The sequence below is a fragment of the Protomyctophum parallelum genome, assembly GCF_964188405.1.
Source record: "Protomyctophum parallelum genome assembly, chromosome: 10".
NCBI classification, from domain to species: domain Eukaryota; kingdom Metazoa; phylum Chordata; class Actinopteri; order Myctophiformes; family Myctophidae; genus Protomyctophum; species Protomyctophum parallelum.
In genome coordinates this window covers 10,648,891-10,720,979 of record NC_139704.1, presented here as the reverse complement: position 1 = coordinate 10,720,979, position 72,089 = coordinate 10,648,891, and the positions used below count along the sequence as shown (strand labels likewise).

The 72,089-nt window shown below is 44.4% G+C and overlaps 2 protein-coding genes across 2 annotated transcripts; both read left to right on the top strand.

Annotated features, from left to right (window-relative positions):
* Nucleotides 1-2,254: 2,254 nt before the first annotated feature.
* On the top strand, nt 2,255-8,489 carry fgf8a (fibroblast growth factor 8a; the record flags this gene model as incomplete). The annotated part of the gene is made up of 5 exons (XM_083774878.1): nt 2,255-2,348; nt 2,460-2,496; nt 3,545-3,725; nt 6,034-6,140; nt 8,214-8,489. Exons 1-5 carry the CDS (start codon nt 2,317-2,319, stop codon nt 8,487-8,489), a joined length of 633 nt encoding a protein of 210 aa, XP_083631004.1. The 5' UTR covers nt 2,255-2,316.
* Nucleotides 8,490-21,213: 12,724 nt separating this feature from the next.
* On the top strand, nt 21,214-67,244 carry fbxw4 (F-box and WD repeat domain containing 4). The gene is made up of 9 exons (XM_083775882.1): nt 21,214-21,557; nt 24,100-24,195; nt 24,995-25,183; nt 25,496-25,628; nt 26,951-27,036; nt 49,785-49,850; nt 61,603-61,743; nt 64,340-64,481; nt 65,957-67,244. The coding sequence occupies exons 1-9, from the start codon at nt 21,370-21,372 to the stop codon at nt 66,089-66,091; spliced, it is 1,176 nt and encodes a 391-aa protein (XP_083632008.1). The 5' UTR covers nt 21,214-21,369; the 3' UTR covers nt 66,092-67,244.
* Nucleotides 67,245-72,089: the final 4,845 nt, after the last annotated feature.

Sequence of the window (72,089 nt, the reverse complement as noted above, 5' to 3'; positions counted from 1 at the left end):
TCATCATTTGTTTTGTTTTTCCTTTGCTTTGCAACACTGGAAGCAATGTAGCCAACTTCAAACCTCTTTACTCAACCTTCTGGCCAAGATAGACCTTTTGTAGCGCCCACTGGTGGTTGTGTAATGTCATAGCTATAGCAAGGTGGCGAGTAATTGTCTTGCAGCCTCATGCATGACATTCTCATCTCAAGTAACTGGTCAAATGAGGATGAAATCCATGGTCCATATCTGTAGCTGGACTGTTGTGATTCATATCAATAAATGGGGGGGAGGGGGGGTCCGACTACAACTAAATACTTTACTGAATTGGATACAGCCTTTGCTTATCCTGTTTAAGCCTCTCTGACTTACTTATAGCCTATACTTAATAATGAAATAATGCATAAACCTATTATGTAATTAATCACGGGAATTATCTGTGTGATTAAAATTCCATCATCAGCCCACTTCACGCCTCGTCCAATTTGATTGAATGACAAACGTTAATCAAAAGCATTATAATGGGGCCCTGCTTTTTCTATAGCCGAAACTGAGAAAGAAGTTCAAGGGACAAACGTGGTCTAATTAATGGTGCAGCATGCACGATCAATAAAGTCAATTTGATAATGGCTACATTCAAACGGCTTACATATAAAAGGGAGCGCTTAGCAGGTCATTGATTTGCTCATCTCTTAAGTCAGACAATTAATGGGGGTCATTAATTTAAGGAGCGAGGATTTAAATGGCCATTGACCCAACTGTAGGTGTGAATGTACAATCTTCCATATTGAAAGCTGCCAGCCGCCTGCTTTGCTTAATGAAGTGACTTTTGATTTTCACCTATTAAGGCTTAAGCCTGCCATCAGGGGTTTGGCATGGCTTTGGACCCAGCATTTAAAATCACCGAGGCAGATTGTGTTTGAAAGAAAGTAATTATCCCTTTACAAAGTACCCCAAATCTGTTTGTTTTTGCTTTGTTGCGATTCTAGAGCATGGACATTAAAGTAGCCTTACCTGTGCTCAGAGGCCTAACTCCAAAGGACGAGAAGAGGCCGTTAAGCAAGTAGCTAATGCGCCTCTCTGTATCAAATGAAGGGAGGGGGTGTTTTAAAACCCCTAATCGCCTGTAATCCTTTTAATATGTCTCACACTTTGCTCGGACAATACACAAGCTGGGCAGCTCAAAAACATGGCGCATCCCCAGAGAAGCATCTCAGTTTCATCCTAGGATGGGGATTGAAGTGGTTGTTATTGTTATAGGTCATCAAATAGGTCTGAGGACAAGTGGCGAGCCGGGTGTGTGGTTATTACAACTCTCGATTGCGCTTAACAAGTGAGGCATTAGCATACAATTTGTACTCTTTCATCACTGACATGCCCGCATCAACACTTTTATTTAAATATTTCGCTTCTTGGTGCAGGAGCGTCATTGCGCACAGGGCAAGGCAAGGCTCGACAGCTCGACTCCTCCTCGCTTTACCACCCCAGCAAGTGTTGACTGACTATTCCTCAGGTGAAGATTTGTTTTAAATGCAGGGGGAGGGGTCCGCTTTTGTTCTTCAGAAAAGGGGGCTTGTTCTTAGCAGATCGTCCTTCCATTTTAACCAGGGGTGTGAGCGCGAACAAGGGGCTGACATTGGAGCTTGGGAGTAAAGGAGGGGAGAAGGCTTGTCCTGTCAGTACTGCGCTAGCCGACCGGAGAGGCAACATCATCCCCGTTCTCTGAACTCACAGCGGAGGCGCACCGTTTATCCTCCGACCTACACGCACTCATCAACGGGATAAAACCTGGAGACATACCGGAAGACTGTTAATAGGAATTACAATTATATGACATCTTGACAGTGGGATCGGATGACCTCGTTTTTCTGTGCATAAGAAGGGTTTAATTTTTTTTACAACAAAACTGCTGCGCTTTCAACCCAAAACTTGAACGCACAGCTTCGTCGATTTCCAAGTGCACTTATACTTCGCGCAGCCTTTCTGACAGAGACGGAGAGACACTTGTTAACAATAATCATTAATCACCGTTATCAATCGTTGCTGTCCCGTGTGGCATTTCGCTGTCAACGTTGTGTCAGACAAGTGGAGCGTTGATTCTGCACGGCCGTGGACACTGCATGGTTCTGCGAGGAATGTATTTAATTTTGGTCCATAAGCACCTACGTCGACACCTCTGCCCATTCGGGGGATTTCAATGACATCTTTGGACTTTATCAAGTGCATCTGATACGGGTCTGTCTTTCGGGGCGAGGGCTGTCTTGTACCAAATAGCCTCGACTTTGCAGCTCTGGAAAATAATCAGAATTTACTGGAAGCGCATTCATCTCCATCAACATGAGACACATCCCATCTCCAATGAGTTATCTGTGAGTAATAATAACAACGTCCTCCCATTTTCAAGTCTTATTTGTTTAGACTATCTTGTAATTAATGCCCTGTAATGCCTCAACTGACTTATCTATTTTTCTTATCCGCAGGCTTCTTCACTTGTTCGCGTTTTGCTACTACGCACAGGTATGTTAATGTTTCATTTATTGTATACATTTCTCCCATGTGGGACATTAGATCACGCAATTTATAGGACAAAGAAAAATAATTGTGTGCTTTTGTGATTTATTGAAATGGGTGTAGGCGTATCGGTGACCGTTTTAAGGTTCGAGCTTCAAAATCTGCCTTTCGACATTGGCAGGCACACGGATTGCTAAAACATATGGCAGCTAAAGCCCCCGATCGTAGCCTTACAGTGTAATAACAGCATTACAGCAAGCAGCGACGGGGGAGGGAGGGAGGTATATAGGAAGGGACTGGGAGGGAGAGAAAAGGTGAGAGATCATCATCTCATTTGTGATACAACAATATCGGACGGCTCCCGTCGCGCCTCGGGTCAGCGGGGCGCACGGCACGCTGCCCGGCGCGTCACGGGCTGGCACAGGTGCCCTGAACATACTGCTGCCCTCTCGCAGGATGCGTGGGCACAGAGTGGGGGCATCACGCTGGGGAGGGAATGCGAGTCTTGTGAAAAATGTCGTGGGGTTCAAAAAATACCGACGGGGCCAATGTTTTCCGTCGCTATTCATTCCATCACATAACGTCGCCTCACTCTGCCGCTTTGTGGCCCGAAGGTGTTGAGAGGTTATGACGATATCTTAATAGGTAGCCTATATACAGCTTGTGAAAGTAGAGCACATTGAGGTGCAAAAAATGTTTTTGTTTAGTTTTTTTTCCCCATACATTTTGGCAGACAGTGATGGTTAGGAGCGCGCACTCTCTTTTACGCACAACCTGTAATCACCCTGTGTGTCTTTTTTGGAAGCTGTTAATTTCATTTGGCAGCGGGTTCACTGGAACTTGTTACACTTGTCAGTCGGAAAGAAAACCCAGCAAACCTCACATTGCGTTTTATGGCCAGCGCTTAGCCCTGTGTTTAACTTTATAATACTTACAGAAATTGGGAGACAAACAATCGGGTTGAAGACAAATTCAGATTCGATTTTTATGTGCACCAAAAACCAAAGCTATTCTCTGCAATATACTGATGACCGGTGACGTTTAATTTCTGCAGGTAACCAATCAGTCCCCGCCTAATTTCACGCAGCATGTGAGCGAGCAGAGCAAGGTGACGGACCGTGTGAGCCGCAGGTTAATTCGGACCTACCAGCTGTACAGCCGGACCAGCGGCAAGCATGTGCAGGTTCTGCCCAGCAAGAAGATCAACGCCATGGCCGATGACGGAGACGTGCATGGTAAGAACCGCTGGCTCACAATTATTATAGGCCTAATATTAACTTTTAGGCCTATTATTATTATTTTATCCCCCGATTCACTTTTTTTTGCCTTTGGTATTTCGAGATGAACCAAACTCCATGAGTCATGTTTGATATTATAGCCTAGGCTGTGATTATATTTCTCTCACTAATAGTCACTATATTCCTCCGCGTGCTTTAATTGTCCACGCGTATACCAATGCTACAATAGCTTGTGGGTTAGGGGGGTATGGATAGTACCCCCGAGATGATGCCACACATAAAATGCAATATATTTATATTTTTTAATTAAATTAATTAAATAAATATAGTAGTCCTATATGGACGGTTCAAACATCAAAAGGTCACGTCACTATATTGTGCCATTCATTTCTCAATATATCTTTAATCGCATGCAGCATTAAATTCACGTTTATAGAAATAGCCGGCTAAGCATAAGTTAACCAGTGGCCCGTTTCTATAGACCGCGGCAAGTTGAGCCCAATTTCCACTGCCGGCGACAGATAGCTATGCTTTGATATCAGTCAGAGGAGAAGAGTAGGAGGAGGCCGCATGCACTCTGGAGCGCAAAAAATGTCCAAAGGATTCTAGATCGTGCTGTAGGTGATTCTCCAGAGAGGGTTGGCGTGTCTGGAAGAGCCATTAGAAATCATCTTGCTTCTACCTTTCCCGAACATTTCCTGCATAGCTCCCCGCTCCCCCTCTGTCCAGCCTTTAGAACCAAAATAGGCCCCGCCAAACTCAGCCCAGCCACCCCGGCATGCCTGCCGTTTTACGCACAGGTTTAAAGGGCTTTGCGTTAAGGCCTGTATGTTCATTTTATAAGCACTCATTTTCGAGGTTTACTATTGAAGTAGACCCACTTTATTAGCCTATATAGGCTATAATCATTTGATATTGGATAAGTTGATACCTAAGGTATTATATTAGTCTATGGCCGCCAATGTATTAGTGTAATGTTCAGTGTGTGTGTGTGTGTGTGTGTGTGTGTGTGTGTGTGTGTGTGTGTGTGTGTGTGTGTGTGTGTGTGTGTGTGTGTGTGTGTGTGTGTGTGTGTGTACAGTGTATGTATATGTTCGGCCCAACTATTTTGTCTTGTAGGCCCTGGCCTACTCTATCACCTAGCCTTAGCTGTCTGGTTATAACCACAGCCAACTTTCTAACTTTCTTGTGGTTAGTGTGTGCATGCATGTGTATAAGGGCTCATGACCCATTCTCCCCAACCCCAGGAATCTGCATGTTGCATAAGCCAGTTAAACACAGTCAAACCATTTACAAATCCATTCTAATTAATTTAGTGTCAGATATACATTTTTATAACCTATTCTGTTAATTTATCTGTGGTATACAGTATAGATTAAGAGTTTTATGAATTAAACTAACTGTTGTAAATCTGATATAGGGATTTGCTATAGGCTATATTGTAAAAAAAACAACAATAAAAAACCTTTTGACCAAACCATAATCTTATAACACATGTAGCGGCTTTATATCCACATGCTTTGTTACCTCAATAGAAACATAGTGCACTCAACAAAGTCAAACACTGAACTTTCATATTTCCTGTGTCTTTCAGTACATGCTAGGATATAGAGATAAATGTGGCCTTTATGTGTGAGGTCAGCGCAGATTTATTTGAAAAGGAATTCTTGATGGGCTTGCCAGCGTTGCCTCTTTAGCTTTCAAAGAATAGAGCAACACGTGGTTTTATCATTTTGCAAGAATCTTTCAGCTTGCATAAATCCCCAGGAATAGTCCCACAGGTTTTGGTGTGCATGATTGTGTGTGCATGTGTGCGAGAGTGATGCAGAGACAGCGTGTGTATACATGCACAACTCTTTGTGACACACACACGCGCACACACACACACACACACACACACACACACACACACACACACACACACACACACACACACACACACACACACACACACACACACACACTTGATTTAAATTGCTTATTTTAAGCCACAAATTATAATATAAATAAAGTGGTTTAAAATACAACATGCGACTAATAAAAACGTACACAGCCAGGCTGCCTTTCACAGCTGAAACAGAGCAGCATTTTTCAGCTTGGCTTTTCTCTTCATCAAGCCAGCAATATTCCACTCACACTGCATTCAACACTTTCAGTTTTAACCCTGTTCACACAAATCACACTCTAAAATCACGTTTGCTGAGTTAAACATTTATCAAGTTGTCATCACTGCCTGTGCTAAGACTCCTATACCTTTCCTTCATTTCTAATAATCCTGCCTTTCATTATTTTTCCCATCCTTCAGCCAAACTCATTGTAGAGACGGACACTTTTGGGAGTCGTGTGCGGATCAAGGGAGCCGAGACCGGCTTATACATCTGCATGAACAAGAGAGGAAAGCTCGTTGGAAAGGTGAGGAGAAAAGTTTCACTTATGATTGTGAATGTGTGTAAACAATTTTGATTGTTATTTGCGGACATTGTCGCTTTGACTTTACCACTATAGGTCAAAAGGTCAGTGTGTATTAGAAGTGACCCTGCACATTAAGCAGATTATTTGAGAAACGTGTTTCATGGATTTATTTGACCGGAAGTAAAGTTACATTGTTTTGATGGCTCGTTTGTTAGGTAGATGCGAGGTATTGGTTGGTTACTTTCATAATGTTGGAGAAGGCAGCAGCTCAGCAACATTTAACTCTGAGAGTATACACAAATGGAACCAAATTTTGGTTCCATTTGTGTATACTCTCAGAGTTAAATTGATGACTGATGATTTTATTGTGCTGAAATGCTGCATGAATTTGCATGACTGTGGCCCTGCGACAGTGTTATGTCCTTGAGCCTAGAGGGCTCAGTAGTGCCTTGGTAGCCATCTTTGGCGTGTGCGTGTGCCTGTGCGTGTGTGCGTGCGTGCGTGCGTGTGTGTGGGTGTTTCTAGTGGGTCTCTCAGGCTATCTCCGTACTCCTCGCTCTGACTGTGCTGGCTAATAAAGCAGGCTGCCAGGCTCCCACCCCCACCGTAACCAGCACCCTGCCTCGTACGCCATCTGCCCCATAGCTGCCCAGCTCTAGTGCCATACCAGCCCAGTCACAGCCTGGCCAGGCCCACAGTGTGTGTGTGTGTGTGTGTGTGTGTGTGTGTGTGTGTGTTAGAGAAAGAGTAAAAGAGAGTGAGTTTGTATGTGATTGTGCACTGTGTGAGTGTGTGACAGAGAGAGAGAGAGAGACTCCATGGATGCATGTGAGTGAGCTCCTGTGAAATTCTATTTTCTTTACTCCATGAACTGTTTTTGGGGGAAGCTTGCTACGGTCGGTTAACGCCTTCTTCTGTCACCATGTGTCCGACTCATGCAGAGGCTGCTCCTGTTAGCCAGGGCTGTGAGTGGAATGTATACCTGCACACACACCGTGCATATTTTCCCACACTCGGCCATTTCCCCGTCACTTCATCCTAACGTGTACAAATGTACGTCTTTACAGACGACATGCAAGAAGATGAATGCACAATCCAACAGACGATAACAGAGCTCCCAATATCCCAGTTTTATCCCAGTGCAGACTATACATATGCTACAGCCATAATTAAAGTTGATTGCGTATACATGTCCATTCCCACTCATTTCCATCACCACATAACAGAATCCTTTTTTTGAACAGTGACCCTCCAGTCACACCTGAAGTTAACGGCCTGAGCTAATGTGCTTTAATTGAATGCCATGGCATGGCCCTTGTGAGGTGTATTCAGGGTTCTATTGATTGATATGCAAGTCGAAGAGGCCTGACAGTTAAATTTAACCTGCGGGTTGAAGGCAGTGAAACGCAGATCGAAACTCAGGGCGAAATTGACACCCCCGCATGGTTGATTAAGGAGGCCTGCAGGAATTTGTAGATTGGAGATATTTCTCCTTACGATTGTGTGCCGGGGGCAACTGACCAGCAAGGGGTTCCAGGGGTGGAACAGTGGCGAGTCTCTCTCTGTGTGTGTGTGTGTGTGTGTGTGTGTGTGTGTGTGTGTGTGTGTGTGTGTGTGTGTGTGTGTGTGTGTCTGTCTGTAGAGGCTAGCTGTGTGTCTGTGTGTTTTCTAAAGGAAGAGAGGATTCATCGCTTACTGTCATCCCCTTCTCTCTGATCTGGGATTGTAATGATTGTAGCATATGCTGCAAGCGTGTGGGGAGGGTTATGTGTGTGTATCTGTGTTCATGCCCGTCGTTAAGTGTGTACACATGTCATGACATGCACTGCAAAATACTCAGTGTAAATTGAACCTGCTCAGGATCTAGCATGCGTGTGTGCCTACAGTATGCACATGCATGTGTTTGTGCATATATGCAGAGACAGGCGGCACGTGCAGGGAAAGCCTCGCCCTTCAAGCTCGCCGATGTGCTCCCATATCTAAATCTTCCCTTGAGTGGTCTTTCACAAGCCCGTGCTGGCCTACATGTGCTCATGTACTAACTCTTTGTCCCCCTCCTCCTCCTCTCTGCAGCAAAATGGCCAGGGTCGTGACTGCATCTTCACAGAGATTGTGCTGGAGAACAACTACACGGCGCTGAGGAACGCCCGCTACGAGAGCTGGTACATGGCGTTCACCCGGCGCGGGAAGCCCCGCAAGGGCTCCCGGACACGCCAGCACCAGCGCGAGGTGCACTTCATGAAGAGGCTGCCGAGGGGCCATCAGCCCTCGCAACCGGCCCAGCACAGGCCCTTCGACTTCATCCAGTACCCTTTCAGCAAAAGGACTAAGCGCACACGCTCACGATGAAGAGGGGCTGAGAAAGAGGGACAAAGAGACTATATTGGGAAAAATGGGCACGGAGAGACGAGAAAGAGAGACAAAAGGGGACGGAGAGAGACTGAATGAGGAGATACACTGATGGACTTGAATGGCTGAATTAACCAGGAGTCGACCATACCTCTCTCCACCCGATAGACAGAAAAACAACCTCTAGAGACATTGTTTTTATACTGAGCATTATTATATCGTAACATGTAGGTTTTGTTTTTGTATTTTTCTCATAGTAAACAAAAAAGCTGTAAAGAAAGGAAAAACAAACTTGAGAAATCTATTTTTTTACTCCAGACTTTTAGTACTGACCTGCGTAAAAAAGGCTAAATAAAGGAAGTTTGTTTTTAGATGCACATAACTTGTCATCCAATGTATTGGGGATGCAGATGTCTTAGTACAGTGTGCTGTGTGTGCACGTGTGTGTGTGTGTGTGTGTGTGTGTCTGTAAGGGCATGCGTGCGTGCGTGTGTGTGTGTGTGTGTGTGTGTGTGTGTGTGTGTGTGTGTTTTCTTTCCTTTTTTGAGTCATTTTTTTGCGGACTCTTGCCTGCTGCTCAAAGAGACTTGAAGGGCCCCGATCGACCGCACTGCAAGGGGACAAGGCTACGTTCAGAGACAATACACTCACTCACACCCATGCGTGCTGCGCCCTGTTGGGTAACGTTGCATAATGTTGTTACAGTGTTTAGTTAGGGTGGGGGTGGGAGGGGGGGGGGGGGGGGGCAGCCTGTGACAGCTATGCTAGCTAGGTGCTGAATTGTGACTTAAAAGATGAACTGGCTCTCTTAACACACAGCACAAACGGAGCTTTAAGTGTACGTCAGAAAACAGAAAACATGGCAGCTACATTTGATAATCACAGGTTTCCTGATGTGACTGTAAATTTGAGGTGTACAAGATGTAATGAAATGTATGGATCCTCTCCCATTGAATCCCGAATTCCCCAATCCCATTTGTGTTCCCATTGCCCCTTGTATGTCTGTTTTTATACATATATAAATATATTTTTATTTGAGGATGTGTAAAATAATTTTAAGGATGGAATATTTATTTAAAATGTGTAATAAATGTACATTAGAATACTGATATTAAACTCTTGTTTGTTAAGTGCTTGTATGACTTCTTTTTTTCTTTAACCCATTCTGACCGGGCACCCATTTTGGTGTTGGCATCATGTTATGCTTTAGCTATTTAAAAATAGCAGATCTACAAGCTCATATCGCGCCACCGAGTGGCGCGATACGAGCTTGTAGGTCTGCTATTTTTGAAAAATCGAAGAACCACTGACATAGAAACATAGCTTTTTCAGAAAACTGTCATTTTCAAACAGACATTTTTAGAATCTGATCTCAGGTCAGAATGGGTTAAAACACACATGCCTTCCTCAATTGGATTGGGAGACTCATTGTGTGACATAACGGTGCGGCAGTGGCTCAGCGGTAGAGTGGCCGGTATAGAACAGCCTTATGGGAACCGTGAGGTTCCCCCAGAGTTAGTGTTCAAGTGTCCTTGAGCAAGACTGTACCAACCCCTAATTGCTCCTGGCTCCCAGGTGGTCTTGCATGGTTTCCTCCGCCATCGGTGTATGAATGTGCGCGACGGAGTGTGAATGGGTGAATGTAATGCACAATCTATGTAAAGCGCCTTGGATAAAGGCTCTATATAAATGCACCATTTACCATTTATGACATACAAAAAACATCACCACACATACATTACGTTACATACAGACAGTAGAGATATCCACTCCTGCACACAATATATATTAGACTTATGTAGATCCATTTTGTAAGTCAGACACCACCTACACCAGCAAATAACGACCAGGAACACAAAGAAAAACAGGATAACACATTTTCCACTAATGTATACCCATTTATGTGTTTATGAGCCAAGTCAAGTAGTCATCTATGAGTGTGTGTGTGTGTGTGTGTGTGTGTGTGTGTGTGTGTGTGTGCGTGTGCGCTGTCTGTCTGTCTGTCTGTCTGTCTGTCTGTCTGTCTGTCTGTCTGTCTGTCTGTCTGTCTGTCTGTCTGTCTGTCTGTCTGTCTGTCTGTCTGTCTGTCTGTCTGTCTGTCTGTCTGTCTGTCTGTCTGTCTGTCTGTCTGTCTGTCTGTCTGTCTGTCTGTCTGTCTGTCTGCCTGCTTGTATGTCTGGTGTGTGTGTGTGTGTGTGTGTGTGTGTGTGTGTGTGTGTGTGTGTGTGTGTGTGTGTGTGTGTGTGTGTGTGTCCAGATCTAATCTCACAAAACCACTGGAATGGTCAGCACTAAGCTATATGCACGCTGCCAATAGGATACAGATTTGAAGTACTCTTATATGTTTTATACGTTTTGATATATTTTACTTTAATTTTTATAACAGCATGTCAATCATAGTCATCATAGATATAGACTGGTGATAGATGATTGGTTGGTCACATGAAGTCCCATATCCACATTGGAGCTACGCTGTTCGCATGTGGATCTTGAGATCCAGAGGATACATTTTTCATTTGTAGCTAAAGTTCCATTTGAGCAGGCTGCAAAGTTGTCCTGCTTCTTTGAGCAAGGCACTTAATCCACGTTCAACCTGGCATCCCTATATTGGGCGTATCATTATAGGTGAAAACGTCCAGTGTACGTGCGCAAATGACCCCAACGTGTGTGTATGCGGTTATACCAGAGTTTGTCACAGTCACTCTATCGCACAAAGATGACCCTCTCTGCTGTATCAAAAATAATCAGGGCTCCTTTGGGTCTGAGAAAGCCTGGAGGGTGAAATGTTGTTTATTAGGTTGAAATAAAGAGGATGGGGAGCAGACATATATCGTGTGCGGACATTGTTTTCTTCATTTGATAATTCTTTGGGTACAGCAGCGTATTTAAAAAACTGTGGGATGTGCATATCTTATTCCTTATTGTTTGCTACCTTGTATCCCTTCAGAACCAAAATTCAGGTTAACTGCAGGTGCAGTAGTCTCAAAAACATTAGGGAAACCGGCAGAAAAAGACTTGCTCGCTGCATATTAAGGAAGACTCCTTAGATTGAGACTTAAGAAAATATAATTTATTTAATATTCAGATGCTCATAAATGTGCTCTGTGCTCATAGTTTGGGTCATGGGACCTCAGTGCTAGGTGCATCCTCAGGGCACATTCGGGCCGTCTATGTGCTTCGTTTATCTCCAGACCACCATCCCGTTGAAGCACCTCCTTCAGTAACTTTGCGACAAATTCCCTGATTTTCTTCCCATGTTCTTTCCCCTAGCTTTCCCCCAAGCGATTCTGTCACTTTGAACATCCCCCCAGGGACTTTCCTGAAAGCTTGGCCAGAAGGAGTTAACACTAAGGTTTGCAATTTTGCAAAAGTACCAGAAGTTTTTGTCTCTGCTTCCTCCAGGCCCTTATACATTTTCAGCTTTAATTTGGGCACTCGTCAAATAGCAAAACAATACAAAATGGGAATACGTAATATAAAAAGGAAAGTGCTAGGATGATTCAAGAAGCCTAAAGGGCTTATAAGAGGCCTCAACCTGAGTTCAACAAAACATTTAAAGACATGATTTGAAAACAATATACATATTATTTACAGATAACATGATTGCGATTGCGTAATATACCAGTAAGACGCCTGAGGGCAAGAAGCGAGGCATCCGCCTCGTTGACGGCAGACTGCTGTGCGGGCGCTGGCGCTGGCACTTTTGGATGGGGGGGTCAGATAAACATATGGAATGAATTCTGTACTGGCCATATATGGAGTGTGTCTTGAGTGTGTACAGTGTTTGATGAGGTCAGATCAACATAATATGGAATGTCAGAAGAGGTCAGCTACATATATGGAGATCTAAGGGTGGCAGCGGGGGCAGTGTCTTGAATGTACAGCATTTGATGAGGTCTGGCCATATATGGAGCGTGTCTTGAGTGTACAGGGTTTGATGAGGTCAGATCAACATATGGAATGTCAGAACAGGTCAGCTCCATTATTAGAATAAGAATAATTGAGACCGTAGGTGATTTACTATGAAAACCTCATGTCCCGCCGTCCGTCTGTCCGTTAGTTAGTCACCCACGCCTCCATATGGTCACGGCTCATGACATCATGTCTCCATATATGGCCACATCTCATGACATGTCACGCCACCACATATGGCCATCTCCTTATATGAAAATCACGACACTGACCTTCTAACCCTGGATAACCATACATGGAGAATACTGGATCATCACCTAGATCTGCATATATGGAGCTGGCCAGCAACTCTACATCTGACCTCAAACCTAAATCCCTTAGATCTCCATATATGGAACTGAACTTTTCTGACATTCCATATGTTGATCCTTCCCCACCCGTCCTTCCTGTTCTGACATTCCGTAAGTTGATCTGACCTCATCAAACCTTGTACACTCAAGACACGCTCCATATATGGCCAGTACAGAATTCATTCCATATGTTGATCTGACCCCCCCATGCCAAAGTGCCAGTGCTCGCCCAGCAGTTTTGCGTGCTTCTCGCCCTCTGGACTTCTCTCCCTCTGGGCGTCTTACTGGTTTAAGTGATCTGTTTAATCAGAACATACATCAGAACATCAATTTGTTCTTACAAATTAAGAGAATAAAGTTGCTGACAAGTAGAGTATTTGTCGTATAGTGTAGTACCTCTCTATTTGATGGAAACTTACTATGACTGGTACGATAAAGGGGAGGATGAAGATGAGTATAGACTGTCTATTTGAGAATTTGTTTGAAAGTAATTGGGGGTATGTTTAAGCTTATAAATAAAAATGCATATTTGATGTGTTGTTGAAGTGTTGATCTGGAAGACAGTAAATACATTTAGCGTTTTCATGGAGCGGTTTGAAAAAGTAAAAAGTAATCTCTTCTGTAGTAGATAAATCCTTTGGAGGTATGAAGCATGTGTACTGGCCCATGCAGACATTATTGCAGTATGTTAGACTTGGATAAATCAGGTTATTATGATAGAAGTTATCAAAATTTACACTATGCATGCTGGGTTACTGAACTAATTAACTGAACTTACGTTTCGGCTATGAGCCTTCATCAGAGCAGAGTTGCTTTTTGGATATTTTTAAATTCCTACATTTTGATGTATACTGGATTTGGGGTTAGCACTTCACTGAAAACCATTGCTGATGCGCAACGTCTTTTTCTCATTTCTCTTTTTATTTTATTTTCCCATATCAGTGGTATAACTTTTCTTGCCACAGTCTATACCCACTACTTCAAAAGGGAACCAAGGAGAACCATCAGCCTGTAGGGTTTTTTTTCCCACATGTAACCTGACCAGGAAAAGCTAACAGGGTGTGTGGGTAGAGGTTATTCTTAGTCAGATCCCATCAGGGATAACAAGGTCATTTGAAGTCATGAAGATCCCCCTCCTTTTAGAGCCATGCTGGTGGCAAGGTTGCTTCTGTAGCCACTGGAACCATTACAATGACGAGAAAGTTAGAACAGAAAAATAAACATGTTACTGGAGGAGATAAATGATTGGCGTCCTGGGCTGTCCTGGGCACTTAAAGATGCCATAATAAATTTCTTAATATTGTTGTCATGGTGCCCATATTTACAAGAATAACCTATTAAACCTGTCTCTCTCATTATGTCCCCTTTAAATCCATTTGAAATAGATCAGAAAGTTGACCATGGGCAGAGGGACCATGGGAGGCAACATAGGCTCAATCAAATCCATAAAATATCAAATAAATCGAACCGCAGAAGTTACGATTGTCACCACATTACGACCTGTCAGTTACTATCCCAGTTTCTCTTTAACAACCGAAGGCCTCATAATCTGATTAGACAGCTCTATCGAAGACTTGTGCTTGTGTCTGTGTCCCTTCAATAAGGTGTTCTATTACCCATCAACACTCTCACAATCACTGCCTTGATGGATCCACTACATTTGAAAGCAGGTGTTGTTGTAGTGGTTCTGACTGTGGGTCAACATCCACAGTTACTCTGATGATCCCATTTCATATACATGTGCATGAACTGGAAATGTGTCTTGTATGAACATACAATGTGTCTTGCATGGTGTTGGGTAAGAGTATGCACAGCACAGACAGTATTGTATACAGAGGATACAATGCAGGTGTCACACAAAACACCAATTACAACTTCTCCGTTTTTCTGTAATTGTTCTCTATTTTCTGCTGCACTGATAACTTTAGATATTTGACTGCCTTAGGTACACATGATTATTAAAGTAACCTCCAATGTTCTAATAACATGACCAGTCAGCATGCAGCAGCAGTCAATGATGTGTTAGTAAAACCTAGTCAATAGCAGCATGTTCACACAAATTACAAATTACTTATTAAATACATTTAATGAATGTACTTTTTCCCCTGCTGTGCGGACACAAATGAAATAAAAACACAACAGATCTATTTCATTCACTAGTTAATCCCAATGTAGAAAAGCCTCTTCGGTCCCTGAGCACTGAATTAAATGGTCTTGACAATACTTGACATTAATCTGATTAAGTCCTTCCACATTGGATTAACAGGGGGATTTATGCCTTAAGGCTTAGCAGACCCTAAACATCAGATAAATCAATTATAGCCACCATTCATGATAACTCAATAACAGGACTTGATAAAAATCAGCCCCTACTTCATACCCTTTCTTTCGTTCTTGCATTAGAAATTATGGATTTGTGAATTGATTGAGTTAGTGGAGTACTCTGACTTGTCCATTACGACTACAGCTACCTTCCTATGACTGTAAAGCCGCAATGCACCCTGGGGAAGCGCTGGGTTGTGGGAAAAATCACACCTTCTGTGTAGCCTGAGATGCCATGCAAATGTGGAGCAATTCGGGTGCAGAGGAAAGGGGGTAAATCGCTTTCATCCATTTTTATTGAGCCACAACCATCATCCTTAACCCCAGATAAACAAACAGAGCTACTTTCTTCATTTGCTTAGGGAGCAATTTAGACTTTGACTCGCACCCGCAGCCCCCCCACCCTACCCCTGCGGAGGCCGTAGAATAGCAGGGGTGAGTAGGGATCGTGACCCCTGCCTCCTAAGCAGCCTCGCATGCCACAAGCCGACACAAGGGCCTGCCCCCCATCAAAAACCACTTACAACATCCAACATTTAACATCCAACCACTTATCGTCATTCTAAAACCTTCACTAAGTATAGGATTTTGGAGAAAACATCACCTTGTTAACCTTCCCTGTTCGCTTTTCACCTCTTATCTAGGATCAGAAGGCACTATCTGTCCGTCATTATGTGCTACGGATCAGCACTTTGCCTTATAGAAGAGCGCTGAGGCATCTGAAGATCTTTACTAGATCTCAGGTGAGTTTAGAGATTTACTCATGCAGTACAGAGGTCATTTACAAAGCCTTTTCACCACCAGGTATCACACCACAACTTGGTACAATGTTTCAAAGAGTATCTCCCCCCCCCCCCCCCCACCCCCTTTAAAAATATATATTATCCAATTTCCTGGTCCTCATTTTGGAGGATTTCCAATTTATGAGAACTATTTCATATCACAAATGGACACACGCCCACAAATTACACATTAATCAATTCCTTGGATATGAATTATAGCGGAATTTGATCTTTGATTTTATTCTGCTGTGGTTCATCATCTTTGTTCAATATGTACACAAATGAACAAAGTCAGTTACAAAGGATATTGTCCATCAAAAATGACAGCAACCCACATTGAATCACATTCAACACACGCACGCATGCACGCACACACACACACACACACACACACACACACACACACACACACACACACACACACACACACGCACACGCACACACACACACACACACACCCTCCACTCCATTCAGCCATGTTAACAAAAATGCCAGCAGCTGAAGCTGTAGGCCAGATAATTGAAACGCAAACAACTGATCAAAGCTAAGCTCCCAAACTTCGACAGTTTCATTGTTTATATACGGGCCTTATGGGAGACCTGTTGACTTTTCCAATTGGAGCTGTAAACTCCTGTTTGTCCACGCATCTCAGTCTGATCTGAACAATTACCAGCTAAATGTGTTTGCCAGCTCAGGGACAGAACCCCCCCCCCCCCCCACGCACACACATACATACGCCACCCCTCTCTTATTCTGCTGCCCTAAAAAGATCAAAAGGGAAGATCCCCCCCGGCCCCCTCAGAGAGTCCCCCCCCAACCCCTCCCTCCTCAAATGCACCCCTCCACTCCCCATCTCCCTCCTCCATCTCCCTCCTCGTCCCCTCCCAACCTCTTCATTTCCTTTTAGCCATGACAGTTCAGCTGGAAAGCCGACCATAAATGATTTTTTTCGACGTCCCAGTGTTTGGGACAAGGCCTCTCAGAGCAGTGCAGCTTTCAACAGGGTGGGGGGTGTGGAGGGTCGGTGGGGTGTGTGTCTCTGGAAAAAAAGAGAGAAAAAGAAAAGAGGAAAAAAAAAAAAACGATCTGCATATTTCAATTATGTGCAGGCTGTGCTCAGCTGATCAAAGAGTTTAGGGGTTGACGGTCGTAACTGAAAGCTTGAGGGCCCTCATGATGTGAATGAGCACAAATTGATGCTACTGATGCTAAACGGCTAAGCGCCTCACAAAATGTCATGAGGTCAATCAACTTTTGGTAGTCATTTGACCGTGACACAAGTTTGGCAGTTTTAGTGCCTAAATAGGCCCCGGGGAATGCTGGGCCGCTTTTCACTTCAGCTCAACTGAAGAATATTTGCATTCAACATTATGATGTGGATTGTGGAACATCAGATAGGCCTAAATGTGGCCAAACAAAAGACAATTTCTTAATTTTATAATTTCTTGTTCAACTGTCCGCAGAGATGAATAGAATAAAATGTCCCAGACCCCCCAGTCTCCTTAGATTAGTATGCTACAGTAGACCCTGCATTGCGAATATAAATGACAGCCCAGGATGCTTTATGCCCAGTCATGTCAAGCACATTCATGGCATTTACAATGTGTTAACCCCCCCAACCCCTCTCATTCTTTTAGCCTACTTTTAGCTGTGTTAGGGTGAGGAACCCAGCTCTGTGAGACCTGGCTGATCGCACTTGGGTCCCTCCTCTGTAAGCGTCGCGATCGCTGTGTTGAATGGGGCAGGGTCACACAGCCACTTCGGCCTGAACAAAAAGCGCCACCTAGGAGCCACATATCTGCCAATCACACACCGTGACCCTGGATCAAACGGCCTATCGTATACCATAACCCCTGATCAAACAGGGTCTTTTGTGGCCTTAATGGAAAAACATGTCAGACAATGGCAGCTTTGAATGTTTGACATGAGATGGGGGTCACCGTACAAGAAAAAACACACGACAACAAAAACACGGCAAGGGCCACAGGGGTCAGCTAGGATGCTGCTATATGGGCCTGAGGAAGAGGAGGAGGGATGGGACCCCAGGGAGGTGATGAGAACTATTCCAAATGTTGCTGAGAATGTCTGCTGAGACTGCAAAGTCAAATCTGGTGGAAACAAATCTGTTACTCCGAAGAGTGTACAAATAGAACCAAATGGACCCTTAATAGTGTACAAATTTAACAATTTAACAAAGTCTATTTTGCTCCATTTGCACATTCTTCAGAGCTAAATTAGCACTAACACTGATGAGTTTTCTACTCTACTGTGTAGAGTAGAAGGACATTATGGACATACAATAAACAATAGAAATTAATATTTTCACATCATATAGATAGGTTAATGTACTTATGCACATAAAGTAGCCTACTAGAGCATTCAGGTAGCATTGATGGTACTGTACATACAGTAGATTCTAGTTATACAGTAGCTTACCTGCAACCATCTCAATGCAGCATTGCGCTTTCCTGTTGGCACAGAGATCAAACCAGAATCCATCCGTTTAATAAAGTCAGCTGTTCCTCACCTATTAAACAACCTGCTGTTAACAGGAAGGAATAAAGAATTATGATGCCAAGCACTGTTAATGTTATTTGTATATTTAATAATGGAAAAGTTGAAAATTGTTGTATTGTCAGACATCGACTAGAAAGAAAAGTGCCTTCCTCAGAGCAGATTTTGTATTTATTTTTTAATCTGCTAATCAGGGCCAGATTAATCCCCATGAGTGCCCCTGTGCAGATCATTTTTAGTTTCCCCCCCATAGCACGGGCCGACCGACCCCGAACACAATAGAACACAATACAATAGGCATAATGGTCTTATAACATTTCCAGCAGCAGTTGGCACAGCACAGCTCGGCCTGGGCCGGCCGTAAGAACACAATACAGTGTCAGTGGACCAGGTGAGGCAATAAGCACATCAATATAGGCCTAATGTGCAACATTAATTATCCTGAACCAGGATCGAACCCAGTACAATACATTACATGAATGCAAACTGAATATGATTGGATTTTTATTTCAAAATCCGCCAAAAAAAGTACAGTACTGTTGTTACTAAAATACCCCGCCCCACAAATTCTCTCTTGACAGCTGCCTGTCATGCCTGGTGCTGGTGTGTTGACATTCTTTCTTCAAATTTTAAATACTGTTATAACGGCTTAACAGCAAAACACAGCAACCAGCTCTATATTACACAGTGACATAACCAGAAAAATAATATATATAATTATATAAATGCATAAATATGAAAAAGATATATACATATAAACAGTGTACCAGAATGAATTAATTGCCAAGGTGCCCTCCTTGCCAAGTGCCCCTGTGCAGCTGCACATAGCAGCCTATGGTTAATCCGGCCCTGCTGCTAATGCATCAATAAGTAAGAATGTTTATCTGAGCCAGTATCCTTCATCCTTCATTTTGGAGTGCTGCTTTTTCCACTTCCGTGGTATTTTGAACTTAGTTATCATTTATATCGCATAGCAGTGGCGGCCATTTTCTGGTTTCATCGATCCAGACCCCATTCCATTTTCCCATAGAATATATTTTATAAATTATTTTAAGCTAGAATCAAGCCATTCAGGATCCTGGTGAATCATGACCATAAAACATTGATTCTGTGAAAAAAAGTGGAAAATATCATATGATTAAATATTATTTCTTGGCTTGATTCTAGGCTTAAAATAATCAATGGGAAAACAATGAATGGGGGCATCCAGAGCTAAGTGCACCTGCTTTTTTTCTTACTGTCTAAACTGTGGCACTGACAAAAAGACAGGAGGCAGAGCTGAGTATGCTATACTAGGAGTGACAAGGAGGAACAAGATCATCAATTAATAAAATGATTATAGATGATCAGCCCAGGTTAAAGGGTTGGGACATAAAGCAAGAGAAGCAAGCTTCAAATTGTGCAATTAGTAATCTCAGCAAGGCAGATGGCTTCTTGGTTAGAGTGGGTGACAATATTATCACACGAAAAGATTAGTTTTGCACAAAATACACTCCTTGGGCTAAAAACAGCCATAGCCCCTTGTGCTGATCTCAGCACATTTGTCATGACTTCTATGGCCATTTTTAGCCCCAGGCCCAATACCCACAGCCGGTCAGCAAGTGGATTCATGAATGTATGTATATAGACAATATTTTAGGCCAATAAAAAAATACTATATACCAAATTTCAAACCCGTCAACCCGGGCTGCCGGACTATAACGAGGAGCCCTCGTACAAAGTTTCTTTGACTATGCATGCACCTCTTGGTACCACAGCACCTCAAAGGCCCTTAAAACAAGGCTCCAGACTTCCCAAAAAATAACTGGTCAGGCTACTACTTGGCCTCACTCCCCAAACCCACCTCACCCCTGCCCACTTTGACAGGCTGGAATGGCTTAGGGTTGATGACAGAGTACAGCATCTTGCAATGGGTCTGGTCCACAAGATTCGATACACCACCAAGATAGCCATGTACCTGTCTAAATACTTCCTTAATGTCAACAAAGTCCACACCCACAACACCAGAGGGAGCTCAACAAACCATGTATAACCCAGATTTGGCACAAACAAGGGACTGAATTAATTTCGCTCCTATGCCACCAAAATGTGGAACGCCCTACCAACGGTCATTAAGACCCATTGAGTCCTACAAAACCACTCTCAAAGGACACCTACGGACGGCTGCAATTCGAAACTGGCCCCCGTAAAATCTGAATCTCCCACCCACCCCTTTCCCCCCCTCACTGTATATGTTTTCTTTTCCCTTAACCTCCTTTATGATTATTTCCAGTTTTTTGGCTATATATTTGTATGTCTCTAAATGTTATGATGAATTGAACAAGGTGGACCCTCTTGTAAACAAGTGTAGTGCTTTCTTTGGTCGTCCACTCACAGTTAACAGTTTTTGTATTGAGTTGTGCTTGAACTGTAATTCTGCAAACAAGGGGTACAGAATGCTAGAGGAACTATACTTCAATACAAGGCCGCCTAAGAGGATTTAAACCCATGCAAGCTATGGCTTGATTCCATTGGGTCCTTATGCACTCAATTAATCGAAACAAATGACAGACAAACTGTTGGAGGGGGGGGGGGGGTAATTTTACAGGGGCCAGTCAATTGCAGCCACCTAACATGCCATTACCATTGTTTAGTTTTAATTCACATTTTAACATTTTAGAAAATACCACAACCACATAACACACAACCTGCCCCAAAAGTCAGCGTGGGGCACAACCATAGACCGTGGCACAACAAATCATAGAGTCATGGTGAAAATGCAGCAATGTGACTGTGACTTGTTCACTATACGTCATTGCGCACTAGAACGTATGCGTAATGACGTAATGACGCAATGGACGACGTGTATGATGTAAACACTGCGTAAACACTAGTGAAAACAAAACGGTTCTAAAACCATGGACTAAAATGCATTTATTTTGTACAAACTACCACAGGCGAGGTGACGGTGTGTAAGCGGACTAGCGGAGGATAGACGCGGTCTCAACGAAGCGTTAAAAAATGCTGTTGTTATTACAGTTGCCAGAGGATATCCTTTACCATATCCTGTCATATTTGGACTACAGGTCTCTGAGTCGCCTTTCCCAAGTTTGCAAAACCATCTACCACTTTGTAAACCATGATGCCGTGTGGAAGAGGATTGCAAAAGACTTTCTAAACACCGGAATCACTCGAAATGGAAGAGACATGTAAGATAATAGTTCCGCGACGAATGAAGTAATCTGATTTCATTACAATCTGATACACCGAAGTTTAATGCATTATGGTGTCGTTTTGTATTGAGTTGTGCTTGAAATGTACTGTAATTCTCCAATCTGTTAATAAATCTTTCAATCAATCAATCAATCAAACCGGAGTATCACCAACTGCACACAAATTATTGTCGTAAGCTGTTTCACTGAAAAATGTGCCCACATTGGTCTCATGTAGCCAAGTTGTTCCACTGTAGCTAAAAGCTAAGAAACTAGAAACCTCAGTCTTGTGTTACTAATACTGGATATATCTGAAGTAATGTTTCATAATAAATTGAAGACCCAATCCCACAAGCTGACTGTGCAGACCAGTTATTTAAAGTCCTGCAAAACGCTACATCTTTCTCCTCGTCTTTTAACAGTTACAGTAGACATAAAGCAAACGCCATCATCGCCATGATGTATCATCATTTACGAAAATAGATATTTTCTGCTTTGTCACACAGTTTATTTGCCTAAAATGACTATACGCGCTTCCAACATAATGCAGTTCTACCTGTTGTTGATCCATTTAAGTGTTGACAAAACGTGCACAAAGTACAGTAGCCTACATGACCTGTTTACATTGGCTGTTACATTGATTTTCTTGGGACTGTCGGTTCTTACTTCGTAGGGGGGTGGTGGAAGGAAAGCTCAGGCTGAGCAAAGGAAGGGACGTGGAATGAAAGTGTGTCCAATTGCACAATTAAATTCCTACGATTTTTTAAATATCGTAATCAACCTTTCCGTCTCATGTTGTGTGATTGAACCACCACAACTAATTATCTATTTGGGAAACATTTCCCCCTCATATTATCTGCCACAGATAGCCTACCCCTAGTATGAGAAACACCCTGTCAGATGCCATGCTGTCCAAAATAATACACATTTCATTAGCCTATATAAATAATGAAAGCACAGGTGCTGTAGTCATATCTCTCTTTTAATCACTTGCAACCCAGCATCCATATACTGGGCCCAAAATGGCAGAATTTCAAGCGTTGCAGAAAAGTAGAGAGCCCACTCAAGTCCTGTGTCCAGAGGAAAGATGGGCACAGATTCCCTCACTCAAATGATCCCCTGCTCTGTCCCCTGTCTGTTAACTCAGACAGACCATCCTAAATTAATACAGTCCATAATCACATTCTAAATGCCATGGCATGGGCCACCTTGCTCCATAGCAGCCAGGAAACTAGTACACCTGCTGCGCAGAACAGTTGAGTTCGCTACTTCGTCTTTTGCCAGACAGTATTAAAAACGAGAGGGCTAAAATACTGCTGAATGCAGAAGTACGTCTGTCTCCGAGATCTCATCTCAGTATGGCTGATTTGACCCAGAGCCACAATGGCATCATAATGTCCTCCCTTCTAACCTTTTCCCCTCCATTGCCACAGTGAAGCCCATTCTAATCAAAGCAGCCGTCACCTCCCTGAGACGCCTAGGCAAAGGCCAATGTAAATGAACTTGGCGGACCTGCTGAGAGTGTCAGGGCAGCACATCCTTCAGCTGCTAGCTGGGAGAGAAGCAAGCTGCTTCCTCCCTGCTTTGTGTCAACCCCCTCTGGCATGGGGCTGACGAACACATGTGAATACATATGCTACTGTTCTGGATGAGTGTCAGCCTCTATTGGGAGTGGGACCAATACACAGTCATGTTTTCACATTAATATTATTGCAATTCTGTCCGTAATATCCCATAACTGCATGGTTAAATCGATCAGTACTCTTATTGCAGTATTGTTTTCCAGTACGGTTTACCTTACACCTTTTACCTTATACACTAACTGTGATTCTGGGTGGGGGCAGATGCAGACTTAAAAAAAAACAGTGCATTCTTATTAATTGATTTATTAGGCCTACTGATGTCATGAACGCTAGACTCTTGTCGTCTTTCACTATTGCTGAAGAAGACGCCCGAGAGGGAGTTGGCTGTGAAGATGAACACATAGTTGATCAAACAACTTAAACAATTAACCTGTATATTTATTTAAATCTTTCCAATGTCTTTATTAAATGTATATAGTTAGTGGGTAATAGCGCCTTTATGCAAACGCTTTACACACTATGCGTTGCATTCACTCATTCACTCACCGACGACAGGGGAAACCATGCAAGGCCTGCTTATCAGGAGCAGGGATTAAGTGTCTTGATCACGGAAAGTGTCTGCTTTCACTACTGAAGGAGATGAGCCAACATTAGTTCAAAAAAATTAAATGTTGTAAAGATGTAACATTTATTTTTCTACAGTTTACAACAAGGAGAACTTTAGAATGATCTTCAATGAGCTTTTATTTCATCAACAACATTGTATTCAACCAATAGTGAGGAGTACACAGTTAGGCCCATAATTTTTAGATAATGTTATTGTGATTCTGGAAGATCAGATTGATGGGGAATGAGGATGGTTATGGTAACATTTATTAATGGTATTTCGGAAATGGTGGAAAGCTAAATGTATTTTTATTCATCTTGTAATGTTAATGTGTAACTTGTCATTGCAGATATCCTTATATCCCACTGAAGGAGAGAGTGAAGGCTGCTCAGAACTGGTACAACGGGGTTTGCAAAATAGCCACTCTTCTTAAATGGAAGACAAAGTAAGTAGAATGCATACACTTGTTCACGAGACACAATGGTGGTGTGTGTTATTGACTTGAATCTATACGCCTTTTTTGGTTTTCGAATAGGTATGTTTTAGTATCACCTCCGTTGAGGTTACAAGTGGGCTTATGGCGATACCAAAAGCTACGGTGAAAATAATGCAGACTAGCTGTAGCTGATTGACCAGCTGATTGGTCAAAGACAATCATCACTACCGTTAATTAATACAAAAAAAACAGATAGAAATATGGAGATTGTTTCTGCCTTGGGGAGAGAGTATGTTTTGCACTCCGTCCGTCTGTCCGTCCGTGTGTGTCCCCGCCCGTCTGACCGTCCACAGCTAATCTCTGGCACCGTTGGCTTGATCGCAGCCATACTCTGCACACACACTCCTTGAATGCCACAGTTGAATCTCTGCCCCACGATTTTCACATTGGCCTCTTTGTGGCCGCTTTGTGCAAAACAATTTTTTGGACAGTACACTTACAGATTTTGTTCAAACATCACGCAAATTGGTACACAGTCTCTCTAGAAGAGCCATTCAACAAAATGGGTCTTTCAGATTGGCTTCCAAAGTTCGCAGGATTGCTCAGTTTCAAACAAAATGTCATGAACACAAACTGTGATTTCTGTGAAATTGTGCAGTTTCTAATACTCCTAAACATTTTGCCAAACATCACACACACTCCTATCCTCCTGGCGGATACCTGTGCCCAGAAGGGCACCTTTTCTAGTTTGTATTTCTTTCTATGCAATTCAGAGCACTAAGCAAATGTACGCTTTTCCTGTTTTTAGGTTGTTGCCATGGTTGCAGCTGGACGGGGACGTGCTGTTTCTATCCCAGGCTGCAGACATTGGGGCGTACGCCTTGCGACAGAACAGAGGGAAGTTTCACCGCTCTCCGTATGCCGTGTACTCAGGCCACGACGAGGTTGACGTGTGTCGCTTCGCTGTGACGGACTCTCACCTCATCAGTGGTGGAAGGTAGCCTCAGTCATAATCTAATGCAATGTGTATCTCATCTGATCCTGCTTTGTCATACATAGAGTACTGTATGTGTATGTACATTTAATGCGTAGCATGAAACCTCAGCTTGTTTAGATCTTTTGTCCTTGGACTAGGACACATCATTGCAACTTTTTTCTGAGTTTCCTTTAATGTTAAAAAACGCATCTCTCCCCATTTCCTGTCAGTCTACTGTAAATCTATCAATAAAGGCCGAAAGAACAGGTTTAATACAAATCAATTAAAATGTGACGTAATTATAACTTTCATAATTCTCTGTGTCGTTGTCAGCGATGGGAAGATCGTGGTTCACAGCAAGAGGAGTGGAGACTCCGTGGAGCTGTCAGGACACGTCCAGGAAGTGAACTGCCTGGACTCCAGAGGAGGACTGATTGTCAGTGGGTCCCGAGACAGAACTGCCCGGGTGAGACATACTAGTAGACTGTATATTCCCTGCAGTGCCACGCCTAAGGAGTATAGTTGACCCATAACTGCAGTATCAGTGCAAGGTCAAGCTGACCAAGCAGCGTAAGCAGTGCCCGTTTTTAACTGCCGCTCTAGGCAGGCTTTCTCAGATAAGCCATTTCAAATAAGATTTAAAACTTTATTTTATTTTAATTTTTTAAATGAATGCAAGAACAATGGCTCCTATTTCAGCACGCTACTTCCAGGAAGAGCTGTAGCTGTAGCTTCTAGTTGTGTGAAATCTCCATCGGTGATGACTGGTAGGCACGTTTCTGAACTGTCCACAGCCCACCAAAAGAGTAGGCGGAAATCGTGCCATCTTATAATGAGTATTAGTAAGGAGAACCAATTACTCTAGATGAAGATATGGTTGAAAATGAGTCAAGTGCTCCTTTAATAGTCTCACCATGTAAACTATGGATGAAACCCATCTGCTAAACTCCGTTGCTGGGGATGTACAATTGACGAGACACTGGAGTTTGTCTGGCCACAAAAAGGAACCACAACAAAGCAGTAAAAGGCTATCTTTGCCATGGTTTCACAGAATGGCTAGGTGTAATGGCAAGGCTGGCAGCCAGTAACACCTGCTGTGTTTTCAGCCAACTCCCATCCCATTTCGGAGAGATCCCAGCCAGTCTACAATTACAATGTTGATCATAATGGTATTTTCTCGTTGTCTTTGCCAATTAATAAGACTATGGGTTTATGATTAACAAATGATTGCCAGGCATTTGTCATTGCAAATACCCCTGTGATAAGCCCTATACTGTATTTATGCAGTATACAGTATATAATATTCTAAGGCTCTGGGTTGACCGGTGTCGCTTGCCCTCCAAGATAGGCCTAGCTTATAGACTTTATTGTTTTCATACATTAAAATCATATTACATATATACTATGACACGTCCGTGGGCGGAGCGCGTCGGCACGGCTGGCGTTTGTCTGGTTGTAGACAACGCGCCCCTTATTCTGGTGGTACTGTGGCGAGACTCCACAGTACTTAACATCAGCTATGATATGCTATGATATGCATGGGGCCCAGAAATCCAAGTGGCTGCCCTGCCTGTGTGACAGTGTGACAGTGTTTGACATAATGTTCTTAGTGGTCAGGGTGAACTGGTGGCTCAGGCAATTCTGCACTGGCCACATAATTACAGTGTGCTGGGTTTAAATCCAGCTTAGTACCCGTGTCTCTTGTCATACCTCCTCTCTATGTTCTTCTTGCTGTCTCTCTCCACATTGCTGTCTATAATGTTTGGTTTTCTACAAATATCTTTCTAGATTTGGACTCTGGGTTCCAGCTGCCCTCGAGACACAATACCGATGTATGACAGAGTTTGGTCTGTGGCCATTAGCCCCACACTGAGGTAGGTGTCCGTTCAGTTGAACGTCCGGGAATTCAGTTGTGATGTTTCCATCCATGTACATAGGTTTAAAGCTGTTTTTCTTAGCCATGTTTTGCCTAGCATTATAGGTTAAGCTAAAAACTACATCAAATTGTCACTACCGAAACAATTAGTCACTACCGAAACATTATGCTCAAGTTTCGGTAGTGGCATGATTGTTTCAGTAGTGACAAAATTGGATGTTTATGCTTTTGAGCATACCTATTTACAGGCACCTCGACACTGGGTGCAGGGCCAATAAGGCAATCATGGAAGGAGGTAGGGCCCGCACGCATGCTTTTGAGACATTATTTATGTACGTAATTCTGATTTCTATTTCATCATGTGGTCCAAAATACCAAAACAAAATGTAAAAAGTGTAGCAGAGAGAGACTGAGACTGAGAATACAGGCAAAGGAGATGGAGAGGTTTGTTAGGCTTCCACACGACCTAGCACCGAAGTGATCAGGCAGAAGTAGTAGTATAGTAGTAGCTTGAGCAAATGTAAAGCAGTTATGAGTTAATATTTAGCAAAATAAGTGACTATGGCACTGTATTGTAAAGAAAATGCTGTGGTCACTACCGTAACAATACAGTCACTACCGATTACCGAAACACTGGTTGTTTTGTCAAAAAAAGAAAATAGTGAGTTATCAACAAATATTTTCAGATCATGATTGGTTAGGTGTATGTGTAATGTGTAACTATCATTGATGCTGAAATCAATATAATCAACTTTATGCATTTTACAAAGAATATAGCCTTTAGATTTGGATTAATCTTAATAATTCAACATAAAAGAATGTGTTAAAATGTCAAATTTAATTTATTTAATTGTGGAACCACCTACATTCATTTTTTAAAATGGTCTGTACAGGGGGGAATTGAAAAAATAAGACTAGACTAAAATAAGTATCTTTATTCGAAGGTAATAGTGTTTCGGTAGTGACACATTTTGGGAGAGGAAAGATATTCCAATAAATTATTAAATAATTATTATTATATTATTATTATTATAATTATTATAATGTCAAAGTTTTTCCAAAATAGTATACAAATTTCACACAATTTCCAACTCTGAATTTGAACCAATTCGGTAAAATGGCTCATATATGACTACTTCAAATAATAGAGAAACATACACACTATACAGTAGAAATGGAGTAGAAAGAACAAGGGAAAAAATGCCTTTGATTTCTCAGCCATGTTTGCACCCAGAGACTTAATGACTTACAAAGACATGCGCACACATTGTTAATGACACACAGGCAGACAGATGTGCAGGGTTGTAACAGTATCCGTGCTGCAGCACCTGCTGGCCCAACACACAGGGGCAGCTGATCCGTTCAACCCCCATGCACGCACGCACACACGCACAAACACACACACGCACACACACACACACACACACACACACACACACACACACACACACACACACACACACACACACACACACACACACACACACACACACACACACACACACACACACACACACACAAACATTAATGATTTAACATTGGGTGGTGAGGTTGCTTAACCACTTAAACCCTCTATACTTAGTAAACGAATACTTGGTGACCAGGTCGGCTCTGTACTTGGTCCGCTCCATTCCCACCGTCTACACCAATGTCTACACCAAATGTCGAAAATAACAGATCTAAATGCTCACAATGCGTTGTGGCACATTGGAAGGTTCAAGTGGTTAAGATAAGATAATGTGTTAAATTAGATTCCTCTTGGTGCTACCTAATCCCTGGCCTACAAATCAGTCCGCCCTTTGGAACAAACTGTAGAGGAAATCCTACGTATTATTTTCATGTAACAACTGCAGCCAACTCTGGCAAAATTTAACTGGCTGAATTATTGCCCTTAGGGGTGAATAGTCTCAATAGATTTTCCATTCAGATAGTTAATGATATTCTTTGGCGGTCTGACTAACTAACTGAAGAATCATGTTCGTCTTGAATGTTCATTTGATTTTCACCTAACCATCTGTGCTATATATCGATTCCGGAAGCAATAGTCTCTATAATACCAGTAAAGACAAAAGCTATCCTTTTTTTATTAAGTTATTATTGCTATTCTTTTTCTTTTTACAAATCTTTCCTTACTTGCACATAGTTTTTTTCCCCAGAGGTTTAAATTCCAGTCTACATTTTTGCACACCTACCACCTATATTTATATTTTCTCCATGGCCCCCAAAAATTCCCCTAAGGCGTCATGTTTCTCAACTGGTTTCACGATGAGATCCTTAATTGACTAGTGAAGTCAGCATCCATTGCATTTAAATAATATTATTTACTATATATTAAAGTTATTTTGTCTTGTGACCCTTGGAACATCTGCCACTCTTGGACCCTAACCCACAGGCTGATCTATTGAGGCGAAAGCCATAGGCGTGAGAAAAGTAACTTACAGAAACGTGAGGAGAGTGGCTAGTGCACTCAGAGTTCCGAGTGCACTAGCTTTCTGGCACAACGTTACTAGGAAACACTCACATTCTCAACCATGTACTTATCCAACCCAAAGTTGAGCTTTGCCACGCACGCACGCACACACGCATATGTACAGTACAGACCTCTCAGATACACAATCGTCAGGCTCTTAGCCCTCTTTACACACTTAAAATACTCACCCTCACAAATGTATGCTCACACAGCACACATGAACACATGCATTCATACAGATTCATACACATTTAGTCGAAAAACTGATCCTCTTATAGTCCAGTTTTACATTCTCAGAGACAGTTAAGCACTCAGGAGTTTGCAATGCACGCACTTACACACATGCGTGTGAGCACACACACACACACACACACACACACACACACACACACACACACACACACACACACACACACACACACACATACACACTTTCTCACTACCGGTGGCCTTGCCCACCTCAGCCGGCTCTGAGAGATCTGAGAGGGAACGGGACGATTATCCACATCATTAATTCTCCAATTTACTGGCTGAAATAGCAAACCCTGCCTCAGCCCGCCGCCCCCTCATAATGGAAACCTGCTCCCTGCCTCTCACTGACCAACGGCCTGGTTAATTAAAACCACTCTGGAACCCAGGTGTCAACTCCCTGATAAACATACAACATCCCTCCTCAGTACACTCAGTTCTCCATCTCATCCTCCCAAACACTCCGGAGCTAAGTCGTCCCTCCAGCTTAAGAATTTGGTGCCCAGCGCGTGGAAAATAAATTGTTGTGGCCTGTAATATTTTCTTCTTAACCCAGTGGCTCTCGGCAGCTTTCACATCAAGGATCTGAACTTTTCATTTATGGTGAAGTCAGGATCCCAAATAATGGAATATTGCTTCTGGTTGTTAGTCCAATGCTTGTACCAACGGCTTGGTACAAGCTGTTACCAGCGGCTTGGTACAAGCTGTTACCAGCGGCTTGGTACAAGCTGTTACCAGCGGTTTGGTACAAGCTGCTGGTCTATGAAAGCCCATGAAAACTTAACGACAGATCGACATGCTAGTCGTCTATGAAAGCCCATGAAAACTTTACGATAGGCGGCGCCGCCGCCATGATGCCTCAGAATTCTTTAGGCTAACTAATTTCAGCATAACTAATTTCAGCATAACAGCAAAACAGTGCGTAGACCTGCATGAGAGCAGAGCACACCGGAGCACACCCGCTAGCTTAACAGTAACACATTTGAGTCTCAGTCGAGTCACTGTAACCGCGGCGCGGACCCCCACGCAGACTACCGCGGACCTCCGCGGGGACCCCCGTTGGACCCGCCGATCCGCGGACCCCCGCGATTTTGACACATGAGAGATGTTCTTTAATACCTGCCAAGCCAATGTCAACACTACAACCGACAGCTGTGCCTGAGGTGCGACATATAATGGTTTGGAGAATGTGCTACCTGACTCCTGAGACTGTACAAATACAACCAAATGGACCCATAGCAGTCCATTTGTACAGTTTCAGAGTTTATTGTTATAAAAGGGTCCTTTGGTTCCATTTTGTAGTAGGCTAAGGCTACACTGTCGCAGTTACAGAGTCACCTCAACGGATCTGCATGTTGTGGTTTCCCAGGGCCGGACTCACTGTTGGGCTAGGATGGGCTGCAGCACACCCCCCCCCCCCCTTTTTATGATTTGAAATTGGAAAGTATTGCAATCCAATTCAAGTGAGATTCATGTTTAGTTATTCTATATTTAGTATTATCGTAAAAAATTTGAGAGCTTCTGCTCTGCTGTGCTGTCTGCACTGCAGACAGTGACACTGTGTTGTGGGGTAGTTGTGGAAAGCCCTAAAGCCTGCCATGCACAACGACTAGAGTCTCTCTCTCTCTCTCTCTCTCTCTCTCTCTCTCTCTCTCTTTTGGGGGGCTGGGTACCCCAAAATTAAAACAAAATACCCCCAATATTTTGCTGTAAAACTGGCAACTGCATTAGTGCACTATTAGTGACTTTACTCTTTCTTTATTCCTCATCTCTATACTGTTATTTTATATAGCACATTGTGAAATATTTTGCTGTAAAACTGCATTAGTGCATTATTAGTGGCTTTACTCTTTCTTTATTGCTCATCTCTATACTGTGATTTTGTATAGCACATTTTGAAATATTTTGCTGTAAAACTGCATTAGTGCACTGCTGGCTACTAGTGGTTGCAGTCATTCAGCGTCTAGTCTGTCTGTCTGCCTACCTGCTTCTCTCTTTTTTTCCGGAAATACAGATAGACAGATATTTACATTTCATAGCACAATTCTGGAGATATAAGGCAGCCGCTGGTAATGAACTGACAATTGATCAGTTCTTGTTCACTTTGACATTATGTACATTAAGTAGAGAAGTGAACGGCGGCTGCCACCCTCCACACCATGCCTTGTGCCATAGGGAGGAGCGAGGGAGAAAGTGACAGACGGAGAGACGAGAGAAGCGAGAGAGAGGGGAGAGAAACCCTTTTGTTGCAAATGTAATTGTCTCTGCTTCACGCTTGAAAAATCTAAAGAGTTGAAAGGTGTGTGTGTCTGTGTGTGTGCGTGCGTGTGTCCGTGTGTCCGTGTGTCCGTGCGTGCGTGCGTGCGTGCGTGCGTGCGTGCGTGCGTGCGTGCGTGCGTGCGTGCGTGTGTGTGTGTGTGTGTGTGTGACTGTGTGTGTGTGCGTGCGTGTTTGCACGTGTGTGCGGTGGTCAGTATGAACACTGTTAGAGGTGTAATGAACAGAATCAAAATCTGAAAACTTAATTGCCAAGTCAGAGGTTCATACTTTGAGGAATTTACTTTGACCTGGTGAGGTGGCAGGCAGTCCAGTTAATCAAACATAAATAAATAATTATAAAATGTATCGCTAATTGATAAAATAATCATTTTTTAAAACTAGTGAAAATATTTGAACTACATGCTCACAATGTGTTGCATTATGACATGCTATGAGCATGTAGATAAAATATTTTCACTAGCTTCGAAAATGTAGATCAACTATTGTAGATCGGCTATTATACTACACTGCAGGACTCGCATACAGTAATACAACTGGACTTTCAGAACATACAGCAGACTATAGATTAGACACCAGACAATACTCATAGCTTAATGATGGGCAAGTACTACTAACCAATGCTAGACACATCTAAATGATTGCCACTGCATGTTATAATTTCACCAGAAACGTCTTCGACAGCTTATCTTTGGAGTCAAACCCAGACTGTCTGTGCAAACTGTCACACTGTGCTTAGATGCAGTTTTTCACAGCAGCAACACTGCTAAGGCTATAAATACAGTCTTAGTGATTGTCTACTGTAGTGTTCCCAACCAGTGGGCTGTGATGAAATATTGGGTTGGAATCCATTCTCACAGCGTCATGGACTGAAGATAAATTAGATATGGGAACATGTATATTGGCTCATGACTGTGTGGTGAAGTCACAATTTGGGCCCTGAGCACTCCCATTTGGGGAACCACTGGTCTCCTCAAACAGTTATAATGGTGCGAGTCAGAACATATTGGTTATTTAAGTGTGATGGGTCACAAGCATCAGCGATGTCCGTATAAGTAAAGGTTTCATTATTTGTATCCTTGAATGCATGATGTGTTGCAGACCGGTTGTGGCTGGGACGTCACTGGACTGTTCCCTGTCTGCAGGAGAAGATGATAAAGGAGACTAGGAGAGACGAGGTAGATACGATGAGATACGTTAAATGTTAGCAGGTGATGGATATAGACCTCTGGTCTATTTGACACATTTACTTCTGTCAAGCAAAGGGTCAGCTGTTGGGTCCCCCTGAAAAGGAAGGCTGGTCATTGTGTCTTTGACGTTATCTACAATTCTCAGGCCAATGGTTACCAGTACACCAATTGGCAATTAGGATTGCTAATGCTAACTTGTTGCTATCTGGTTCAAAATTTGCCAATTGCCTAAACTGAAATCCTGGGCGTTACTCTCCCTCTGCCAACCTGGGGAGAGCCCCGAACTGAGCTCATGTTTCCTTGAATGCATGAGGAGTGAGCAGGCCGCTTCTTATCAAATGACGGGGGAGTTTCCCCAGTAGGACCTAGCGTGTGGAAGGAACACGTTATTCCAACCAGTTCCTTTCCCCTCCATCAGGCGCCCCAGCTGACCAGGGGTAGGCAATATAGAGTCCAGGATTACTGCATTTTTTTTCTGATGGTACCTAGTTCACTTTGACTTTGACCACCAAAGCTAGCGGCATCCATTTGTTTCATTCAGGACAATGAACACACACACACACACACACACACACACACACACACACACACACACACACACACACACACACACACACACACACACACACACACCAGTCACTTACTCACTCACTCACTCACTCACTCTTTCACTCACTCTTTCCATCACCATCTCTTCGATTTTATTTTCCATTGGTATCATCTCAAGGTCTGTTAGCAAGCTTAATTGTGGCTGTACTAGCATGGGACAGATCCCCACCAGTGCAGAAAAGAGATTGATCCCATCAGTGGGCTTCGGCCTTAGCCTTTCTTCTGTTCATATTGCTTTTCTCAATCCCATTTTTCTCTTATCTCACAGGTGTAGCTCATCTTGGACAGAGATATTGAAATATTAGACAGCACTGCAGGAGATAACAGGGCTCAAATGAGGCTGGTCAAGTATTTCTTAATTTAGATAAGTCTTAGTTTCACTAGTAAGTCCACTAGTCAGGCGGCCTTTGTTATTGTATTGGTTGGGCCAGATGCTGAGAAATTCACAGTCACAAACTGATCATTTACATTTGGAGTATGTGCTTACTATCAGCTCCTGCTGTTCTCTTCTCACTTCCTCTGTTTTCTCTCTATCACTTTCACGACGTCTTATTATGTCTTCTTAATATATGTTATTTCTTTCTCTCTCTCTTTCTCTCTCTCTCTCTCTCTCTCTCTCTCTCTCTAACTCTACCCCTTTCTCTCCCTCTCTCTCTGTCTCTCTCTGTCTCTTTCTCTCACTCTCATTCTTTACATCTGAGTCCCCTCCCTCCTTGCATTTTGAGGTTCCAGTCGGTGGTAGAATTAGTAGGAAGTCGGGCAGGTGGTTGGGCTAATAGTTGACTGGAGGTGTTTCCTGCTGGCCCAGCTCTCAGCCAAACAAGACCAGGCAGGTCGTGAAGTCTGTCTGGTAGCTGGTTGGCTGGAGTATGAAGCGGCAGCCAGGTCAACTGCGCCTCACACAGAGTCACGGCTGATAGGGTTTCTCCATGGGGCCTTGGATGGACGAGAGTCTAATGGTTGACTGGTTGCTTAGTCCAGCTAATGGCTGTCTTCTCTCTGTGAGGTGTGTTCTCGACATCAGTAGTTCTCAAACCTTTTCATGTCGAGAACCCTCAAATTAATTAATCTATTTGGCCGCGGACCCTGTGCCAGGGACCCCCATACAAGATTTGGGTAGTTAAACCCTAGTCAAAAAAATGTTCTAATAGGATCCTATAGGATTTCGAAAATCCTATTAGAATCCTATTGGAACTTTGGACAATCCTATAGGATTTTCCAAAGTTCATCATGCATTTCTTCTAGAATATTAACGCTTCTAAAGAGAGATCAGTTTTACGACAGCGATGTAGTAAAGGAAGAATTCACCTACTGGTTTTGGGGGAAATGAAAGGCAGAGGTTTTCAGAGTAAAATCTCCCTTATCTGCTAGACTGTAAAAATGGGACACAATGCCTCCCTGCTTGGCACTCAGAATCAACGGGTTGGACTGGGGGGTCAAATCAACTAATAAAATGATTCCCGAGCAAGGCACGGCTGCAGCTCACCGCTCCTTGGCTGTGGCTCACCGCTCCAAGAGATGTGTCAAACTCAAATGCGGAAAACAAATTTCACTGCGACTTTGGCACTCTAGCGCCTTTATTCTGAAAAAAATCCCCGGATTTTTCTATCAGAATCCTATAGAATCCAAAATGTATTTACTGTAGGTAAGTTGGATAAACAGAGTTTGATATTACATTAACTCATTTAGCTGGGGACCCCCTGGAAACCTCTCAAGAACACCTCGGTAACAGGGTCTCCCCGTCGCTCCAGCTCTTTAATAAACACAGGTGTTTCAGTCAGGTTGTCAATTTCAACCAATCAGGAGTGAGCACTGATTCATCAGCTTCAATGTTATAATGTTCCAGTTTGAAGTTTGTCTGCTCATTGCTTTCTGTCATCACTTCCAATTTCATTTGTATACTATATCCTGTGTGAGTTCTCTCTCCCGATTGGATAAAATTAGTATCCCGACCTGAAAGTCTATTTTCAGTTTACTAAAGAGCTGGAGAGACAGGGAGACTGGTTATGGAACAAACACTAGCAATGAGTACTATCACAATATAGAGTTAATCAATACTTTCTTTTGGTCAAATAGGTTTATTATTGAGAACAGATTATAAATGGTTACACAAACATTATGATATGAAATAAAATTTTCTTTTATAGAAAACAAAAAAAAAGAAAGATTTTTTTTTTACAAAAGACAAAAAGAGAAAGAAAACCCCCAACCCTCCCACCCATACTGCTCAGTGACACCGCATACTATAGAATAAAATAGTAAGATGATGAAATGCTCATGGAAAACATCTGAAAAGAAAATGGCGTACAGTCAACCATATATCAGTGGTATCCTGTCTATTAATTGTTTCTACTCAAGTAACGGACAAGGGGCAGCCAAACCTTATCAAATTGTCTCTCCCTGTCTCTCAGGAAATTCCTTATTCTCTCAAGATGAAGTGTACTAGTCATTTCATTTAGCCAATGCTTAAATGCAGGAGCCTCCTCCTTTTTCCAGTGCGTCAAAATGTGTGTTTTTTGCTGTAATCAGACCATACGAGAAACGTTGTTTCTGTGCTCTCGTCAACATAGGCATGGAGTCTGACAAACCCAGAATAATTAGTACAGGATCGGGGTCAATATGAATATTCAAAATATCAGAGAGTGTCTCAAATATCTTAATCCAATATCTTTGTATCCGAGGGCAAAGGGCGATTTAATACTTATTTTAACTAAAACATATCACTTACCCTCCCTTCAAAACATTCCCTGCGGTTGATGGAGATCTACGTTAAGTCTAATCCAACGCTTCACCGTCGATGACGGAGATCTCTGTCATTTGGTCTTTTCAGTGGTTTATGATGATCGCCAACGTATGAATGATTCTAGGTTGCTAAGCGACAGATACAACCGGAAATATAATAATGGAAGTGAATTTTTTTGCCTGCCATCCGCCTCAACGTTGTCAGATTTACAAAAAGGCATTTATCTCTGATTCTTTTACCAGATTGCCTTTTTGGTCAAAACAAGTTTTATTCAACGGTCCATAACTAAAGAACCAATGATCGCGGTAACATTTTTGGGTAGAAGAAAATACGATCGCTCTCACTTTACACAGCATTTAGTTTGGCATTCAACATAAGGGTCTTCACTGGCAGTTAATTGCTTAATCTAAAAAATATATAAAGCCTGAAAAAAATCGTTTTCATTGTGATACCGATGAATGGGGACTTAAAGTATTCTATTGTCGTCCCATTGATGTAAGTCGTAACACAATCAATTGATTGATCATTAAAATAACTGTGAAAATGCACGCGGCCCACCCAGATGGGTGGGCTGCAAGCACTTTGTGTTTCCTGATGCGGAAAAAGGTTGGGAGCCAACCAGTGGCATAAGCAGCAAACGTTGATATCCTCAGTGGAGCTGGCGTACTGCTGGTGGTGCTGGGACCAAGTGGGGGGGTTGAGGGGGCGGTAGCTACACTGACCACTAGTATAGAAAAGGGGGGTGGGGCTGGTGTGTCTGGGGTGGAGGGAGTTGCAGAAAGCCAGTGAAGGGAGAAGCTACCCTGAGGAGAGGTGAGAAAGGGTGGCTGTTTCCCCCCCCCCCCCCCTTTTTCTCTCGTCTTCTTCTCTTTTTTTTCTCAGTGCTGGTTTTGTTTTGTCTAGAATTCCTCAAGCACAACTACAAAGATGTTGCAGGGCTTCCAAAAGCGCTTTTGTGAAGTCTCCAAAGGCGAGAAAATGACTGTTGGATAAACCAGCCCCCAAATCGCCACTTTCTCACTGTCGATGGGGAGCGTAACCTATGACCTCCAATATCAAAGTACAGGGTGACACCCCCAAATAGGCGCACGCATGCACGCACGCACGCGCGCGCGCACACACACACACACACACACACACACACACACACACACACACACACACACACACCTCTGCAACTACACACCACCACCCTGATACACCCCCCTCCCCACTCTCCACTCAGCTACAAAAAACCCAACCCTGAAACGTCTTTTCTCTTTGGCCTCTCCCTCTCTTTCTCTGTCTCTCTTTCTTTCTCTCTTTCTGTCTCTCTCTCTCTCTCTCGGGCCGGTCCAATGGCTCAGGAGTCAAGAATTCAATTAGTTAAAAAAGGGGGGGGAGAGAGTCTGCAACAATGCGTGCGATAAGGGGGCAGAATGTGCGTTCCCACACGCTAAATACAGGGCGCTTTCCCTGAAGCCTACAGAGCTGGGGGACCCACACCGCAGGAGGTGAGAATAATCACAACTCCCTCTAAACCTGCTCATTACGCACACATACATACGCACACCCCTTGCATTCTTCATTCTATGTACAGAGTACACAGTAAATCTGTGGTGTTCATTTAACCCAGAGAGTGCATAAATGCAACCAAATCGACTTGCTTGGAACCAAATGGACCCTTGTAGGTCTGTCGACAGTACAGACAGAACCAAGTCTCTAGGTGAAATGATCATTTTAGTGTGATCTTGCGTATACGCACAGTCATGCACATTGCAAATCCACATTCTCTTACACGTGCACGCACCCTTGCAGTGTTCCTTTTGCATGCACTGTGCAGGCTTGTTCATAAATACATGCCGTCATGCAGACAGACATTCTCTGTACCATGAATGCACCACCGCTCAGGCATGCCTTGCACAACCTCGGCTCCCACACGTGCACAAGCGCTGCGTAGAAGAGACCTCAGCTCAGACACATGCAACACACGCACACACGCGCACACACACACACACACACACACAACATGGATGTAGAGAGGATGAAAATATATGGACTTAACGCCCCCACACACACACACACACACACACACACACACACACACCATGAAGACCTCTCATTACGTTCCAGCCGCATGCAGGTGTTTCCTTGGTCTCAGGTGTACCAGGAAAGATATATCATGTATTTTGCTTAACAAAAAACACAGCACTAGAGCTCTGTAGTACCAGGCGTGATGCAAGCACTAATAGTCTTAACTTTATTACTATCAGCCCTCAGATAAATGGTAAATGGTAAATGGTGCATTTATACAGCGCCTTTATCCAAGGCGCTTTACAGAGATTGTGCATTACATTCACCGATTCACACACACATTCATACACCGATGGCAGCAGAAACCATGCAAGGCGCCACCAACTAGCACATCGGGAGCAATTAGGGGTTCAGTGTCTTGCTCAAGGACACTTCGACAGTAACTCTGGGGGAGCCCGGGTTCGAACTGGCAACCTTACGGTTACCATCCAGGCACTCTACCCCTGAGCCACCGCCGCCCTCAGATAGAGCCTCATTGTTGAAGACTTCAGAGTTGGTAGTCAAATGGACCCTTATAGATCTTTTACTCTTGAGAGTGTAAAATGAAACCAAATGGACCTTTCACTTTCATTTTACGCCGTCAAGACTTACATCATTGTTAAGCATCTGCATTACTTAATTTGTCTACGCAATTAGAGAACGTAGAATAATTGTTATTATGATCAACATCTGCCTGTTATCTCTCCTATGGTACCAACATCAATACAGCATGGAATTGTGGACAAAATCTTATCCAACGACAACAGAATATTCTTTAGTTTGATGTCTGGGAGGCTAAATCTCATCAAATGGTGGTCCGTGGCTCAAATGCCCAATAAATAATGGACCTTGATATGAAAAGGGTTGAAACCCACTGATCTACTGAGTATCTATAATACATATTGGCTGTTGAAACAACACTTTTCCCACTTAACCACTAATTAAAAATAATTCAGTGTGTCAGTGAAGAATTCACTGTTTTGTAACATGAAGAAAAGAAGAGGGCATTTATAGAAACTATTTCCTTTGATGTTCTTAAACCACTAAATTAAGTCTAATAATTAAGACTATAAAACATGGTAATTAACAGCAGATAATAAAAGGGAAGTAATGACTTTTCATATAGCATGTTGTGTGCATTTTTCTCTTTAAAAGTTTAAAAAACTCAAGCTTGTTTTAAATCCAGACCACCAGCAGATGCAAACAATGTTAGCAAAAGCTAACAGCGTGGGAGTGTGCGATACATATCGGTCGCGGTTATTCATAGAGCACATTGCCCTAATGAGCGTCATTCCCATCACAATGCCAGAGAGGGAGAGAGAGAGAGAGAAAGAGAGAGAGAGAGACATACATTCACAGACAAGTCTCTGATCAGTGAACCACTGCACCTAGTGAATCCCAATTTAAAACTTGTCTGTTGCACTCCAGGCCAAAAGCCCCCACCATCCCCACCCCCACCTCCCAACTCGGCTATAGAAAGTTTAGAAACATATCTGACTGATACATAAGCTGTCTCACAACTGGCATAAAAGTGTTTATATTAGTGTTAATACCGCGTCTATAATTAATGTTCCAAAATATTATAATCCCAACACTTACACCATACACCATTTTGTAAATAATAAAATGTAGATTAGGTTTAGATGACAGAGAAAAGGGTTAGGGCTAGATTTAGTGATTTACTATCACCTTGAATTGTACTTTCGGTCCAGAATACCACAGACATTAACTGGGATTCAACATCGACATTAGACGAGACACTCAGACTCGACTACTAATGGTGTCTTGGCCTGGACTGTTTTAGCAGCATAATGTTGTGGCTGGGTTTGGCTATCCGTCCAACACGGACCTTTAGCAGCATAATGTTGTGGCTGGGTTTGGCTATCCGTCCAACACGGACCTTTAGCAGCATAATGTTGTGGCTGGGTTTGGCTATCCGTCCAACACGGACCTTTAGCAGCATAATGTTGTGGCTGGGTTTGGCTATCCGTCCAACACGGACCTTTAGCAGCATAATGTTGTGGCTGGGTTTGGCTATCCGTCCATGACACTGTGGCACGGACCTTTCCTCCAAGTTGGACCGTTGTGTTCTGTTCTGTCCCAATGCATTCCAGGCGGCTGAGCAGAGCAGAGGGCCTATGTGTGTACGTGCACGTGCGCATGTGTGTGTGTGTGTGTGTGTGTGTGTGTGTGTGTGTGTGGAATGTCCCCAGTGCTGTCCTGGTGACCTCAGACAGAGGGGGCACACAAACAGAAGCCAAAAGGGCCAGGAGGGGGTGGGGTGTGGTGTGGTGTGGTGTGGTGTAGTGTGGATGAGGATGGGAGGATTTGTGGGGGCCCGGACTGTCTGTGTGTGTGTGTGTGTGTGTGTGTGTGTGTGTGTGTGTGTGTGTGTGTGCGTGTGTGCATGTGTGCATGTGTGCGTGCGTGTGGATGTGGGTGTCCATGCAGATCAGTAAGGAAGGGAAAACACCCAGAATGTGTGTACATATTATGCGTGTGTATGTATGTGTGTGTCAGTGGGGGTCAGCCCCCCCCACCCGACCCCCCCCGGCCGATAGAAAAGCACCGTAGTCGGTCTGAGCTCAGACATATTTAGAAAGGAGATAAAAGCCTCTTTTTTACAAACTAGATACACGACAGACACAAAGCCCGGGGTCAAGCGCAACAAATTAACAACCTCTCTTTCGGACTGGAGGGAGGGAGAGAAAAGAGGGTTTGAAGAGGGAGAGGTGGGACTTAGGGGGGGGACGGGGACTCAGGGTTTGGGGGGTATTGGGGGCTAACTAGGAGGGTGCATTGCTAAACTGCCCCTGCAGTCCGTCCAGAGCCAATGCCCTCTAGCATTCCCAGAGCTTGGATATGGGGCTGCTCCCTGCCATTCATCTGTAATTGGCCCCAGGGCAGAGTCATAGATAAATAGTGACTTAGGTTTTTTGTGTTTGTGTGGTGCGTGTTTTCTATTATTCCCTCTTAATAGGGAGACTGGGAGAGTTGTATGAAATTCCTTAATTCCGCCTGAAGTTGAGGTCTGCTATTGACATCTGTGCACAGACTTTTGTGAAAGTCATTTGTTGCACACACATGAGCCCATAGTAGGGTTTATTTATTTAATAGTTCATGTGTTTATTATGTAAATCACACATTCCCTAACACTACCGCCATTGCCGTAGATCTAGGTCAATTAAAGCCTATTATGTAATGCTACGCTTGCGTAGATCAATGGCAATTGTGCTTTTATAGCGCTTTCGATTGATCAAGCCATAATGCTACTTACGTTAGCATCAGGTAGCTAGTTGTTGTCACAACATGGCATTTTTTGTCAAAACAACGTTTCTTTGATGGCACAGAGCCGACGATGTGGAGCCCTCCAGTGCCCCGGTATAGATCCATCTAATAAACAAGGCCTGTCCAGGACCCGTTTCGCTTACTAGTTTATGTTCACTTCCGGAAGTCTGGAAATGTGGCTTTTCAAAATAAGAGCTCAACTGGGAAAAATGCTGGCGTGAAATAGATCCTAATTTGTCAATAAATGCTAGCAGGCTAAGTGTTAAGTGAATTAGGCTGGTACTGTATATTTACACCACGTGGTATTGGACAGCTATGTCAGCTTGGTAAGTTTTGACATTTGGCAAATTGAAAGTCATATACAGTATGGTACAGATTTTCCATGTACAAATGGAATTACGGAAATATGGAGTGCATTGCATGCTGTTTTGCTTGAGATGGAGAATTGGACCCGTTGCTGACGTATTATTGACAGAATTTAACTAGACTGCACTCGGGCAAGGTGCCAACTAACGCCTTGTGCACTCAGACCAAAAGCGTCCATGTATTAGCCTCTAATCATTATCTTTTTTTCTGTATAGCCTACCTTTGGCATCATTTCACTGGTTTGAACCCTTTGTATCCTTCTAAGCACATTCCCTGCTAGGTGCTAATTAATGTATTACTTCGCCCCTGCCAATGTCTTAACATTCTTATCGTTTTTGCTTGAGGCAATAATTACCCCAGGTCATGAACCGGAAGTTAAAAAGGTCTATGTTAAAAATATCGCAGCCTTTTTTAAATCCACCCGAATCATACATTTCGTAACCGTGATAAGCGACGCTTTAGTTTCCGGCTGTAAATAAAGCGTGTAAATCTTGGTTTACAGACCGCATAGCAACCCAGGGCTACTCACATTTTATAAAAGTATCAATACTGCAATACAGAAATTCTCTGTTACAAGTTGAAGTCCCGTATTATAAATTTACTTGAGTAAAAGTGCAAAAGTATCTGTGTCAAAAAGTACTTATTGGGCCCGGACGGTTAGCTCAACCGTCTGGGCTGCCAAACCAGCCAGACGGCGTGCCGCGGGTTTGACCAATCCCTATCAATAAAGGCATAAAAAGAGTGTGCCACTACTACTACTGTGTGAGTGGACCACTGTCCTTAAAAAAAAAAACATTAAACCACAACGGATATAGTTGGGGAGTTGGAGGTGACAGTAATGGGACAGTAAGCTAAAACCTCTGTCGCTGGTGTTTCTGGGTTTAAGAAATAAATAAAGAACTATAATTAGAAACTTGACTCCCGTTTTGATGTCAAATCCATTACTGCCTTGTAAATGTGTCATTGGCAGAAACAAACTCACTGTTGATTTGAGTTGAGCAGTGGTTGGGGTTAGAACCCTAACGTCCCTATTTATTCTGCTGAAGAAATTTGGTGTGGAGGAAAAACATATTAACCTGTCTCCACCAGATGGCAGACGCCATGTTTCACAACCAACCGACTTCCATCTGGAATCACTGTAGCCCAATCGCTGAAGAAGGCGGTCCCTTTTTGTTTCAAGCTACTTGGCAGGTGATTAGCAGATCCCGCCAGTAGCTGCCTCTGATTGGTCCGAGCCGCGGCCGGCTCGGTTCATCGCTACTCTGCAAGTGATCCCAGATGAAGGCTGTGTTGTGAACTTGTGAATCAAGTATAGTATATAGGATTTACGTGGTCAAATGTCCTAGCGCTTACATAATGTCTGGGCCATAAGTTTATCAGGAAATGCCTAAAGAATGGAATGTAAACAGCTGAATTTGATACCCAAACTAGTGCAGGTTAGTTTTGCCCTATCGGTTATGTACAATGCAACACAATTACATATACTATTGCAAGTACTTATGAATGGATGTTGGGGAATTAATGTGCTTTGTTGAGGAGGCTGACAGTGAAGCCTCCTGTCTTTGTGGTGTGTGAGTTCAGGGCTGAATGCGGGACGGGCTGGGACACAGGCAGGCATGTTGGCGGTGGTCTTGGGAAAGCGTGGTGCGTCCTGTGCGGTCAGCGTGTTGATTTGGAGCTAACAATGTTGGTACTGTTGGTCTAAACTCCCAGCAGGGGCTCTCGCACTCTCTGTGTGTGTGCGAGGCGCGCGCGCATGTGTTATTCTGAGCGCACTTGGCCTGTGCCTTTGCTTCTATTAACAAGAGAATGTATTTGTGTATAATTGTGTGTGATAAAGAGAGAGAGAGAGAGAGATAGTGTGTGCGTGTGGATGTGTGTGTGTGTGCGTGCGCGTGTGAAGCGTTTGTGCGCGTGTTTGTGTGTGTGCAAATTTGCAATATAATAATTTAACTTGTTTATTTATTATGTTTAATGCACTTGTTTCTGTTGCTGTGTTTTGCATCTGTGCTCATGTGTAGGTTTGCATGTGTGTGTGTGTGTGTGTGTGTGTGTGTGTGTGTGTGTGTGTGTGTGTGTGTGTGTACTCCCAGTGGGGGCTGAGTGAGTTTATGTGACCCTGCCACACAGGTCCTTAGATAATCCAAGCAGCTGATGAGGTTACCCAAACGCACCAACAGAGGCCCAGCATGCTGCTAATGATGAGGAGGAGTGAGGGTGGGGGGGGGGGGGGGGAGGATAGGTTGTGTATTTTGTTATTTTGTAGTATTGTTTTCATTATACATGTAGCATTGTGTGTGTGTGTGTGTGTGTGTGTGTGTGTGTGTGTGTGTGGGGGGTGGGGGGTGGGGGGGGGGAGAGGGAGTGAGTGTGTGTGCGTGTGTGTGTGTTTACGGAGGGCACTGCCCCACATTAGGCGAGAGAGAGGCTCTGACCTTGGCAGCTATAATATCAGTGAGAGCTCTGACCCCAGATCAGGGCTCTTCACAACACTCACAGAGGGGGGAGGGAGGGAGCCGAAGGGAATTAATTTATTCATTTAATTCATTGTATGGTCCTCTTGTCTTCCCCCCAGTGCCTCCTCCTCACCTCCCGCCTGTCTCACTCCTGCCTCCCACCACCTCCCCTCTGCCTCCCACCACCTCCCCTCTGCCTCCCACCACCTCCCCTCTGCCAGGGCCCAGTTTGGAGTCCCTCTGCCTCCCACCACCTCCCCTCTGCCTCCCACCACCTCCCCTATGCCAGGGCCCAGTTTGGAGTCCCTCTGCCTCCCACCACCTCCCCTCTGCCAGGGCCCAGTTTGGAGTCCCTCTGCCTCCCACCACCTCCCCTCTGCCTCCCACCACCTCCCCTATGCCAGGGCCCAGTTTGGAGTCCCTCTGCCTCCCACCACCTCCCCTCTGCCAGGGCCCAGTTTGGAGTCCCTCTGCCTCCCACCACCTCCCCTCTGCCTCCCACCACCTCCCCTATGCCAAGGCCCAGTTTGGAGTCCCTCTGCCTCCCACCACCTCCCCTATGCCTCCCACCACCTCCCCTCTGCCTCCCACCACCTCCCCTATGCCAAGGCCCAGTTTGGAGTCCCTCTGCCTCCCACCACCTCCCCTCTGCCTCCCACCACCTCCCCTCTGCCAGGGCCCAGTGAGGAGTCCCTCTGCCTCCCACAACCTCCCCTCTGCCAGGGCCCAGTTTAGAGTCCCTCTGCCTCCCACCACCTCCCCTCTGCCAGGGCCCAGTTTAGAGTCCCTCTGCCTCCCACCACCTCCCCTCTGCCTCCCACCACCTCCCCTCTGCCAGGGCCCAGTTTAGAGTCCCTCTGCCTCCCACCACCTCCCCTCTGCCTCCCACCACCTCCCCTCTGCCAGGGCCCAGTTTAGAGTCCCTCTGCCTCCCACCACCTCCCCTCTGCCTCCCACCACCTCCCCTCTGCCAAGGCCCAGTTTAGAGTCCCTCTGCCTCCCACCACCTCCCCTCTGCCTCCCACCACCTCCCCTCTGCCAAGGCCCAGTTTAGAGTCCCTCTGCCTCCCACCACCTCCCCTCTGCCAGGGCCCAGTTTAGAGTCCCTCTGCCTCCCACCACCTCCCCTCTGCCAAGGCCCAGTTTAGAGTCCCTCTGCCTCCCACCACCTCCCCTCTGCCAAGGCCCAGTTTAGAGTCCCTCTGCCTCCCACCACCTCCCCTCTACCTCCCACCACCTCCCCTCTGCCAAGGCCCAGTGAGGAGTCCCTCTGCCTCCCACCACCTCCCCTCTGCCAGGGCCCAGTGAGGAGTCCCTCTGCCTCCCACCACCTCCCCTCTGCCAGGGCCCAGTGAGGAGTGAGTAATGTGAGTAATGGAGAGTAATAGGGTTCGGGCGAGCGAGTGTGACCGTAACCTCTATTGTATCCCGTGTCAGCACAGGGGTCAGGGGGTCGCCCGCCACGCATATTCGCCCGCGGGGGCCCGCTCCGACCCGATTGGGGCCCGTAAATGAGTTTACCCAACACTAATTACTGGGGGCCTGCCAACGGGCCTGACAGCTGCCTCTGTCCGCGCCGCGGCTTTTTGCTTGACATTTCCCCACCATCCAACAACCACCCCCCCCGAGCCCCCTACAGTACGTTCCACCCTCGTCATCATCCAACCCCAATGTCCAATCCTGACACCCCCCTCATCACCAACCCTTGTCACCCCACTCCAACCCTACTGCCCTCTCTTTCTGTCAACCTGAGTCCTTCCACTTGTCACCCTTTCTCTTACCACGCTATCCTCTCGACCTTGTATTGATCCGTAATTGGACCTGGTGTTTGATCCCTAAGCGTGGTCCATACGCTTTCCAATGTCCAAGCATTTCTTCGGAAAGGGGGTGATACCTAATCCCACTATAAATGCACCAAGTCTCTGTGTGTACGTCTGTACGGCTATAATCCACGTAACTCGAGAACCGTTCGCCCCACCTACTTCAAATTGGACACACACATTCCACACCCCCACAGGGAGTGCAGTGCCCGGTGTCGAGTTGGTCGGACCCACGGTTGTCCAGAACCGCCACAAAAGGCCTCTGCCCGGGCCACAGCTGACTTCACAAGGCCTCTGCCCGGGCCAGACTCCATATTTGGGCATGCCCAAATACGGATTCGTCCCACCGACTTCTGACATCATTCTGACATCTGCATAGACTCCATATTTGGGCTTGCCTGACAAAGAACTCCATATATGGGCATAAAAGGGGATACCACTGACGTCACAATGTCCTGACCAGCTCAGCAGAATGATAAATTGCTAGCGGACAAGTACCGCAAGAGAAATTTGAAGAACTTTAAAGAGAGAGTTCAACAGGGCGTGAAACCGTCCTACGGTCCCATTTTTTTTTTTTTTTTTAAGATATTTTCCTGCGGCCTACGCCTTTTATTGATTTCCGAAGGGACAGACAGTAGGCTGACAGGAAACGGGAGAGAGATGGGGGGATGACATGCAGCAAAGGCCGTGTCGGGTCCGGGAGTCGAACCCGCGGCACACCGCGACTGGACCACCAGTCCGGTGCCCAGACCGCTACGCCACGGCCTGGGCCTACGGTCCCATTTAGACCGTAGGACATGTGGAAACATCATAGCTAATCCAACCAATGAATTGCGAGGACGTGTACATACGTCCTAACGCATTTTCAATGATATCAAACGAGAGAAAAATATTCAGGGGGTTGGCCTCTCCTTCTGCACCATACTCCTTGCTGTTCGTGCATGCGCGTTGCCGTTCACTTCCCTGTTTACTGCTCAGAATGAAAGGCTTGTATCTCCTACTCTAGGGAGCTCGCCGTGGTTTTGACCAGATGGATATACTAAGCTCTTCATTTCAAAATATAAACGCGAGGGATAATCGAGAGACTTTATCGTAATCATGCAACATTATTTATCCCGCTTTTTGTACGGAACGGAAGGGGGGGCTTTCAGAGTAAAAGCTGCCATATCTGCGCGGCACCCCGAGCTGCTATTTTGAAAGAAATCTCGGCGCTGATTGTGTTAAGAGGTAAACTGGTAGGGTCCGCGTAGTCTGCCTAGAGGAATCAACCCGGTGGCGGGTCGGCCGCCCGGGGCCGGGGATCCCCCTCACGGGATCCCGGACGGGGTTTTTTTTGGCCCACTGGTGCAATCCCGTAGGTAGGAAGGCCGCCCGGGGGTCCCCGGACCGCACTAGGTGGTCCCCGAAGCTCCGTGCCTGGGCACACACGCAGGGCCCATGCCCAGGCTCCCACGGGCACCACTCTAATAACAACAAATTGACGTCATTCTGAACCTCGGATGGGTGGTCCCAGAACGTTTCCTCGGAACCCGTTCACCTCCAGATGTCCTGACTCTCTGAACAAGCGTTTGGAAAGCCTGTCTGTACCCCGATGTCGGAAGGAGTTTGTATTGCACTTTAGGGGTCCACTCCTACGGGTCTATACTCGTACACAGTGTTAAATGAACTGAGGCTTCTGTGTAGACTCCCCCATAGCTTCTGTATGCTCACTGTCTGCCACACTGACGAATCCTAGTGATTGATTGATTGATTGATTGATTGATTGATTGATTGATTGATAAGCTCCATTAGGGGAAGGTCCAAAGGGGGAAATTCATGCTGTCACCACCGGTGCAGAACATATAGTTTAAAATAGAGAGTGAAGCAAACAAGAAGACAGCCACCGTCACACCGCACAGTATAAAGATCACTCTTACTGTATGTACAAAACAGTTCCACAGTTGGGCACCTCCAGCGGGGATATGTTGTGGTTCATCTAACAACCAGAAATTAGTTTGTTTTACATACGAAATTGACACTGAAAATTTGAAATTGATTTTTTATAATCAACTAAACCAATTTGTCTGACTAAAAACATAGGCCTTATTTTATGCTTTGTCATACATCAGTGTCAAAAATTATGGACATGGGAATGTGCCAAAAATCCATGCCACTGCGCACGCCAAGTTTGAAATGGGTCGGTCCCATATATGCACCTGACCATTATGGGCATAGTGGTGGGATCTGTGGCTCTGGACAACCGGATGTCTTATCCTGTCGGTCAATTATATAGTGCAAGACATGGTTTCAAACAGTAAAATGCTCAGTGTTCATTTATCATTTTGTAACTGTACATTTTACAGTGTAGGTGCTCATTATCAGGTATTTTAGAACTAATAGTTACTTTGCTTTACCTCACCTTTCCAGGTATTGCATGTATTGGATATAAGTCGTATTAGATGTGGGTAACACGAGACAAGCCAAGAGCAAGAGAAGGCCCAGTGGTACTTATTTTATTAGTTGTTACTCTGTGTTTCAACGTCCACGTCCATGCATGCTTCTCCATCAGGCTACCGGCATGCGTCGGTTGCCTTCCCTCCCTTGAGTGAAAGGTGGGTCCTCCCCCCCGTCCGTCAACCCAGCGGGGAGGCCTAAGCCCCAGAGATATGGGCCCGGCCCAACTGATGGCCCCCCGCTGGTGCGCTCCCCTGGTCACCGCCCCACCCTCTACACAGGACCCTCACCCCTCTCTCTGGCACGGCTCCTCCCCTCTCCTTTCACCTCCTAGCCCTCGCCTCCCCATGCATCACATTCACCAGTGCATACCTTGGCGGCTAATTCCAACCTGTCACTCCAGTCAAAGGATCACAAGTGTTTAAGTTTTTCTCTCCTTTTCTTCTTGTGGGAAACAATTGGTTGTGTGTCAGACCAGGGAGTGAGGGTGTGTGTGTGTTGTGTGTGTGTTGTGTGTGTTGTGTGTGTGTGTGTGTGTGTGTGTGTGTGTGTGTGTGTGTGTGTGTGTGTGTGTGTGTGTGTGTAGAGTGACGCTACACAATGGGGACGAGAATGCAGACTGCAGCACTGGTGGGCTTGGGAAGGACTGCCTTCTTTATATTTCCTATTTTTGTCATTATATGGAGTTTATACTCTTTTGGCGGTAAATCCTCCCTGTTACAGTGTACGTACTATTTATCATTGTGTGTGTGTGTGTGTGTGTGTGTGTGTGTGTGTGTGTGTGCGCATACAGCTCGTTTGTGACAGGAACTGCATGCTGCGAGAACTTCTCCCCTCTTCGCGTCTGGGATGTGGAACGGTAAGTGAATAACGGCACACTGACACAACCGCTAATGTCCCTCATCACTCATATCCAGAGCGCATGGTCAAAGTCAGAGCCAAGAACCCTAGTCAGCCGATGATAGCGGCTTATCCCTAAAGCTATTTTCCATTTCTTACTATTTTAAAACATAAAAAAATTAAATAGTAGCATGCATCTCGTTTGGAATATAAACGCTTTTATAGAGATACTTTAGCGTGACCAGCGTGAGGAAAGAACGGAATATTATGCATCCCGGTTTTGGGGGGGGGGGGGGGGGGGGGGAAACGGAAGGGGGGGGGCCTTTCAGAGTAAAATCTGCTGGCTCTCTAGCGCCTTTATTTTCAAAGATGCTGGCGGCATCGGTTCTGTTGAAATGTTTTAAAATAGTAAAATATGTCAAATAAGTTAAGCGATAAGCAAGATATAGCTTGAATTGTCTTTTCCCCTTATTTATTAGTCGTGGGTCAAATTTGACCCTTTCACAGTTAAATAAATGATCATTTAATGTAACATTTGCTGATCATACATTATCACTCGTTGGCTGCCCAATATAGCCACAGTCTTAAACACCTTTATAATTGACTTTGTTGACTGGGGTCTCACAGTATCCTGTCCTTTTATATGCTATACTGCTATACTGTACTTTCCCTGTCCTTTTTTGCCCTACATCAAATCTCTTCACCGAAAATAGCCTATCTACAAGTTCATGACTATCTTTTCACTGAATGTTCTCGTGTTTTGACTTGCCCAAATTCAGAATAGGGATGCTAGGGTTCATGTCGTTAAATCATGGAACATCTTGACTGGAGCACCTGTGTTCATAGCCTTGCTCCAGAAGACACACCTGGCAGATGCTGTTGGCTAGAAGGGCTTTCTCCCAGTCGTTTAGATATACAAACCAGTCCCGTCTCCAGGCACTTAGACATCTCTATAACACACACACACACACACACACACACACACACACACACACACACACACACACAAACACACACACCACCCAAGTTCACTGCACTCCGACAAACTGTATAGAGTTACACATAGTAACTAGCAAAGCACCAAACCTCACAGGGTGCCTTAAGACAGCCCCACCTGTGGCTGTCTGTCAGACCAATCAGACACACAGCATCAGTGAATGTAGAAACGAGCCCTGATGGCACAGTGGTTGGTTCATCAGCCGCTCTTTCAACATCCCTCTGTGTGTACAAGTGAGGAAAACGGAACCGGGGAAGGGGGGGGGGGGGGGGGGGGGTTATTCCGGCATGGGAAGCCTTATTTTGAGCGTTGCACACCGCTCCAATGACTGGCTTTGTGTGTCCCGGCCCACAGCCCCAAACCGGGGGCTCATCACCCTGTTTTTCTCACCTGTACTGTGCATGCATGTGGGCTCTTCTTCTGTGCATGTACTGTATGTGGTTGTGTCTGTGTGTATAGTATACATGTGTGTCTGTGTGCATACATGTGCGTGTAGGGCAGGCTATGCATGCATTTATGTATGTGATACTTTCATACACGTACTGTATGTGTATATGTACCGTATAAGAGAGGATATTTGTTTTCGTTTTTGTGCATAGTTTTGTGCACATACTATATATGCACACATGAACAGGTGTACATGCATTTAAACCAGCCAGTGTTAAGTGCTGGTAGACATTCACAAAGTTAGGGGGGCCTCCCTGAGAATTCCTGTCTCTGAAAGCCATGGGCTTAAACCTGATACATGCCTGACAGGACGGCTGTAATTCCCAGCTTTACCTGGGCCAATTACAACACCCCGACACAACGCAGGGCTGGACACAAAACAGCTTCCTGCTCCGAAATGACATGGAAATTTGAACCAGGTAGGATGGAGACAGAGGGAAGGATAGGGAGGGAGAGAGAGTGAGTGAGAACTAAAGGCAGGGACAGGGTGAGAGTGGAAGTGGAAACGGGTAGGCTGAGAGAACATAGGACACGAGGGGGCGAGGAAAATTGACATGGTTACAAGACGTTGACGCGTTAAGACCTAGATAATGTGCCCTCCAATGTCCCTGTCCCGTCCCCCAGGGTTGTGTGTACAACAGAGAAACACGGTTCTGAGACAGATATACGGCTCTCATACCAAAGCTTAACTGTATGGAAACCTCCTAGCGTCAATATTCCGACTTACTTGTTCTTAAGTTGAGCATCTTATGTTTTCTTTTTTGTATTTTGTTTTTAAGCAATGAGCTTCTTTTCCTATTTTATTCTTGCATAAGCATGCACACATGCAGGCACATGCACACACAGACACTCCCCATTGTGTGTTTCCGTTTCCATCTGATAATCAGCTGAGAGGTACATACCTACCAGGCAGGGATGGGCAGATAGGTGGTGGTGGTAGATGTGGGTGCACTGTTTGACATTGGTCTCTACCGTAAGTGTGTTACTTGGCTTATGCTTGCACGCACGTATGTGCATACACATACAAATCCAAACAGACCATGCATTCAAAACAACCCCCCCCCCCACACACACACACACACACACACACACACACACACACACACACACACACACACACACGTTATACTCTATGCTGGCTACCAGCATCGACCTCAGCCCTCGTGCATTAGCAGAGAAACCGCACCTTGCTTTGATTCGGGGAACCACACGAGCCAAAACATCATAAACACAGACACAGTTACACCTGCTGCCTCCAAACAACAGCCAGCGAAAACAGCTGCTGCCGCGGCCGTACGCCAGCAGGATCAGAGAGGAGAGAACGACCACAAAAATCTTCCAGGAATGATTTGTCACATCCACGTTGTTGGCAGAAAATAGAGGCGGACGTTTTTGGAGATGTTTACGGGACAAGGCATGGGGTGTTTTATTTTTATGGAGAGAGGAATAGAGAGGACAGAGGGGGATGGAGAGAGAGAGAGGGGGGGGGGGGGGGGGGGTGGGAGAGGGCTGCAGCCAAACAGGTTTTTACCCAGTTACACAAGTGCTGCTGATGTACAATTGTAAAACGACACAGCCCAACAAAAAAAAGGTCAGGGGAAGTGGGCAGTTATGTTATCACAGCCATCCCTCCTGAATTCTTTCGTTCGTTTCTAAATCTCTTTCTATGCATATGTTGAAAGTGCAGAGCTCATTAATTGTCTACACTGTTATTTTTCTGTTTTTCCTACTTCAGTCATTACGTTGCCTATCCCCCTCATGTGTACTGCTGTCCCTCTCACTGCCAACCATGTGTGGTGGGGAGGTCTGGGGTGTAGACAAGCACGTCATTCCTCCTCCAATACACATGGATTTAACACTCGACAGTGAGGAGTTCCAGTGGCATAATGCGCACGCGCAGTGGTTCTTCCCCAGTCCGCGTCTCCGCTGAGCAGGTGCTGAACCAGTATGAGTTTACTAGTACACAATTCCCTGGCAGGTTTCCACCCTTGAACACTGCCACTTGTGTTTAATAGAGCGCCCAACCAAGCCAGAGGCATCGTTAAAGGGAATCAGACCCCAGGCCTCTGTGTGGTGTGTTTTTTTCTTTTCTTGGATTTGGTGACCATCGGTTAAAGTGGCATTCTGTTCATGGTTGCTGTCGCCCTCTCCCAACAGAGAGAGGTAATTACAACGATGTCCGAAACACAGTAAGATGGCATCGGCATTCGGCAACGCATCTAGCGCCAAATCCAGTGGTCTGCTTCAAATTTCTGTATTAACATTTTAAACCAGCATGTCCTACCTGACACCAGGGTCGATAACCAGTTATATTGTGTTAACACATTGCACTGTAACTGTCCTATAGTCCCTTGTCGCTGCTGACTACTGGGTGGTTCATTAGGGAGGGTGTAGACAAGCATGTGTCCATTCAAATACGCGTGAAGTCGCCTCACCAGCTGCTGCTTCTCACCTGACGGTGATGAGTTTCACCAGGAGGGCGTGACACGTGGAAGGACACACATTCCCTCCTAATTCAGCTTCCCACTGAACAAGCGTCCTGACCACCTTGCAGTAGTTGCTAGTGCAGTGTGACAGAGATCGGCCTCCCTTCCCACCTTCCCTCCCCATAACACTAATCTAATTGTGATCATTGTACCGGTCAGTCACTGCCAAGGATTAAAAAAACCCTAGTCATGCTCTACCGTGCAGGTGAGTTACAAAAAAGTTACAGATTGTAGCTTTAACAAGAACCATCTGATTGACAGAATAAAATCCCAGTAGTTTCATCACTTTCAATTCAACAATCATGGCTCAATAATCTAGTAGCAATGACACTTTTTCATGACCGACAGAAAGATCACTGTCTGTTTGTTGACCCCTTTTTGAAGTGTTGCAAGTCAAGACACTTTATGGTTTTCCTCTGAGGTTCCTCCTGGTTTGGGGTTGGATGATCGTAGTGGCGGTGGGGGCTGTGGGGGCTGCCCAGGCATCCATTCAGCCATTCATTTGTAGCTTTGATTTTAATTTCATTTAACACATTTCATTTTCTTTCTCCTCCTCCACCGTCGCAATTAATTCTGTGTCTTTTTCATCTTGGGGGCCACAAAGAGCCTTCTGATCAGCCGTACAGAGTAGGGGTGGGTGGGTGGTGTGTGTGTGTGTGTGTGTGTGTGTGTGTGTGTGTGTGTGGGGGGGGGGGGGGGTCCCACACAAGTGGCGCCTTCGGCATAGCAGTGCCCCGACTTCTTCACGCTCGCCTTCGCTCATGGCTAAACAGGGCGGGGGGGCATCAAAGAAAGTAAACCCTGAGCGTTGCTCCTGACTCCCAAGAGCCCCCATACCCCCCCCCCCCCCCCTCCATTCCATTAAAAAAGACCCTCCTTTTAAACATCCAGTGGACAGAGGGTTGAATTCCTTGCATTTCTGACACTGAAAAGAACAGGGGTTAAATGTGTGCATTGGGGAGGTCGCTCTGTAATACAAATTGTGGCGGTATTGTTTTTTTTTGCGAACCCTTGGGAAACCTTTGCAAAAGTGTGTGCGTGCATGTGTGTCTGATGTTTTGAAGGTAGTCATTGTTGGTTGTCGGTCCCTTCCACCGACATCGCTCCGTCACTGAAGGCACCCGACGCCCTCCTCTCCTCTCCCATCCTCCCCATCCAAAGCCACCCACTGCTCCTACAGTGAGCCGCGGTGGAGCCCGTGGCCTGCAGAGTTGCATGGCTCTCCTCTGTCCGCTGTTTGTTTTAGGGCCTGAAAACCCCAGTGGGACTCCTTTTCTCTACCTGTCTGCAAGCTTTGGACAGCAGGGCATAGCTCGTCCCCAGGCTGCTGTTTAGTGCACAGACTTACCCACACACACAAGAGCCACCAACCCTTTCTGTTTAACAAAAACGAAATACACACACCGCTTTTTCTTAAGCTGCCCCCACATTCAGAGAGAATGCCCTTAGCTTCTTGTCTTTTTTTGTTGTTGAAAAGTCTGCCAATTCATTAATTGCTCCTCAGTGTGTGTCTTTGCGTGTGTGTGTGTGTGTGTGTGTGTGTGTGTGTGTGTGTGTGTGTGTGTGTGTGTGCACATGCACGCATGTGTGTGGCCCCCAGAGCCACCCTGACTCCTGTAGTGAGACCAGACAAGCTTAACTCGGGACTTACACCCTGTGTCACACAGCCGGCAGTCCCTTCATAACAATCGTTAAGTCCCCGCTTTCCCCCAGGCCGCCAGTCTGCCTGCCCTGAAACATAGCTGCCTAACCTGCTGGAGTCCACGTCAGCTCAGAAACCAGCTCATTCTCATTCTCAAGCGGCAAGTACATGTAACGTCTTGAGACATTTCACTTGCGGTGTTAAAGCTTCTGCGCAGTTCTTAAGAACTAGTTTGCACGGCATGTCGGACAGCCAAGTCATTCATACTGTACATCTGAATGGCTGGACTTGAATGTGGGACCTGGAAGCTGTGCAACATAGTCAGTGGTGGCATTAGAAACAGCCAAACATATTCACCTCGTGATCGGCTGCCATATGTCAACCTAGAAAACAAGTTTCCGTCCAGAATGGTAGTAAGATGTAAATGCTCGATAGATTTCCGCACCTATATGGGAACAAGTAGAGGAGCAGAATGTAAATTCAGCACTAACCTTTAATCAAGAAGGCTGCCCGCTTGTGGGAAATGTAAGAGTTGAAACATTATGCTTTTATTGAGAGATTTGATCATACAAAGTGACACTTACAGTATGTCTCCATGATGTCTGCATATTTCTATGTCATTCCCAGGTCTAGAAGTTGGTATTATTTTTTTGTAGTTTTTGTAGTCTTTTTGTAAATAGTCTTATGTCGCCTTATGTCAGAGATGCCTTCTTACTTATTGCTCCCATTCAAGCTCCAGCAAGTCCAACTTGCTACAGTTTGAGCAGCACCACAGACCACGGGGCAGCAAAGCAGTGATTCCACAGGGAGGAAAAAGTTATTTTTCTCATCCCCTTGTGCATCTCCGACAACAGTGTTTTCTCTGTCAACTATACTGCCCGTGTGATGTCTTTTGCAGCTTGCCCACATACTTTGCGCCTCTCTCTCTCTCTCTCTCTCTCTCTCTCTCTCTCTCTCTCTCTCTCTTTCTTTTCTGCCAGTGACCTTTGTACCTCCCACTTGTCCAAACGTTAGACCTCAGCCTCAACGGCATGCCATGACAGTAAACCGACCACACCAATGTATTAGAAGCCCAAATAATGGTTCGTGCCTGGGTTTTAGGGCTCTCAGGGTCTATGAACCGATATCAATGACATGTCTCAGTGACCTGCTGCTAGCCACCTGCGCCCATGCTGCACAGATATTGCACATCGAAGATGAGAATACACCATGTTGTTTTTGGTGTCTACTGCCTACCGCTTCTGGATTCCTTCTTCGTTGTGTAACTGCAAAGAATGTTAACAAAGTGAAATGGGAAGGTTGCAGTCTTGATGTGACAACATCCCCTTAGACGTCACTCAACACCACATTCCCATTAATTTTGAGACGATTTGTTGTGAAGAGTCTGACCTACATGATCTGCCCTGTGATTTTTTTAACTACCCAATCTGCTCTCTGAAGTCACTAGAGGTTCCAGAGAAGACGAGACATGATGGTCATTACTCACTAGTCACTATGTTATACGCATCGAAATCCTCAGCGTTAATGTGACTATAATGATGTAAAAATGTACTGTAGGCCTACTGTATTGAAAATGAACATTTTACTATGTACCGTCTGCCCACATGCAGTGGTGGAAAGTTACTAAGTACATTTACTTAAGTACTGTCTGTACTTATGTACAATTTTGAAGTATTTGGACTTTATTTGAGTATTTCAATACTTTTACTTGATTATTTAGATTATTATTACAAAACATACATTAACCACTTCAGCATTTTGGCCATTAGCCGATCTACAAGCTCACAATGCGTTGCATCGCAAGCTATTTTCAAAAGATTTTTATACATTAGAAAACTTGAAATGGGACATTCTGCAAAATGACTACTTTTACTTTTGTTACGTTGAAGTACATTTTGATGCCAATACCTTTGTACTTACTTACTCATGAACACTTTGAATTCCGGTTACCTGTATTACCTGTAACTTGGAGTATTTATATTGCAGTGTTGATACTTTTACTTAAGTAAAACATTTGAGTACTCTTTTCAGCCCTGGGGAATGCCATGGACCCAGACAGACATGTGACACGGGGGAAAGCACGGTCAGATCAGAGAATCCGTCCCGCCGACTCAACGAGCAGATACAGTCATTCTGACAGATTATACACTTCATACTCCATCCTGTAATCATGTGCGGCCCCATAAAAGACGCTGACCTAACAATTTGAGAATCCCTGCTGTTTCGTGTGCCGCTCGCAAGGCCCCCGTTGCACGGTGCTATTACTGGCTTTAACATCCCTGCACAGATGTCAGGACCGCTTTTATGGAAACCTGGATTTTTCTTTTTCTTCAGGTGGGTGTTTTGGACTGGTTCTCGCATCTCCCCCCGACCCACCTCCCCTTTCATATCTATGGAAGACTTTTAGGTCCACTCTGGGGAAAAAAGGTTGCCTTATCAATCCACCGATTGATTAAAGTATTGAATCCCAACAGGGTAATTGTTTATGGTCTTCGTATAGTTTGGGACACGGCCGTATAGTTGCAGTTCTGAATTGACCCCATTACCTTTCCTGGAGGCCTTGAGCGGCCGACGCTGTGATCTTGTCCAGACATCATTATTTAAGTTATGAATGAATGGTCTCGTATCCCTTTTGGCCCTCAATGAGTTTCTCTTTTGTCCAGCATGCGCTTAAGCCCCCTTTGGGCTTTAGTGGTAAGGGCAAAATGAGCGGGCCGCTACCCCACACAGACGTACATACACACACAGACACAGGCCAAGCCTCATCATAGACACCCCATTGGCCTGGGCTTAGTCATGAGACCCCGCCACTGAGAAAGCTCTCATCCAATAAGGCGCCCCGCAGGGAAAGCCCTGGTCCAATAAGAAGGCCCCCTGGGGTTAGGAGGGGGGATTACCAGTCCGTCCCCGGGGATTGGGCTTCATGGACGAGGGAGGGGGGGCACGAGTCGGAGGGCCAAGGGACTCGGTCGCTAAGGCCGGCGGCCCCCTTTAAATAGTTGCTACGGGGCAGGTATCAAACTTGCGAGAGTCGCACATGGTCACGGTCATGGAGGGAATTAAACGGCAACAAAGAGACAGTTATTCTGCAATAATCCGCCCTGCCGAGGGCAAGTTATTCTCCAATAAACAAGAGTCGGAGGAACAGAGCAGGAGAGGGCTGTGATCACAAGAGCATGGTGCTGTGTGTTAGACACACGTGTACACACACACACACACAGGTCACACCGCATCAGCTTGCACGCACTAACTTGATGTATTACACACACACTCTCTCTTTCTCACCCGACCTCCCTCCTTCATTCCTTTCCTCTGTCTCATGCACACTCAGATGCACTTTTCTCTTACTTGATTGCACACACACACACACACACACACGCATGTACGCACGCACGTACGCACGTGCGCGCACACACACACACACACACACACACACACACACACACACACACACACACACACACACACACACACGTTTCTCACACACGTTTCACACAGATTCTCACACAGGCTGTTAACTGTATACCTATCTAGGAGACAGCCTCTGAATCAAGCAGTGTAATTTAACTTTAATCCAATCTCACAGTACCATTGATGGCATTTCTGGATTAGTTATATTAACATTGAATACAAAATGTTATGCATCACCCAGTCAATCTGTAATAAGTTCATAAATGTGACTTTTATTCTTGGTAACTAATAGTTATTCTTAAAATAATGCTGCAACAATATCTGACGAGCCGAACAAAAACAATAAAGACCACATTGGTAATGTAATAATTTTAAACCAAAACATTTATTTAAATAGATAGATATATTCAGGAGAGTTTAGTTCTGCTTTAATCTGCTCTGGGTGGTCTTCAGCCAGTATGGTTCACTTTACCCCTAGATAGGTCACTATTATGTCTAATCTCCTCCATCTATTCTAATCTAATGAGGGACACGGGACAAAACATTGAACTAGCCCACATAAAAATACATTTTAAATGCTGCATTTGAATCTTCTAGTTCCAGGGTCCTGTATCCCAGACGACATCCAGTAAGTTATTACATTTCTCTGGTGTCCCAAGTCTAAATGTGCATTTTCTGAGTACATCGCAGTGCTGCTTTGGGTCTCCACAACCAGAGTTAGGAAACTGATGTATATATTATTTGTGTATTATGATAATACTGCAGAAAGAACATAGTCTTTAAGCTTAATTATGTGCAGCTGAACTATACTATAATGTAACTACCGTAATTTCCGGACTATAAGCCGCTACTTTTTTCCCATGCTTTGAACCCTGCGGCCTATACAACGGTGCGGCTAATCTATGGATTTTTACAGCTAACGGCCACTAGGGGACCTTCTAAATCTATCTATGTCTATGGCCTCTATGGCTTATAGTCCATTGCAGCTTGTATATGTACACATTTGTTTTTTCCCCTAAATTTAGCTGGTGCGGCTTATATTCAGGTGCGCTTTATAGTCCGGAAATTACGGTAGTTGTAATGCTAGCTAAGGGGTATGAGCTAATGCGAGTGGTGATGTGCTCCTAACAAAGGCATTCCTTAGTTGTGCGCATGCTAACACTAGATGGCGCTAAAGGAGTTAAATAATAAACCAGAAAGGTGTGCTCATTAAAACGCAAATCTCTGCCAAGAGGCATGCCCTAATATTAATAATAGCGATGTATGCAGTTAAATGAATGAGTATGTGATTACCAGTTGTACATTCCTTGTACATGTCTTCCTCTTCTTCCCTCTCAGACTCATTTGTTGTCTGCCTCTCTCCATCTTTCTCTCGGTCATGTGGTGACAATGTTTCAGGGTTGTGTGCGAGTAAGAAAAGAGGCATGGAGCAACAGGGGAAGGGAGACAACACCTTGGACACTGACTGAACTCATTGAAATGTAGTCTATCATGTTATCACTAGGACAAACTATTCTACAGTGTGTGAGGCAGGACTCAAGGGAGAAGAGTCTAGTTGGTGCATGTGGAGCGTTGTCCAGGGAGATTTAGGGAAGGCTCCAACAGCTAACTGATGGAATTCATGGTGTCATGTCTCTGATAGGGCTCGGGCTGAAGAATTGCAGACCCTTGTCAGGTTTGGGCTGAGCCGGGCTTGAACGCCACAGGCCAGAGAAAAGCTGGAGTTTGGGCATGTCGCACATCTCTGTTGCAGTGGTTCCCAAACGTTTTAGCTCAAGACCCAAAAGAGATAGTAGACGTCTGCACGGGACCCAATCTAGTGAGCTTGTAGATCTGCTATTTTCACTAGCACTAGTAGTTTTTTAATTCATTCATGAAAATGATTAGATTCTTTAAAAAATAATTATGAAATAGTTGAAATCTTTTTAAATTCTGATATGGAAACAGTGCTCTAACGCATGCCCCATATAACACCATGTCCACATCCCAGGTATTTCTTTTTTTATTTGACCACTTCAACCCAGCATCCATATTCTGGGGAGAATGTTTGCCAAAAATAGTTCACAATGTGTCATTGTGAGCTTGTAGACTGGCTATGTGCTAAGTGTAAATCGTTTCCATTATATTTGTGTGCATTGCAAAACACCATAGCTACTGTGGAGCCAGATTACATTTGAAAGATGTCACATTTTTCGATTTTGTACTTGCTATTTGCGATTTATGCATTTTTAGTTATTTTGAGCATTTGACCAGTTATTATGACCAATGCTTTTAATACGTAATGGTTGTTCCTTTTAATGACGCGTCTCTTTACAATGAATGACTGAGTAAGTATAATGCACAAGAACGCATACAATACACACCGTATACGTTAAAGTCCGTAGAGACAGGTGTGATGACAGTAGCCCCAACATCAATGAGGTTTACAGCCTCATTTACTATGCAGAGTGGCTCTGGGGTGTAACGGAACACTTCACATCCTCAATGTCGGCACTAAAGAACATCCTGTATTTGGAGATGTCAATAGCCGGCAGGCCTATACGCGGTATATATTTAAGACTGGGAGAAGGTGTACAGTTAAACATACTACAGTGCAGTGATGCCAGTGACCCCATAGTTTTGGGATTCCCCTAACTAAAACCCTCTGTTCTGTTGTCTTATGATGTTTTTTCACAAGAATTCACCTTCACCCTCTCTGTGTGATAATCATCTCTCTTCTTTTATTACACTAACAAACTAACTGTGTCTCTCTCTCTCCTTCATTCTCTCTCTCCCATCTCTCAACCAGCTCGGAGTGTGTGTGTGTCCTTGGTTCATCGCTACGTCGCGGTGCAGGTGTGTTGGACATGGTGTTCGAGTCTCCCTTCCAGCTGATTTCCTGTGGTTACGACACCTACATCCGCTTGTGGGACCTGCGGATGAGCCCCAGGTACAGCACCACACACCCCCAACCTGGATGTCTCTGGAGGCTGTCCTGGGGTGGGAAGACTACACGCACACAATATATATAGGCTACATATATACTTAATTATATACTTAGTTGACCAGAGTTCCCCAGAGCTTAATATCAACATTTCTCCCCTCAACATCAAATATCAAAAATAGCTGATCTACAGGGGTGCATACTTAGTTTAGACTAGTCATTGGTTAGACATGGGTTAAGGTTAGGTTTAGGTGTGCTGCCCCGTGGGAGGTTAGGTTTAGGGTGAGGGTTTGAGATAGGTTGTAGTTGTAGGACTAATGACTGGTCTAACCAATGACTAGTCTAAACCAAAAACTGTCTAAACTAAGTACTGCACCCGATCTACAAGCTCACCATGCGTTTAAATAGAACACATTGTGAGCTTGTAGATCTGCCATTTTCACCAATTTTCTTTTCACCCAGAATTGGGATTCTATGGTTAACTCTGTTTTTCCCACAACTGTGAGAGGGACGGCACTAAGGCCACCTTCGCACAAGAACGGTCGCCAGAGAAAACCGTAAAGTCCTGTTGCGTTCTCATTTTTTACATGGAACGCAATTTGGATGAACAATTGAACACGCTGTAGTGTGCATGCCACGTCGCTAGGTGGCAGTGACGGACTGCCAGATAGACCAGTCACCCATGTACAAGAAGAACCGCCATTCACTATCGCTAGGCGCTACATTTGTATTTGTAGGACGAGCGGGGCGAGGGAGTGCTTGCTCATTTTAGGAACTCTATATACTGTATACACCTACAGCTCTGCATCAATGTAATAAACATATGCATTGTGAACCCACGTGAGCCATGATGTCAAAAGTTTTGCGGATTCATTATTCTGCCCGTATACATGGAGACGGGAGGAAAGATTTCCACTCTGGGAAAGAGTGGAAATCTCCTGAAAACGCTGTTCTTGTCTAAAGGGACCCCAGCAAACGATACTTTATTTTAGAGATATTCCTCTTACACCATACGTACAGCATGCAGCGTGTGACAACATGGCTATCCCACGACACTCCACTTATTTGGGGACGAGGGGAGTTGAGTTGTGACGTGGGGATTAGGCGGTTGGGGGGGGGGGGACTGTATTTCGGGGAAGGATCAGTCAAGTAAGACAAATGTGATCTGATTGGCAGCCAACTCTGGGGAATTTTGTGAAAGGGGGTGGGATCGGGGTACTGGTGAAGGAAGGCTGTGGGGGACCCCTCTTTAGACATCAATAATTCAGAGACTACCCTTCCAAAACCAAGCACCACACACACTCAGACACACACACACACACACACACACACACACACACACACACACACACACACACACACACACAGACACACACACTGTTGTACATGCACACTTACATGTATTGTGACTGTTGTTGTGAATGTAGAGGCTAGAGAGGAGATGAAAAGAGAGCTGTAGACCTGAGTCTGTTGTGTTGTTATTCTGGGCTCTCACCACACCTTGAGGACACAATGACAAATGACAAAGAGTGCGTGTGTGTGTGTGTTGGAGTGTGAGCGTGCACGTTTGCGCGCACGTGTGTGTGTGTGTGTGTGTGTGTGTGTGTGTGTGTGTGTGTGTGTGTGAGTCCAGACGTGTCTGCTGCCCTGCTGTCTGCCTGGTCCCTCCCCATCACTTATTGATGATGCCCCACTAATGGAGGATCGATCCGTATTGGCAGAACCCCCAAAATACTTCCCCTCTATCAACCTAGCGCTCCCACTAACCCAGGCAGCCTGCACACGCATGCACACACATGCACACACACACACACACACACGCACGCACGCGCGCACACACACACACACACACACACACACACACACACACACACACACACACACACACACACACACACACACACACACACAATTTCAATTCAATTCAAAGGGCTTTATTGCATGGGCATGAGAAAACATACGTTTACACAATACAGATACAAACAATACAGCAATCAAAACGAAAATTATGTACATTTGAAGGTCAGAATCTTCGATAGATCAAATTCTATGTACCAAGGTCACTCGATGCAGGTATAGTGCAGGAATATACACAATGATTAGTCTTCACAGCAACTAACAAATATTGCTGCTGTGTTTGCACATTGTTGTACTTCGCCCAGCAGATATGGGAGTTTTTTGTCATTGGTCATGTTTTCAAAATCTTTTTAGCGTGCTCAACGTTCCTGACACTTTACATCCTTTTTTCACTTCAATTCTAGCACAGTGAAAATATGTTTTATGTTGCGGCTGCGGCAGTGGCTCAGCGGTAGAGTGGCCGGATGGGAACGTGAGGTTCCCAGTTCGATCCTGCCAGTCTCCTCCAGAGTTAGTGTCAAAGTGTCCTTGAGCAAGACACTGTGAACCCCTAATTGCTCCCGATGTGCAGTTTGGTGCCTTGCTCCGCCATCGGTGTGTGTGAGTGGGTGAATGCAATGCACTCTATGTAAAGCGCTCTGAGTCTGGATAAAAGCGCTATATAAATGCACCATTTACCATTTTGTGTGTGGCCAATGAACTTACATTCTATTCTATTATATTCTATTCTATTCTGAACAAACAGGAAGTGTGTGATGGAGTGGGAGGAGCCTCATGACAGCGCCCTCTACTGCGTCCAGACAGATGGAAATCACATGATCGCCAGTGGCTCCGCCTACTATGGTGTCGTACGGCTCTGGGATAGACGGCGGAATGACTGCCTACAGGTGCGCGCATGGACTGCTTGTATCAGTGGTGATTTAGACTCAAACCTTTAGAAATACGTTTTTTGAGGGACATCAACAATATTATATTAAATATTAAAAATCACACCCGTGTGAAGTGAGGGGCACTCTTATCATCATACATCATCTCATTCCGGCCAATCAGAATTTGTTATGTGGCCCAGGCCGTAGCGTAACGGTCTGGGCACCGGACTGGTAATCCAGTCGCAGTGTGCCGCGGGTTCGACTCCCGGACCCGACACGGCCTTTACTGCATGTCATCCCCCCATCTCTCTCCCGTTTCCTGTCAGCCTACTGTCTGTCCCTTCAAAAATCAAAAAAAAAAAAAAAAAAAAAAAAAAAGTGTTATGTAATGTTTGTGTTTGTGTTACGCAATCAAAATGGTCCTTTCATTGTCAGTGGCATTTAATGTTTGTGTTAGCACAAAATTTGGGTTACACACACCAAAAGCTTTTTGGTGTGTGTGTGTTTTACAATGCATGTTGTAGTTCCTTTAGTTTAAGCCATACAACTCTTTTTTTGAGGGGTTGCTAGCCCCTCTTATATACTGTATTCAGCTATTAGTGTAGACTTTTGTCCTACACAAAGATTAAATTCCCATTGACAATGAATGGAGAATTTTATGTCCAGTGGCGTAACTGGGCCACAGTGGGCCCCAGTGCAGATATCTTGTGTGGGCCTCCCAAAATCTGTGGCATGGGGGGGGGGGGGGGTTGTGATGCGATCTGATATATAAATATTAATTCAATCTGTATGTATGTATTTGCATGTTTCACTTTCAATCAATCTGTAGGACTGCAGGGCTGCAGCCTGGCTATCAGAAATTACTTTGGACAAACTTTAGTTAAACTTGCAGAGTGACAGATATCTTTACCTGGGTTATCTTCTGATAGTGCTGACTGCTGACATGACATAATAATCCCATGATTCCCATCTAGTGTTTCATTAGCGCGACGGAACGTGACAAAATAGTCTACAGCTGAGCCTGTTGTGCTGACGACAGGCACAGACAGCGCGCCATGAACACACACCATAGAGGCATAGATAGACTGTGAAACAAGGTGGTAAAGATAACAAGGAGAGGCCAGTGATGTCACTGTTATGCAACAGGGAAGTATTATGGACTTGAAGCTGTTTATAAACCAGTCAGTCAGTGACATCGCTGACTTATCCTTGGTGTTACTCTTCCTGCGACCGATAGCCTCTGAAACCAGGCTTGCCTTTCACCGTCGTCTCGTCCTGACTCGTTTTCTTCTCTTCTTCTTCCCCCTTCATGGGCCCCTAGGGGGCGCTGGGCCCCAGTGCACTGCACTGGCTGCACCCCCTTATGTTACGCCAGTGTTTATGTCATAGTGTCTGAGCAAATAGACATGTTACGTCATAATGATGGGTGTGATTTTCATTATTTTTTATTTAATTAATAAACTGTTTGATTTCTTTCCTATTCTTTCTTGTAGTTTTTCCAGCTTTCGTCAGAAAGAACGAGCAGTCCGGTCTACTGTCTGCGGTTCAACCACTCTCACCTGTATGCAGCCCTGGCCACATCCCTAATCTCCATGGACTTCAAACACGCCCAGCGCCATGGCAGATAACACACACCCTCACAGGGTGAAACATTGCATTTTAATTTTATTTAACTTATTTATTTATGGGTCATCTTAGAATCGTCTCATATAAGAATATAAGAATTGTGGTCCAAAAATAAACTAATTGTCCCGACGATATTGTCAGGGACGTGGCTCTGTACCGTTTACGATAGTCAGTCAGTCATATTTGATACAGTCTCTATCTGGTGAAAATGGAATTATGTCGGTGGCCTTTCTCGCCTTCAGCTGATGCTTCATATCCATATGAGTCAAACCGCTGGGAACATTTGTTTATTTTTGGAACACAGTTCTTATGTTACGACAGTTACGTGATATTAAACACGTCTATGGGAATTCAGAATGGGGAAGAAAAAAAGCGTGACCCAGGTAGGACGCATAATTAAATTACATCAAAACAAGGTCAGACAGAGGAGAGGCATGCGAGACGAGACGAGTCGGATTCAAACCCGGGTCCTCATGCTCACTAGGACAATTATGGTCGGTGTACCGTAATGTTGATGTACCAACTGACTGAGACACCCCCACAGTATACACCACAGACTGTAAAAACATGTGGCCAAAGCGTTCTCCGGGTCTGATATGGACGTAAGATGAAGCCTGTCAGTCCTTGAATTGTAAATCGCCATCTTTCTAGATCCGTTTGGGCCCAGCTGGCCATTGGCTGGCCCAGACAACGAGGCGGGACTTCCCCCCCTTCTTCTTCGTTGTTTTTTATTTTGACTCGAGTGGGGGGTGGATCCTGATCATAGACTGTAAAGGTAGCCATGCCCCTCAGAACATACTCGACTTTATGGTAATCTTTTTAATAAATGGGACCATAATTTTCCAAAAAGAATATTATGAGAAATGAGACTTTAAAGTTTAAACTAGTGACTGGAAGCAGAAAGTATTCATTACCATGTTTATTAAGGTAATACAGTCTAGGTGAAGTTGGGCCCAAATACATGGACCTCTATGGAGCTATGGGGTTTTTTGGGCCCAATGACAGCGCCACAACAGGCCATTATATGAACTTTCAGGAAGTCAGGATTTCCTACTGGCTTCAGACACTATTGGCTTCACTGCCCCCCTGGTATACACACACTCTCACAGTCGGAAATATGCCTGTATTATTTGAATAAAGCTAAGTATTTTGTCAATAAATGTGGTATTTTGTTAATAAATGTTCATACATTTTGGGAAGGAATTCAACCCCAACAACATAATGTTGTTGTGCATATCAGCATTATTGGCCACACACACACTGACAAATGTTAATATAGTAGCACTGTACATATACAGTGCTATATACTGTACATTCATCTTTGTTTGAGGTTATCTAACTGAAGGTTGGTGGCCCGATACAGCCATGCTGAGGTTGGATTAAATATTAAGTGAAGTTTAGTTGCTATGCCAAATGATTTCTCCCCACACACATGTTCTGTCTATTGTCAATTTGTCACTGCTGTTGTATCCTACTGGCTCACCTGCAAGTGAGGAGCCTGCACCGGGTGCCTGTAAGAGTAACATGTAGTGATAAAATAATCCTCCCCGTCCGGCTTCCCTCCTCCAGACACAGAATATTTGTTTTACTGCTTTTTATACCACTGCACCACCCGGTCGCCCTTAAGTCTGATTTGTACTTGGTTGCAGATCTACAAGCTCTTGCAGGATGACACACAACAAATAAGCCATAAAACACAGCAGTGAAACCATATCCTTTATTTTCCATCATAATAAAAATGACCATAGCATTACATTTATTGTTATGGTCCTATATAGACTAAGTTAAGTTTCCTGATTGATTGCCTTTGTGGGAAAACATGACCACAAAACATTGGGAAATGCCACCGTAACAATCTGACTATTACAGCCTGTTTTAGTGTGTGTTCTTATACTTTAAAGTTTAGGCCTATGCCAATTCATAATAAACTTTTCCAATAAGCAAGAACTGCTACTACTGTGGAGCAATCAACCGCGACCTGGTCAAGGCACATGGATGCAGAGGAATGGATGTTTGCTTTTCTACAGAGAAGCAGGCAAGGTACCGACACACCCACAACACTTGTGCCTGTGTTCCGACGTGCTATCTGTTTGAGCCAAATATGCTGGCCTATATACTCCATATCTAAATACTTAATTATAATTTATAAAGTAATTCTGAGTGAGCAGGTTTGGTGACTGGATCTGTGTAGCCATTGATGCTGAAGAGAATCAGGGCTGAGAAGGACTTATGTGTTGGACTTGAGAAGCATGCTGGAGCCTGCTGATGAAGGACTAATCCACTGGCCTGAGGGTAAATGTATAGTATTGTCTCACAAGTTATCTCCCTTTTCCTCTCTCTCTCTAGTCCTTTTCTCATGCTCTGCATGCCTGTCTAGCTCTGTCTCTCTGCATCTCTCTCGTCGTCTTATCTTTCCTCCCTCTCTGTCCATGCGAGACTCATCTTTTACTCTCTCCCTCTCGTCGGAGTCGCGTCCCCCTCAGAGAACACACAGGTTGTTGTCTCTAGACCGTTGCTCTGTGCTTGGATCCCCAAGCAGCCTTTGAAGGGATCAAGGCACATTAGCCCCCCCCTGACAGGACCCAACCCATCACTGTGGCAACGCACTGTTTTGCGTTTACAATACGTTTGACCCCGACACCTGGGATCACACGTCGGCGAGGATTCGCCTGTTTGACCCCCAAATCCCAGCCTCACAATGCCTAGGGATCCATTTGACGGACATAGATCAAATGTATGTGCACACGCGTCTGACATATCAAAGATAGGGAATTATATACAAACCACAGTACCACACACACACACACACACACACAGTATACATACATGTCAGGAGGAGGGCAGGAGAGAGAGGAGGAGAGACATAAGGGTAATTTGGTGTGTGTGTGTGTGTGTGTGTGTGTGTGTGTGTGTGTGTGTGGAGGCAGAGGGCATTAGATGCTGCCGTGTGTTGATGTGAGACAGAGAAAGGCTAAATGAAAAACCTGTGAATAAGTGGGTGTTTTTTTGTGCTTAGATTTCATACATTGATGCATTTAATTTTCGTACATTTAATGGTATTTAATGTATTAGATAAACTGTGCTCAACCTTTTCTGGATCAGGGCCCACTTGAAAATCTCAAAGGCGTCCGCATCCCACCCATCAGACCACATAAGGCAGCTGATCAGATGGGTGGGCAGCTGATCAGATGGGGATGTGTGGGCAGCTGATCAGATGGGTGGGCAGCTGATCAGATGGGTGGGCCGTGTGCATGTTTCACGAGCATGTTTAATTTAATGTAAACATTTTTAAAATAAACTGGTTCTCGTTTAATCGATTATATCAGCAAGTTGGTTATTGGTTCTAAATTTTAAATAATTTTGTATTATTACAATCTTGGTGTTCTGCCAATTATTTTTGGGCCCACTTCCTCAGCTATCCTCATGGCCATCGGCCCACAGGTTATTAGATCATATGGAACGGGGGGCCAACCATTAGCTAATATGTCAGAGCCACATCAGAATGACCAGGGCCCGTACACACATTGCACACCCATGCAGGAGATGTTTGGGCCCCAAGGGATGCCCCAGAGTTGAATTAATCATAGGGGCCAGGAATCTCTGTGTGTGTGTGTGTGTGTGTGTGTGTGTGTGTGTGTGTGTGTGTGTGTGTGTGTGTGTGTGTGTGTGTGTGTGTGTGTGTGTGTGTGTGTGTGTGTGTGTGTGTGTGTGTGCGTGTGGGTGTGCTATCCTGGTTGAGTGGGGGGCATCTCCATGACAACAAAATGGATATCTATAGTACCATGGCCAAGGATATCTATAGTATCCTTGGCCATGTGTTGGTCAGTTATAACATTTCGGAGAGTGAAAACCTTTGTAAGCACAATCCACAAACCTCCTGCAGTCTGGTGACCCTCTTTTTAAACTGTGCAGTAGCGTTGGGTGTAGAAGTAATAATAGTAATTTTGTGGTGCATTACAGCATTTTGACTACATTTCTCAAAATGAAGCTTAGCATTAGATTTTAACCCATTTAGATTGTATTTATTAAAACATTAAACAAATATGATGTTGCTATATACTGTGCAAGTGTGCATACAGCAATAACTACCCCAAAAGGGTTTCCCGTCTTGAAAGGTAAAAATGCCAAAAGGACCAAAAGGTCCAAGGTCTGTGTGAAGTACAATGCTGCGGTTGAAATACAAAGGACAAAGACTTTAAGAACTGAACTCTTACTTTTCATGGTGTGTTTGATGTTAGCATTCAAAGAGGTATTCTGGGCTAGGGCTGGGCGACATGACTTCAAATCAAGAATCACCATTATTTCAAACTTAATTACGATTAATAAACGGATTATTTAAAAGATAATTGTAAATAGCCGATCTACAATCTTGATTGTAGATCGTGAACTTGTAGATCAGCTAGTTTCACTATTTCTGCACGGCACTATTGTACAACCGAAGTATAGGCCTACTGTATAATACACATTATACAGTAGGCATCTGGGGTTAATCAGACGAATAGATTTTTTCTCAATTATAAAAATTATATTTGAATTGTTTTATGTTGATTTGTTGATATTTAATACATTTTATTGAAAAAGATCCAGTTTCTCCATTACTCGATTAACCTACTACATGATAAAGATAATGGTTATTGGTTCTACATTTCAGATCCTATGATATTGCAGTTCACAACTGCACAACGTCTACTCTGCTATCTGACTTTCAACATATGAGTTTTGCATTAGTTTATGGACATACTGTAGGTCATATAGAAACCTCCTAACCACAAGACATTTGTAATATATTTCATAAATACCAATTTCTGACAGAAATGTCATAGAAATTAGCTTTAATCACTTAACCACTAGCCATTTCACAAAAAGAAAATAGCCAATAGTTCTTCAGGACGCCAGTGTTAATTTCCTTAATGAAGTGTGATTGTAGAATAAGCTTCATCACCCATTTTGTTTTCTTCAACACAGCTTCTCCCTGTGTGTTGAACTTGTGAACATGAGTAATGTGCTTCTTGCCTGTACGTGTTCCCCTCTCTCTATAGTGTCAGTCCTGTTTGGGGGTGTGTGAAGGAAGGAGGAGGAGGACTGGAGGAGGGTGAGACAGGGAGCACCTGCACACTGCTCACACTCAACCAGGTGAAGGGAGCTTAGGCTGCAGACAAACATTCTCATCTCTCGCTCTCTCTGTCTCTGTCTTTCTGCCTGTCTCATTTCTGACATGTTTTTGTTTTGATTACATCATCCATTTTTGTAGGTGCTACATCACAAGGTACAAAGCTACTGCCTTGCCTTCTCACTGAGGGTCCTTGTCCTCCTATGTTCAAGAAATGAACACAAAATAATCTGGGTATTTCCTCCATAGAGGATTTTTTTAGCACTGCCCAGAGATACAGAAGGTCACATATTACTCCTGTGCTTGCGGCCTTTGCACTGGTTACCAATTGACTCCAGAATTCATTTTAAAATTGCATTAATTACTTACAATTTATTTAACTGAACGGGTGCACCCTTAAGGTAAATGTGAGACACCTTATAGGTCTTCAGGTGTCTCACTATCCCTGAGCATAATGCATTTGTTGCATACGTTACCTAACCCTAACGCTGTGGAATGACTTACCACTCTACTTGAGAAATGCTGAGTCTGTTGAGAACTTCAAGAAGCTGCTAAAAACTAATTTGTACCGTAAACATTTTGGTTTGCTTTAGTGATTATTTAATTATTTTGTTGATTTATATGTACTGTTGTTCTGTTTCTGCTTTTATCTATTTCTATGTACTGTTTTTGCTGCTCTGTTTCTTATTTCATCGTTGGTTTATCTCTTGTTTTATTCCTATTTTTTATTGTACAGCACCTTGTAACAACTGTTTTGAAAGGCGCTTTATAAATACAATTACCGTACCTTACCTTACCTACTACCAAAATGATACGAAATAATAATCAAACACAGATAGGAATTCATATGTCTGCTCAGGCGAGATGTATATGTTTTATTAGTCATTTGA

Bases quoted from the DNA above. Each gene is read 5' to 3' on its own strand.
- fbxw4 (XM_083775882.1), top strand. From the start codon at position 21,370: ATGCTGTTGTTATTACAGTTGCCAGAGGATATCCTTTACCATATCCTG. The intron at 24,196-24,994 runs GTAAGTAGAATG...TCCTGTTTTTAG, and splicing joins CTTCTTAAATGGAAGACAAA to GTTGTTGCCATGGTTGCAGC. The intron at 61,744-64,339 runs GTACAGCACCAC...CTGAACAAACAG, and splicing joins GACCTGCGGATGAGCCCCAG to GAAGTGTGTGATGGAGTGGG.